The sequence below is a fragment of the Lissotriton helveticus genome, chromosome 6 (assembly GCF_964261635.1).
Source record: "Lissotriton helveticus chromosome 6, aLisHel1.1, whole genome shotgun sequence".
In the NCBI taxonomy this organism is placed as follows: Eukaryota; Metazoa; Chordata; class Amphibia; order Caudata; family Salamandridae; genus Lissotriton; species Lissotriton helveticus.
In genome coordinates, this window is record NC_136067.1 from 860,243,377 (window position 1) to 860,315,465 (window position 72,089).

The window sequence follows — 72,089 nt, forward strand, 5'->3', positions numbered from 1 at the left end:
CAACTTAGAGTTCTTGGATCGAATTGATCTCGACCAGGAATTACCCTGTGGCTTCTCTCCTCGTTTTGGGCCGCAATTCCTCCACATCAAGGCACCAACTAAAGTCTTCGGCACTTGAGGGGTCCTGACACAAGGGCAACCCAGAGGACTGCACTCAGTGCCTCTAGAGCTATTGATGGATCAAAGTTTTGTTTAACACCGTTTTCCGACTGGGCAAGCTTAGCTACCACACAGACCGACTCATAATAATAGTAAATAGTAGTAACACAGAGAGTGATGGTAGAGAGGCAGGATAAGAATGTAGAAACAGTCTACAAGAAGATCAAAGACTATTTTGTACAAAATAGAATTAGGAAACAGTTTGGAATGAATAGGAGCTGTAAAAGTTAGTGAAGTATAATTATATTAACAACAGAACAACTTACTGGGGCCAGCAGAAGAGGCTGCAGAGGACCGTTTCTGCCCGCTTTCTTACGCCGGAGTCTGGGGTGTACTCTTCTTGCCCCTGGGAGGTGCTGAATGTGAGCATGTAATAAACACAAACATGGATGATTTTTTTTTTTAAATATTCGATTTCTTTGACCACAATCTAAAATTATCTCGGGGAAACAAATTAACAACAATCGCACTACATGTATTGACCTATCTGATCTGGTCAACTAGGAGGACACTAGTACAGTATTGTTGGATTCGCAGACCGTCTACTTGGAAAGTTATGTAAATCACGAACTAAACCAACAACAAAAAGGTTCTACTATGACTGCCAGCACTCAGCAGCACGCGACGTGACAGACACAGTCCGTCATCATGATTGCAGACCACTAAAAAATGTCCTACCACTAATAACAAGTCATAATATACTCAACCTATCAATCCACCACTATCACTTCTTCTTAGTGGCAGCAGGAGTACAAAGGAAGGACTAGACTTGAGTCTCTAGTCTCTCTAGCATTACGCAGTTCTGTAAAGTACTACACTCATACATATTCAGGCCAAATGAGCACAAAGTTGCAAACAAGTAAGCATAGTAGCAACGCCACTGAGGAGGCGAGCACCTGCAATTGCAGAAGCTATTTAAACATTATTTTACCTGCAATGTAATCGAATCGGCAGCATTCTTGCTCTTTGGGAAAAACATATATTAGCAATATAACACAGAGCAGAAGTAAACAAAGTAGTTATTAAATAGCTACTCACCAAGGCCAAGGATCTCCACGCACAGCAGGTCGAGCAGGTCCTGCTCCTGGTCGAGGAGGTCAGCCCACCGGTGCGTCGCTTGGTCATAGGTGCGCCGGACCCTGACTCCCTACGCATGGCCCGGCACACCTTATCCCACAGCTGGCGATGCTCCCGGAGGCCATACCCTTGACCAGGCCTGCCCCCTGCTGCCACGGTCTTCGGGAGGTGGCACAGAATATAAAATATAAGTTCGGCCACCTCTACCACGCTGAAAACCTCCCTGGCCACTACATCCTCCACCCTCAATCGCCCGCAAGGGAGCCGGGTATGGGATGCGGGACCCTTCCCCTTGCTCTTCCCGGCTCCCTTTGCCATGGTCCTGGACAGCTGAAAAAAAAAATAGGAAAGAATAGGGAAAAAGTACAGAAAAGAATAGAGTTAAAAAAAAGTAGCTTTAAAGTAACCAAAAGTAGAAAAAAAATATATAGATGTAGAAAAAGAGAGGGATAGATAGGTAAAAAAGATCCCAAAAAGTTCAAAGAAACAAAGGATTGCAAAGATTAGGTGGGGATTGAAAAAGCATGCCCAGAACCATAGCAATGAATGAAAAACAAGATGGCCGTGCCCATTGAGGACCGCGTGGGTAAGTTTGCGTGATATTTCCCCCGCGAGCACGCAAAAACGCATGCAAACACGTAATAGCGCCCAGCGCACAACACGGGCTTGCAAATAGTGCCCAGAAACGGAAATACGCAACGCGGACAAGATGGACGCTCCCATGTACGACCGCATGGGTACCTTCATTGTCAGTGCGCTGCAAGCGGCCTGCGAACACGCAAAATTCCCCGTGAACACGCAAAAAAAACCCGGCAAATTTGCTCGAATTCACGAATTATGCGGAACGCAAATTGGCGCATTTCGCCCATCCTTAGTGGTGGTGTCCACGATTGATGTGGTGGTGTCCCTGAGTGATGTGGTGGTGTTCCTGAGTGATGTGGTGGTGTCCCAGAGTGATGTGGTGGTGTTCCTGAGAGATGTGGTGGTGGTGTCCCTGAGTGATGTGGTGGTGTTCCTGAGTCATGTGGTGTGTGAGGGTGAGGGTGTGTGGGGGTGTGAGAGGGTGAGAGTGAGTGAGGGTGAGTGAGGGTGGGTGAGGGTGTGAGTGTGTGTGAGGGTGTGTGAGGGTGAGGGGGTGTGAGGGTGAGGGAGGGAGACGGGGTGAGAGGTTTTGGGGTGAGGGTGTGTGAGGGTGAGGGTGAGGGGGTGTGAGGAGGTGTGAGGGTCCGAAGTAAATGGTGGCTGGGCAGACATCATAAGACAGAGAGAAGAGACTGCGTGGTGACTGTGTTGGTCAGTTTCAGAATCAGGAGGGGCAGAGTCAGCACAGTCTGCGAGGGATCAACGTGTCTAGAGGCAAAGCATAGCAGATGTAGCATTGCAGCTAGCAAGTCGAGTGTTTTCAAGCTGAGTGTCCCTAGAGATATGGCAACACAGCAACAGCATTTGAGGAGCAAGTCTACTGTAAACAAGCACGGTAGGCTTTCACTTTCATCCAGAAACAAGCTCTCGGCATTGCTGTGGTGTGGGGGGGGGGGCGGAGGAGCGGCAGCATTTGAAGTCTGATGCCAAGGCACAGACAAATGGTGGTGCGTGATGTGCACGTGGGGGGCGGGGGAGCGGCAGCCTTTGAAGTCTGATGCCGAGGCACAGACAAATGGTGGTGTGTTATGTGGCTGTGCACGCGCATAGATCACATGAACCGTATGCGATCCGCAGCCGTTTTGGTAGACTTTTCTTTTCTGCTTACTATAATCTCGCCTGAACAATGCGCAAGGGCATTGGCTCAGGCGAGACCTAAAAAAGATTTGAGCCTGACAAGGAATTAGAGCATTTCCTGTAAGCAGCCATTCAGAAGAAAAGCCTTCACTTTCAAATGCAAAGTGAGCAGAGACAGGAAAAAAACAAAAAACAAGCACAATCCTGACTTGGAAAGTAGCCCAAACCAAACTATCCTACCAAACAAAAAGCCCAACAGACGGGGAACATCTGAGTGCAAAACATTAAATAAACCCAAATAAAATACAAGCAAAACAGATGGAAGCACTGCAGGGGAGGCATCAGTAAAAGTGTCTGTGGCATACAGAGGGATTAGGAGTAAGAACTCTACATTTAAACTTAAGCAGGTAGGGAGCTCCCATAGAACTCATACAAACACTATCAGAGCAGGAAATGAAGAAAGACAAGAGTCCCCCAGAGAAAAGATGAAGTACCACAGCGGAATGAGACAGTACTTAGTCCCTGCTGCATGGGAGGAACGAATGAGAGAAAGGAGGGACAAAGAGGCAGGACTGACCACTGGCAAGCAAGAATTTTTGAAGGACACTGACATCGACAAATGAGAAACTGGGGGATGGCTTTAACCCAACATAAGAAGTTACAATAGGTCTCGAATGCTCGACCTAAAAATACTTAAAATGCAGTGACATATGTTGCCACGCATTAGAATGCCATTTGCAAAGGTTGACTGGTCACCTTTCTTTTTCTTTAAACAGATTTTATTGGCATTTGGTTTATGTGCAATTCCATTACTTTCATGTCAAAACATTTACATGACCACATGGTTTATACTATTGTTCTCGTCCTCTTTTGTGCTTGTTGCCAGTTCTTAAGAAAGAAATTATTTCAATACACTCTTTTCCAGACTGGTCACCTTCCTGTTGCATATTGCTATGTTTGAGTGTTGAATAGGTACTAATGAGCTGTGACCTATGCCCAAACAGTGCTAACAAGTGTAACAAGTGCTGAAGGTCAGCACAATTTTTTAGATTGACACGTCCCCAGTAGGCACATGCATCTTTGCTACATGTTTGCATGATGTGCTTAAAGTGCACTTGGTCAGACAGTTGAAGAAAGCAAGGCTTGGAGTAAGAGTGTAATGCCCCAGACATGGCATAATGGCCAGAGCTGCCAACTTTGGAGCTGGGGAACCGGGTTCTAGTCTCTGCGTCGCCTCAGCATCCTGTGATTCTGGGCAAATCACTTAATCTACCAATGCCTACCGTAAAAAATAATTTGTCGTCGTGTAATATAACTGATGCTCAAATAAAACGCTCCAATACCTTCAAATCCATTGCGGTCTAAAAAAAGGAGGAGGTTTTTTCCGTGAGAGTTGTGATGACACTACAAGAAGGTAGACAGACATGTACACAATCAGGGAAGTGCTTTGAGGGTCCATTACATGTAAATAATGTTCCAAAAAAGCACAGCTTCAAAAACTACATGCAGTTGCAAAAAGACATTGATTACAAAGTAAAAAGAAGCTCCAGCAACAAATAAAAGTCTATCACGCTGAGGCTGGGGGTTCGCAGTAGACAGCGCCATCAGTTATAGACCACAGTTCCTATGAAAGGGGGGCAGCATTGAGGGTTGTTTGTGAGGTGTGGTTAAGGAAAGATCATTAGACTCACACCCAATTGTATTGGACTGTGAATGTTGGGAATTCATTGGACGCAATGTTTTCAAATAACTCCAGCACCATTCGCTGTACAAAAACTAAAGCAAAGTGTTTGAAGGCACAATGGCTTACCCATTGGATTTTATGCAGTTACTCTGTAGTTTATTCAATACCTTTGGGGGGGCATAACATTCAAAAGCATGGAAATTACAAGATGGTGCATTTTACAGTTCCCACACTCATTATTTCACTTGCAAACATATAGCAAGACCTCTCTAAAAGGTTTATTCCTGCACACATCAGTAGCCTTCCTGTTAGACCTGGCACCATTGACGTGGGTCTCCCTTTCATTTTTGCTGTTGCCTCATGTGTTTTTGCTGGTATTAGATGCTTTGGGCATGGTGCTGCTGCTATCCAGTGCCACAGTGCAATTGCTCCCTATTGTAAATTGATGTATGGATTAGTGATTCCATGTTTGGCTATTTTGGTTTACTTGTCAGACCCTAGTCTAGTGCACTGAGTGTGCCAGTGCGTGTAATCCAAATGCTGCTGGTGGGCCTGCAGCACTGGTTGCGCCACCCACAGAAGCAGCCTGGTAAAATGTGTCTAAGGTCTGCCATTGCAGAGCCTGCGTGCAGTCTGGTACTGTCATGCTGACTTGGCAAGTGCACCCACTTCCCAGTCCCTAAACCTTCCCTTTTCTTCATATCAGTCACCCCTAGGGTAGGCCCAAGAGCAGGGTGTATTGTAAGTATAAGGTAGGACAAGCTCTGATGTGTGTGGCATGTCCTAATAGTGAATTACAGCCATTTTCTTGTTTCACTATTGCAAGGCTACCTGTTCTCCATAGGCCAGAATGGGCTGTTAGAGTTATTACATTTTATAATCCTAACTGTCTCAGAGAACATGGTAGAAATTCGAGTTTAGTATGCCTATAAAATACATCTTTTAGTAAAGTTTATTTTAATATTCTGTGTTTGCAAATACCACTTTTAGAAAGTAGGTATTTGCTTGTCTAACCATTCAAACCTGCCTCTGCTAGGTTGTGTATTCCTATTTCTGGTTTTGAGAGTGACAGGGCTGGGGAAATCCAGGAGACAGGCTAAGTCACCCAGTGGTGAATAGAGAGATCTGCATCTAGATGGGAGGGTGGAGTCACACCTGAACCTTGAATAGGGCTGTGCCTGCCTTCCACAATGCTGGCTCCACCCCCTGGGGAGCGACTGATGTCTCTGTCCTGCACACTGAAAGAAGAGAAGGAGTCCTGTAAACAAAGTGCTCCACCACTGTACTTGCCTTCCACAATGCTGGCTCCACCTCCTGTGGGGTGTCTGATGCTTCTGCCCTGCACTGTGAAAGGAAAGGAGATGTCTGGTAAACAGAGTGCTTCAGAGTGCTTCAGAACTGGTTTGGACTGGGCAAAGGCCCCTCTCCCCTCAGAGAACAAAGGATTTTCGGGTCTAAATATTGGGACCCTGATCCCATGAAATTAGATCACTTTGGACTACAAGAAGAAACCTTTACTGAGGAGAGGAACCTGAAGAAACTGAAGAGAGACTATTCCCAAGCTGAAGTGCTGCTTGGGGGATTGGCCTGCAGTGGTTGCCTTACTGCCAAAGGCAAAGGAAGGAGAAAGGAACTTTGTGTACATTGCTTTCAACTTGTGAAGGATCTCCAAGGGCTTGAAAAAGAGCTTGCCTCCTGCTGAAGTCTCAGGGACAACAGACTTCACCCCCAGCTTCCCAGAGTTCTTGTGGAAGTGCCTGCTGCTGTTTTGGGGCCTTCTGAGGAACTGCGTGTCGCAAGGAGCTGAAAGCACGACTCAACGAGAAAAAGCGTGTCGCCATCGCTGTGCCTGCCATCGCAACTCCGAAGGAGGGTGTCACTGCTGCAACTGTCGCACTGCACCGCATTGGCGAGAAGCGCGCCGCAACGAAGAGGAAGCATGTCGCCGTTGCTGCTGCTGCCTTCGCAACTCCGAAGAAGGTGGGTGTCGCCGCTGGAGCTGTCGCACTGCACCGCATCAGGAGAAGAATCTCGCAACGAGTTTGGAGCGTGTCGCCGTCGCTGTGCCTGCCGTCGCTGTGCCTGCCGTCCCAACTCCGAAGCAGGAGGGTGTCACCCCTGGAACTGTCGCATTGCACCGCATCGACCAAGAGCACCTCGCATTCCCGATAAGCGCGCCGCCGTCAGAGCTGCTGCCATCGCATCTTGGATGACGCTGCTGTAGTTGTCGCATCGAGCGGAAGCTTCATGCATCGTGGAGAAGAGCGTCGCCGCTGGAGGTGTTGCCGTCGCATCGTAAGGGTGTCGCCGCTGCAGTCCACGCATCGAACCGAGGACTTCTCGCTTCCCCGAGAAGTGTGCCGCATCTGGAAGGTCTTCACGTCTTTATTTCTTTGTATCTGAACATTGCCGCATTTCCCATCGCTGCGACATTACCTGTCGTGGAAGCGCAACGCAACTTAAGGTACATTGACGCAGAGTGTCGCATCTAAGAACTGAACTGAACTAAGCTTAAATCTACCATCCTAAAGTAATCATAGTGTGTATTTTTGTCGTTTATGGTCTCATGGTAACTCTATATAAAGTCTACTTATTTTTTATATAAAACCTGTGTGGTGTCCATTTGTAGTGTTGTCACTGGGTTACTGTATGTTGTCACAACTGCTTAACTTACAACGCCTCTGAAATAAACATTGACTGCTCACGGGAAACATCCTTTACCACGCAACTTTTACCATGCAGTGCTTTTACAACGCAGGTTTGTAGTGTAGCTCCTATTTTCCCAATAGGCTCTGCGCATTGGAATAGTACCTACAGCAGTAAAGGCCTAGACCAGACGTTAACTAGGTCTACTACTGTCCATACTAGACTTAATTTTTGGGTTTGCCAGCTAAGCTCAGAGTTCGCTAGAAACTTTCTCGAATGTTCAAGGAAGGAATTAACTCCCCTGATTAGACAAGAAGGGATTTAGTTTCTGACAACCATAGAACATGACAACTTTGCTCTCCCCTAATCAAGAGTCAATCTCGAGAGTCGTGTGAGCACAAGGCAATTATTTTACTCAGTCAGTACGTGCATTCTTAGTCTCATCAGAATGTAAAGAAAAGGAAGAGACGGGCGTGTTCAATAAAAAGGTGTTATTTATTGATCAGTCTCTTTTCTCATACATGAGAAATGGATCGATATTATTGCAATACTTATAGTTAAGTAAAGTGCATACATTAAAAGCAATAGTATAAAATAATACTGTAAAAACATTGATATGGTTTCTGAGCCATATGATGTTTAAAATGATTAAAATATATTTACATACACATATACATTTGACTAAACGTACTCAACTGGTGTTTCTAAATACGCCTACCCCGTGTACCTGACCTAAGTCTAATGCGTGGGCGGGAATAGAAAGTTACAGTTTAAGTTAAGTTTGTTTTTGCCAAGTGAATAACTAAAGAATTCTCTGTGAGGGGTTATTCAGTTCTGTACCTGGAATTTAGGATGGATGAGGAATAGTATCTCTTTCTCTGCTCTCGATATTCCAGGCTGCCTGCGAGGGCTGCCCGAAAGCGCCGGTGCTGGGTCTCTCGGCTTGAGATAGCAGCGCGTCTCTCAGCGCGTCAGGAAGGCGGGGCTGCTGCCAGCGGGGTCTGCTTCTGCTCTCGGCTTCGGCAAGTATGGCTGCTCCGTCTTGTCACCACGCGTGTGTTTGCATAGGGCAAGGTCGGCAATATTTATACCTTAAAGGTGCCGAGATTGACGTAAGGATGGACATAGATACGTCAATAAAGATGTCATACGACTTGCTCGTTAGCACATTCTTTACTAAAGTTCTCTGTGAAATCAAAACAATGGCCGCACGGATTATCCAGGTTGTCATAGGTTTGATTTGTTATGAGAACGTCGTATGCCTTATCAGGGGCTGGAGGAATGTCGCTTGTCTAATTAGATCTCAAGCGTTATGACCTAATCAGATAACACGTTCCTGTGCCGTAGTGTGACTGCGTCAGATAACGGTATCTGCATCATGGGGGTTTTCTTGCCTCATGGGCTGACTGTTAGTTAACTTGATAGTTAGTTTAACCAGAATAGGGTCAGGAATAGGGGGACTGATTCAGAACCTATAGAAATACACGACACCCACTCCACGCTAACTATGGTCATATCTACTAATCTATGCATAGTATAACATAGTACAACATACTATAGAGTATAGTGTATACCTTACCACCCCAAAATACATAAATGCATTTCGAAATTTTCAAATATACTGAAAAATTGCAGTCATATATATTGTATGCACTTAAGCTATGAATTAAATGCAAAAGTAAACACGCATTTTTATGCATTATTGCTTATTGGTATATGAGAAATACACATGAAATGGCTCTTAATATGGCTATACAGAAAGGAAGTTCGAGACCATTTCATCACATAATAAAATATTTGTGAACATACCAGCGAGCAGCTAAAGTCTATAAAGTATCTAAAAATAGAAATTTTAGTTCTCTAGGAATAGTTTCTTACTTTAAGCAGAAGATCAGTGTCCCGGGAAAAAAATATGTAGAAAAATATTTTAAGGGGCTTGCTGAAAAATATTGCTGTCCGTGAGCTGGAGTGAAATTGTTCATGTGACTTTATTTTTAAAGTTGAAGGCCGAATTCAGGGAACGCCGTGTGCGAGTTTACTCAAAAGTCTCTAATTCTGTTCTGGAGAGAACATCATATCATTCAGGCTTTCGAAAAAACTGTCAACAGCTTCATGGGAAAGTTCCACTAAGTCGGAAATAGGGGTAACCATGCATTCGTGCGCATGATTGTCTCCATTGACATTCTGATTCGCATTGCTGACAGAAGGTCGTACCTGTTCGATGCTGCTTTCATCTTGAACTTCACTACTCTTCAATCGCAGTGGTGAAGATTCCAGGAATGCCGTCATCAGGATTGGCAGCCTTTGAGGGCAGCACAAAGCGTGAACCTTGGTAGGAACCAACAGTGTATCTGCATCCACTGGCGCATCCGATTGTAGCGTCAGACAGGTGTCTAACACGCATTCTTCTCCGCATAGCAGACACCTTAGTACAGGTAAAACACACCTTTGCCACATGGGTCGAAATGATAGAAACCAAGTCATGTTCAGGTCTCTAAGCCGGGAGAGTCCCAGGATTTTTGATATCCGGTCCCGGTATCCAATGGCTAGGATCGTATCTTCCATTGTCGCGAGAGTTTGATCTGTGACATGGGTTGCCATAACGAAAAATAAGGACTAGGAATAGGATTCCGGCAATTAGTCCTAGGATCAGGGGAAGTCCGCCAAAAATCGAATGGACGAAATCTGGAAAAATACCCAGTATGGCTTTGAATGGTGTTAATGCCATCGAAAATACTGTCTTAAATACCTTTGAGACCCCAGTGGTATCAGAAATATTTAAGATTTTGCTTAGGATTTCCGCGAAATGTACGGGGGAATTAGTTGATAATAATGTATGTATCTCTGCAGTCGTCCTTGCGACTTGTAGATCACACGTTTCTTTTGATGACGTGAGCCTTGTAGGCGTCTGAAGAAGCACTGTTTTCATTCTGCTTAAAGCATCTATTCGAATAGAAGTAATTTTCAAACTGGGCCATGCCCTTGCCTCCCTGTCTGGAAAGGAGCTGGGGAATAAAGAACGTCCACAGCACTTGACCTTCGCCGTTGTAGTTACTAGATAAGGAGTCCCGGGCATAAGACTGCAACATCTGCGGTCTACAATAAGAATGTAACTCCCATTATAGAGTCTTTGAAAGAATGGTTCTATTTCAGTTGCAGGTGCGCCTTGCTGGTGACATGAAAGGTTGTATGAATTCCCTTCACAGGCTCCATGCAAACTAATTCCGTTACACAGAAGCGTGCCGCTTAGTGACATAGCACAATTGTTGCCACTAAGAAACACTTTCTGTCCTTTATTACTGACACATGCATGTGAATAGGGCAGGTTCCAAGTTGTTTTAAGGTACCCCTTTCCCAATTTCTCGTACATGCCAGCCTGTATATATTTTTGGCAGTATTGAAACCTGAAGGTTGAGATTGGAATATTTATGATTCCGTGGATTATCCATTCACTGACAGGTCGTTCTGACATTGTCATTGGTAATCTTTCTAGTTTTTCAATGCTCAAGATTGTATAATCAGCACCCTTTTGCGCCATACCGATTTGTCTATCAGTAAGGTTAAAGATTTGGAATAGTGACATTGTGTTGATTAAACGCCAAGGCACATAGCCTGAACGCAGATTTTGTAACGTCCAGCCAAGCTGTACAATGGAACGCAATTGTGACTGACCATGTTGTAATAACAGTAAGTCTTGCGATAATATATCGATTGCTGAAGACACAATGCTGTCCAATGAAAAAATTCTGGAGGACAGAGTCATTAACCCATTGTCCACTACAGAAAGTGATTTTTCCAAATTGATACGGTCAATTTCCCGTATTCTTTCTGCTGTCTCAATTTGAGTAACCTTCCAGGCCTCATTGTATGCTGCATATACAGAGGCTGCTATGAAACGCTTTTGACGCTGTTTGCGTGGTCCCAGTATGAAATAACGCAAGTCAGCACCATCAGTAAGTAAAGTTAGGTGTTGCTTAATTTCAGGCAGTGTGGAAGTTTGTAGCCATTGAAGGCATAATTTGCCCACACTGTAGGTTGTTATTATCCCTGGGTGATGTCTTTGGGGATATCTAGGGTCTGGCCTGGTCATTTTGAAACCCTGTGTTTTATTCAGGAATCTATCTTGACAGTAATTTGTATCTGTGGGCCAGATCAACCATTGTTTCCAATCAGGATGTGTTCTGTTTTGGTTTAATATATGGTTTACGTCTATCTCTTCATCTGTATCAGAGCTATTGCTAAACATTGTTGGCTTCGGAATAGACGGTTTAATTAAATCTTTGATTTTGGCTAAGCCAAGACAGGTGGTTTGTTGAACAGTGTCATTTAAAAATATCATTTGTTCTGGGATCATGCAGGCTCTAAACAAAGCTTCTAAACCCTGTACTTGCCATTCTTTTGTACCCCAAACACTTTTCAAATCAACATTTTTGTCCCAATAATCAAATCCAAATGTATTCATTTTTTCAAAGAATGAATCTGAATATATCAATTTTGTGTTGGTTATCATGGTTTTCATCCCTGTCTTGTTTGACAATTTAAAATAAAATGTTTCAGCATTACTTATGTTAAAACCTGAAAAATATGAATATTTGTCATATACGGTTCTAGAGCTTCCTTTTGGAGGTGTAGCACAATGTTACCATTGATTATAACTTAAAACATTTCTAGGTTGTGCAGATTTATGTAAAAAATGGTTACCATAATGGTTATAGCAATACATACTATCATAATTTGTAGAACCTTGCAAATAATCATGTTTTGTAAATTTAGCAGACATTACTAAGTCATACATCATGTTGTTAATACTTTCGAAGTCCCAATCATCAGCAAATGAGTTTGGTTTTGCAAAGTCACTCAAGGAGATCTTGATTTGGTGTGGATATTTCAGGATCTCGACCGGACCGTAAATTTCATAGTCAGTGTTGTCCCAGGCTACCCCACCAGGTATAGGATTGGCTGTGAAGTTGGCTGAAGAAAGTTCTGAAGAAAGTTCTCTTTTCTCGACGTGTGAAGATGTGTGTGGTTTGAGGATCAAGTTGATGTTCTGACTTGCTGTGTCCATTTTAGCATATTTTCCCTCAATGAAGCGTCCCAAAGTAAATACCATGATGAGCCAAAGTATGAGGATAAATGCGCCAAAACCCACCCAAAATTCAATCCATGGAGAAACCAGATATGTTTCTTTCAGATGTTTCAAAAGTTCCTTCGCTTTGTCTTTAAAGGATTTTGATGATGGCTGTGTCTTTGATTCACTCAGGCTTTCAGAGGAATCATCGAAGTTGATGAAGTAACAGGATGCAGTTCTGTCAATTGTTCCAATTGGTTCAGGATTTCTGTTTTTTGCATTTTCACTTGGTACTTCAGTATAGATCGGTGTGTCTCTGCTAAATGTCTTTATTTGGGTTTTCAGAGGTCTGAGTTCTATTGCATTGTTGCATAGTCCTTCTTGTTCTTCTGCAGGCGTTTCAAATGTGATGAGCCTTTTTGTTAGGACCTCTGTACTGGTAGCAAACCTTGGTGTTCTGCTACTTATTGGGAGTCCACTTGGCCTACTGTTTGTTATCGGCCACATGTTGTGGTTTTACCAGGTCGATGGATACAACTCGGTTCTCCTTTTTTCCAGCAAGTGGCGGTAGTACAACTGATCTTGTCCCGTTGACAGACAAGACAGGAACTGCTTTTCTGTAAGAAGGCCCAAATTCCTTCTTTACCGCGATCTTCTCCCTGACTAGATCCCCGACTTTTGGAATCCAGACAGGTCTTGCCGGGACAGGTGGTGATTCTTCAGTGGTTGTTGGCTGTTGTTTCAACTGTATGTTGCTCAGGTCTTTTCTTGTTTTGTTTAAGTCCTGCAAAATAGCCAAACGGTCTTTGACATCAAAGGTTTTTTCTTTTACCACTGAAGTCTGACTATCAAGGTCAGAGATCAACATCCTAGTTCCGAATAATAATTCATACGGACTGAATCCCTTCAGAGAATTTCTTGGCAAGTTATTTAGACTACGTTGGACACTTATTAGATGTTTGACCCACCCAGCTCCCGAACCTAATATCCTTTCTATTATAGATTGTTTTCTGCCTTGGTTTTTTCTTTACACCATCCCGTACCCTCAGGAAGGAAGTGAGAAGATTCCCGCTGGGCTGTGCTCATTTGGCCATGTTTCCTCCCCAGGCTGGATTGCCTGAGTGAAAACAATGGTCGAACGTAGCATGCTCTTAGCGTATATGCCATTTAGACTCGCAAATCTTGTATAATAGTCCGGACGTCAGCCGAGTGCTGGTGATCTACATTATAAGTGGAAACTAGCCTGTATATGTTAATCGCAAGCCATTCTTTTTGCTGGTAATATTATCTGCCTTGATACGACGAGGTATTAAACTGCTTCTCTCCCCACTGCGATCTCTGTTGCAGTTTGGGCAGTTTTTTACAAACATGGTGTAGTGCAGGCTCATGCCTGGCCACCAGTACCGTGATTGTAATTCTTCCAGAGAATCTTTTAATTTAAGGTGTCTGAGACCCTCGCCCATGTGTGCGTCTGCGATTAACAAGTTTCTCCTGTCCATGTTTGGAATCACTCTATCCCCCACTCCAGGGATTCGAGCAAAAGGGACGGAGTTTGCATCGATTATGTATGTATAATTGAGTGGATAGTTGATCGGTAGTGCTGAGCAGTCGCCGTTTGATGACGTTTTCACCGCCAGCAATGTTTCACCGTCAATGTATTTTAATGTACGCTTTTTTCGATCTACGGGAGCCGGTTTAGTGGCTGCCGCTGCGGCTGCTTCAGCCAATGAATTCCCCACAACGTGAACGCCATCACGTTGATGACTCAGTGAGTGAGTCACGTGAGTCTTTGGTAGTTCTTTTTTCAAAAGAGCTACTTGTTCCCAGAGCAGTTTCTGCTTTATTGGTGCATCTGTGTCATCTTTGTAACCGTTCTGAATCCATGTCTGCAAATCCTTGTTATATGCTTTGACGCAGTAATATGAATCTGACACTATAAGTGTCGGGAATTCGCGATCCGCATTATCCAGCGCCATTTTTAATGCTATTATTTCAGTTTGTAGTTCTGAATTAGTTTCTACTGAGTGTGATTTTGTTAATAGAGGTCTTAGTTTACCTCCGCGCCACACTTCTTTTGTAATCTCACATGTGGGATTGTATGCATGTTCTCCCCAAACGGAGGGTTGAGCATGTCCGTCTGTATAGATTACACAGGCGTAATGTCGTAGAGGCAGAATGTCGATTGGCAGAGGATACGTCTTTTCATATTTTAGATTTTTTAATTCTTCTAGTTCTGGATCAAAGTAGTAGTATACTTTGTCCGTTGTGATTGAATTTACCCATTGTATCCATTCCGGATTCAATGTTGTTGTTGGTAAATTACAAGGTGTTGTTAGTGCCTCAAAGGCTGATTCTGCTGTTCTGACTGTGATATGTCTACCGTCAGCTATGTCTTTTTCTCTAGCTATTGCGGTTTGAACTGCACGAATGATTTTTTCTGTATTACTGAATTTCTGTTCAGCTTCTGTGTACAAGTGTGATTTAAATGCAATTGGTACCTTTTCTCCCTCATTAGAGGTCAGGTATGTGAATCCGCATCTCCCTGGGATGACTCGGATCACAAGGTTGCGTGTGTTATCACGTGTTTCTAATTTTGTTTTAATTAGCATGTCTGTTTGTAAGGATCTCAAAATTTCTGTGTGTGTTTGAGTCCAATTGGATCTTTTAAAGTCTGGTTTAATTAGATCATAAAGGGGTTTGACCCTTTCTGCGTAATTTGCAATGTATGTTCTTCCGAAATTTAGGAAGCCTAGAATTGACTGTAGGTTTTTTAGTGTTTTAGGAGCTTGGATTACGGCACATTTCTCTAGGAAATTGTCTGCCTTTTACCTTCACTTGATAACTCATATCCTAAGAATAGGACCGTCAGATGGGCAATTCTGGATTTTTTAAAGTTGAATTTGTAACCCTCTGCAGCGAACCCAAGTATTATGGTGTTCACTCTTTTCAAGTGAGTATCCAAGTCATCATCTGTTAAGTAAATGTCATCTACATAAGATAATGCTTCATCATCATATAGTTGTAGTAATTCTGTTACTCTCGCTGAGAATACCCCCGGGCTGTTCTTGTACCCCTGGGCTAACCGACAGAATTGTTTTTGAGTGCCATTTACTGAGAATGCAGTTAAATATCTGCTCTCTGGTGCTATGTTTTGACAAAAGAATCCATTGGAGATGTCCAGGGTTGTTTTGTATTTTTTGCGCACTATGTTATTCATTAGTGCAGCACTGTGTGAGTTTTGCACTGCAAAGGTTTTGCAACATGTGTTAAGGTGTCGGTAATCCAAAACTAGACGATATGAATTGTCTGGTTTGGAGACCGGAAACAAAGGATTGTTCATTTGTGAGGTGCAAGTTTCAATCACCCCCTGGTATTCTAGCTGATCTAGTATTTCATTTACTTGTTTTTTAGCTTCTTGCTTAATTGGGTACTGCCTTTGTGCAGTAGGTTGTGATTTTAACTGGATATTGTGAGGAGGAGAATCCTCATCCCATCCTACATGATTTTTATATAAAGCAGGTGCTAAGGCCACTGCCCACTTTCTAGCAAGTGTGTATTTTTTATGAATCGGTATTTGATTCGAGAAGGCAGGCATAATTACTTCTTCGCCATGAGGGCACTCCCTGACAAACTCTGGTGGCCAGTCTTTTTCAGCTAGAAGGATGTCATAACCCTTTGAGAGGTTATCCCAAAATAGTCCCCTTATTTTCCTAGTCTTATCTCCCTCTATACGTAATGTTATCTCGTATATCTTGTGGGGCTTGCTAACTCTGGTGTCTGCAGTTTCCACTTGAAGGTATTCATTCGTGTCCACTGTCTCCAGATGATTCATAAGGACTTTGCGAGCTATGCTCACCTCTGCTGCGCTGTCTAGCATTGTCTGAGCCCATTCTCCGTTTTTCAGTTGTGTCCTCAGTATTCTCGGCATTTTTAACTACCTTGATACTGGCTACCTTCTTTTTTGGAAATTGTAATTTCTTTTTTTGTTGAGCAGGTTCCTTGTCTTTGGACTTGGCGTGCTCTTCTGATCGTCCTCTTCTTTCCGATTTCTGCGAGGAATTCTGAAAAGATTGAGAGGGACGTGTATCAATGTCTTGATATCTATCAGGTTTTTTAATATTATCCCTATTTCTAAGGTTATATCTATTCCCCGAGGGGTCACTCTGCGGTGACCTCTGTCTTTGGTTTGGAGATTTCTCTCTTCGCCTAGGAGACCTTCCTCGGGACTGGAATTTCTTTTCTTTAGGATTGGATTGTTTGTTTCCATCCCAGTTCTTTTTTGGTGAATTATTATTATTAAAAAATATTTTTTCTGGACTTGTAGTCAGTTGCGGTTTTACTGGTATTCCACCTAGACTATCTCTGCCTAGTTCTTCATAGGATTTTTCTATGATTCTGACAATTTCAGCTGGTTGGTCTGTTATATCTGTCTCTTTTAACCTCTGGCGGATCGCCACGTTTGCTGCTTCACCTTTTATGTTGGCTAGTAATATAGCCGAGACCTGCTTGAAGTCTTTCAGTAATTTCATACCAAGAGTTAAAGCAGGTTCTGGACCGTATTCATCTTGAATTTGTTTTAGCACATCTGGTATTACCGAAATGGATGGAACACCGTGCGTTTTTGTGTAGATGGAAGCAAAGACTGTACCCCAAGTGTCACAGTCCTCAATGTGTGGTGCGATTCCCATTGGGAGACATATAGTCAGAATCCTGTGTTTTTCTAATGGGGTGGTGTCAGGAAACACCGCCTCTATTTGGGTAATTTTCTGTGCCAACCAGAATGGTATCTGTTCCCGTTTAGCTGGAACTTTACCTAGGCAGGATTGGATGTTCTGTGGTGTAATTTTATTTGTGTTCCCCTGGTGAGGGGTCAGCTGTGGAAGTTTAATCGCTGGCTGAATTGTTGAAGTCCGCATTACATATTGAACTAATTGTCTATGAATTTTTAGTAGTTGTTTTAGCTGTATTAACAGCTCTGCTGCAGGCATTCTTTCGATGTCTGGATGTGGTGTGCATCCGGCTAAGACCGGCCACGTTGCTCCTGGTCTTCCTAAAGGACCGAGCCTTGTAATGTGATTGTTATGTATTAGGGCGCCATCAAATAAGAGCAAATGCTCTTGGAATTTGAGTGGTACTTCCACCTCCTCGAAAGGAGTGTATGTTTCAGGAGGTTCCTCTACTTTGTAATAGTGGAAGTACTTTGTTACAGCATTTGCTGCCGGAAAATGTATCCATGAATAGTATACCTCTGTCTGCCGATATTCGTGTGCCTCAATTACGAATATGACTGTGCCACCTCTAGGTGTCAGTCCATTTTCTATAAGTTTTAAGGTTATAGATCTCCTTTTAATGACCGGAATGAGTGTTATATTCGGGTCAGCTGCTTGCATGGTAGCATCAGCATCTGCGATTTCAGTTGCTAATCTAACTGCCTCTCTTTCTTCATCACTGTCTCCCATTTTACAGACAGGATGGTATTATGTCTATTTGCAGATCAGGTTTCTTTATGGAACAAAGATTAGATGCACAATATTTTGGAACTGTTTATCCTTCAACGTTGACTTGACCAAGAACCATACATAGGAGTTCCCTCCTGCGAGGTTTTGGAGGATATAACCTTTCACCCACTCCAGACGTCTTTGGAGTATTTGGGAAAAGGGGTCTGATTGAGAAAGCACGACTGAGTTACTCTAAATATCTTACGTTAGTTTTATCGCCCTTTCCAAACGCGTTGGGCGCCATGTAGTGTAGCTCCTATTTTCCCAATAGGCTCTGCGCATTGGAATAGTACCTACAGCAGTAAAGGCCTAGACCAGACGTTAACTAGGTCTACTACTGTCGATACTAGACTTAATTTTTGGGTTTGCCAGCTAAGCTCAGAGTTCGCTAGAAACTTTCTCGAATGTTCAAGGAAGGAATTAACTCCCCTGATTAGACAAGAAGGGATTTAGTTTCTGACAACCATAGAACATGACAACTTTGCTCTCCCCTAATCAAGAGTCAATCTCGAGAGTCGTGTGAGCACAAGGCAATTATTTTACTCAGTCAGTACGTGCATTCTTAGTCTCATCAGAATGTAGAGAAAAGGAAGAGACGGGCGTGTTCAATAAAAAGGTGTTATTTATTGATCAGTCTCTTTTCTCATACATGAGAAATGGATCGATATTATTGCAATACTTATAGTTAAGTAAAGTGCATACATTAAAAGCAATAGTATAAAATAATACTGTAAAAACATTGATATGGTTTCTGAGCCATATGATGTTTAAAATGATTAAAATATATTTACATACACATATACATTTGACTAAACGTACTCAACTGGTGTTTCTAAATACGCCTACCCCGTGTACCTGACCTAAGTCTAATGCGTGGGCGGGAATAGAAAGTTACAGTTTAAGTTAAGTTTGTTTTTGCCAAGTGAATAACTAAAGAATTCTCTGTGAGGGGTTATTCAGTTCTGTACCTGGAATTTAGGATGGATGAGGAATAGTATCTCTTTCTCTGCTCTCGATATTCCAGGCTGCCTGCGAGGGCTGCCCGAAAGTGCCGGTGCTGGGTCTCTCGGCTTGAGATAGCAGCGCGTCTCTCAGCGCGTCAGGAAGGCGGGGCTGCTGCCAGCGGGGTCTGCTTCTGCTCTCGGCTTCGGCAAGTATGGCTGCTCCGTCTTGTCACCACGCGTGTGTTTGCATAGGGCAAGGTCGGCAATATTTATACCTTAAAGGTGCCGAGATTGACGTAAGGATGGACATAGATACGTCAATAAAGATGTCATACGACTTGCTCGTCAGCCCATTCTTTACTAAAGTTCTCTGTGAAATCAAAACAATGGCCGCACGGATTATCCAGGTTGTCATAGGTTTGATTTGTTATGAGAACGTCGTATGCCTTATCAGGGGCTGGAGGAATGTCGCTTGTCTAATTAGATCTCAAGCGTTATGACCTAATCAGATAACACGTTCCTGTGCCGTAGTGTGACTGCGTCAGATAACGGTATCTGCATCATGGGGGTTTTCTTGCCTCATGGGCTGACTGTTAGTTAACTTGATAGTTAGTTTAACCAGAATAGGGTCAGGAATAGGGGGACTGATTCAGAACCTATAGAAATACACGACAGGTTTTACAACGAACACCATTACAACGCATTGCACTGGGGGGCGGTCTAGGATAAGTAATTGTAATTTACTATCCAACACCTTCCCTACTATCCACGGGGACTGGAGTTGGAATAGTAAATTAAACTATTCACTATCCAGCACCCCCCAAAGCAATGCGTTGTAATGGCTTGCATTGTAAAACTTGCATTGTAACGGCATGCGTGGTAAAAGCATGCGTTGTAACAACGTACATCCCTGCTCACGCCACGCAGCCTAGAGGGTGAGCAGGTGTTATTTTAGTAGTGTAATCCGCTTATCCTGACTAGAGGAGAGGGTCCCTATTTGTCACAAGTGCCCACCTGTGCCAACTAGAGACCCCCAAATCTAACACTTCCCCTATAATTTCAAGTGCTGGAGATCAGCACAAGTTTAGAAACGGGCACCTCCCCATCACGCACATGCATCCTTGCTACACCTCTGAACGATGTGCTTAATGTGCCCTCTGTCAGACAGCTTTAGAAAGCAAGGCACGGAGTAGAAGTGCAATGTCTCTGACATGGTGCAATGGCCAGAGTTTCCAACTTTGGAGCTGGAGAGCCAGGTTCAAGCCTCGGCATTGGCTCAACATCCTTTGATTCTTGGCATATCACGTAATCTCCCCATGCCTACCAAAAAAATGAATGTGTCGTTGTGTAATGTATCTGGTGCTGCAATAAAGTGGTGCAATACATTCAAGTCCATTGTGCTGTCTGAAAAAACAAGCAAAGAAAACTGCAAATTCGCTGCGAGAGGTGGGAGGTGGTGTTGGGGGAATGGCTCGGGACATTAAGTGACCTGGGAGCAGCGCTGTCTGCCGTCGACCAGCAAGTAGAGAGCACAAAGAAAAGCAATGCATGTAAATGTATTTCGATTTATATAGCGCACTAATCACCCAGGGGTCTCAAGGCGCTTGCTTAGGGAACCCGTCCTGGTATTCCCCTGTGAGATACCCTGGCAGGGTATTCACAAGGTGAAAGCCAGGCATCCCGCCGCGAGGGGCCGTAGTGGAGATTAAGCAAGCTATTGCCCAGAGTCGCAGAGTGTGACCCTGTGAGTCGAGTAGGCACCGGAGCGAGAATTGTCGAGTCCGTGGAATTTTTTGAGCCCGAGACCCGCCGAGGCGGGGAATCGAACCCTGATCCACGGCTGATCTCAGCTTTCGGGTCTGCCGCCTCTAACCCCTGAGCCACGCTTCTCCACACCGAATACACTGAAACTAAAACATATGGCCAATAGTGAGACGATCCATGTAGCAGGGGCAGCCTGCAGGGTGGAACAAAACAGCCAAACGGCAATGATAATGAAGGAATTTGTAAAGGCAGAGAAAAGAGCCTATGGAAAGCACTGGGCGTGTTCAAAACCCATAGAACTGAAAACCACATGTCTTGAAGACAGCACATGCACTGCCAAGCAATACCTAAAAAAGAAACACAGATCAGCCAGACCTAAGAGTTCATTAAATATCACTTTTCATTCTCTGCATGCGCACATTTACTGGAACTTCAAAAACATATAAGAAGCCAGTGATTTTAATAGCTATTTGAAATCTGAATTAATAGTCTTTAATTGTTTACTATTTGACATTGTGTAGGGATACAAGTTGACTAAATACATTTTATATTGCCTATGCCCACGGTTGGCATAGGCCAGACATCTAGTATGTCACAGGATATTGCATTGGTATTAGTGAGCACCACCAGTGGTTTCTCAGTGTGTCTGTGCTGGTTGCATGGATCGTATGGGTATGTAAGACGGAGTCTGGGTGAATGGTATCAACTGATATATCTGAAAGACTGGTGGTTTTGCTGACGTCTGGATGACCACACATGCTACAAAATGCTGGAGTAAAGAGATGAATAGAGTTCCTGAAGTAGCCAGTAGTGCTAGAACAATTTTCAGAGTGGGGATCTTGCCATCAATGTTACATCCCTGAAGTCATAGGTACTGCGAACATTCAAGTGTCACACAAAGAAAAAATTTAAGAAATGAGCCACACTCATTGAGCAGGAGAGTGGTAAGGGTCTATTATGTAGCCAGTGGTTCATTTTGGAGCACACTGTCACAAATATATTACTAATACAAAAACAACAATTGATGGACAGAATGCAGAACAATGTCACACATTCACCCCAGTACAGAGATCTGGGCTAAATCCATTATTTTTGTGCTCACCATGCCATTCCAGTTTGAACCCAGCTATATGCAAATCAGTCTTGACCCTGTGGGTCCCTTGCTCACTTTGCCACTGTATTCAAGCTAGCCTGGCTGATGAGGGCTGTTAGCCCAAAACCGGTCACAGGATGCTTGTTTTCATGACGCAGAAATATCGAGTTTTTAATATTTAATATTGTGATCTACAAATATCATGGTGCAGGAATATCATTGACAAAAATATCGATTTTCTTTTATGTTCAAAATATTTTATTAGGATTTTTTGTAAACATGACAAACAAAAAAGATACAGTGTTGGTATAGACAATAACAAAGTACTAACATTAAAATATTATCTTAACAATATCCATATACCCAAAAATCGACCATTGTCACATAAACTGTGAAATTAGAAAAGTTAGAAAAAGGAACAAACAGGGCTACTCTTCCAAACAGAATTTATACAAAACTGTTAACAGAAGCAAATAGTGTTATAAAATATTTTATGAATACGTTTTAATATATTCCTCAGTTGGTTTCCATAACTGTTGAAAAGACAATGTATTTTTTACTGGTCCCTTGTAAGATAATTGAGCACCAGATCTAATAAAAATAATGTATGACCACCATGCATAGATTGATATTGTTTCCGATGATTTCCAATTGGAAGTTATGGATTTAATAGTAATAGAGATAAGGAGATTAAAAAGTTTAGACTGGGGCTCCAATAGTTTAGATGATAGTACGTAAGATTTACCAATAAGTATTTTGTTAGTAAGAGACTCAGAAATAGGAAGTTTTTTTACCAATGATATCCCAAACATTTTTCCAGAATTGAGCTAACATATTACATTCAAAAAGCATATGTTTCAAAGTACCATCATAACATTTGCAGTTCCAACAAAGTGGTGAGTCTATAAGTTTAGACTTAAATAATTTATAGGGAGTCCATTTACAATTGAACAAAATAAAGGCGCTGGTTTTGGATAATGATACAGGAAACCATCCTGAACTATTGATGACCCATATTTGTCTCCACTCTTTTAACAAAAGATTCAGGGAAAGTTCTGCATTCCATAAATAGGAAAAAAAGATAAAGTTAGTAGCATTTGTACAATTAAATTGGTTATAAAATTTGGAGACAGTATGTTGGGAATCAGAAAAAGCTTTAATACAATTTACCGAATCTGGGGGCATATTAACAAGCGGCAGCGATAATTATGGCTGGCCCCGCTTAGCGAGAAAATAGTTATCATCGGCTATCGCAGAAAATTGTCGCCATGCTAGCGCTGTATTAACAACGCATAGTGCAATGGCAATAGTTTCCCAGCGATAGCGGTGTTTTCCATGGAACAACGCTGGATTTCCAGCGATGCTCCATGGAAAACGATGATAACCTTGCTGCTACGACCCTGTGGTCATATCAGCATAATCCACCCCCAATGATAAGTATAGCTAAGTCTGCATTTTAGCAGGCATTAGTTTTTGGCGAAAACAGCGGTTTCCTCCAAAAACTAACGTCTGCTAAAATGCGCGTGCAGCCTTGTAAATATCGTGATGTGCATATCAGCGATATTTACAAGGTTGTACTGCCCAATGACGCCCACTTTGCATCTCATTAGAGATACAAAGGAAGGCGTCAGTTAAAAGGGTGCTAACATGCGCTAATGCATGTTATCACCCTCTTGTAAATAGGGCGATATTTTTATCTCCGCTTTATTGGCTTTAAAAGACAAAAACGCAGAGATATGGCCCTTGTAAATATGCCCCCCGGAGTCTTAATTTGGGGAAGCACATTTGGAAAGGTGTTTAGCAGTGTTTTACAAAGAAGTTCATATTTAAAGGCTTGAGTATTGGGTAACACGAATCTGGTCTGTAGTTCAGAAAAAGGATAATAAAGCTGTATCTTCATAAATATGGAGAAAGAAAATGCCAGTTGAAACCCATAAATTCGAGGATGTGATTGTACGATTACATTTTAATGTAGGATCATGCCAAAGGGAGATCATAGTAGAATCTGAAATACGTGATGAAAAGGATGCATCAAAATCATTTATAATCAGTTTAGTGGATGCAATAATGGGGGAGGATTATCATTTTTTATTTGAATTAGACATGGACAAAAGTGATGGGAGAGGAAATGATGATACTAAATTGCGCTCAATCATTAACCATTTAGGAGAATGGTTAGGGTCCAGGCCCGAGAACCAAAGTGAACCTTGTTTTAAAATAAATGCTTTATGATATTTGAAAAAATCAGGCATACCAAATCCTCCATTCAATTTAGACAGTTTATGTTTAGTGTAAGCAATACAAGGAGGTTTGCGATTCCATATAACTTTAGAAATAAGCTTATCAATTTTTTTGTACACTGATTTGGCAATTGTATAGGGATCATAGACAAGGTATAAAAAATAATTGGGGCTAATAACATTTTAATGGGTTCAAGTTTCCCCCACCATGATAAGTGTAAGGGGGACCATTGACAATTTTTTTCTGTAATTTTGGTTAATAAAGATTTGCAGTTCAGAGTAACAGAGTGCTTTAAAAGAAGTGAAAAGAGTATAACTAAATATTTAATTTTCTCTTTTTGCCAAATAATTTTAGTGTTGTCCAGTATTGAGGGTGTACAGTGCATGTTCAGGGAAAAAAATTCTGTTTAATGAGTATTCAAGGTGTAGCCAGGCATCTAAAACAGCTGGTAGAGATGTGGCCGGATTCCTAAGATATAATAGAACATCATCTGTATAGGCAGATGTTTTAAGATTAACATCCGCTCACATAATTCCTTCAATATCAACTGAATTTTAAATGTGGGAGAGAAATGTTCTAATTGCCAATAAAACAAAATAGAAGAGGTGACAATGGGCAGCCTTGCCGGGTTCCTCCATAAAGAGAAAAGGCATTTGAAAACTGACCATTAATAAAGAGTCAGGCAGAAGGGGAGCCTTATAAATTTGATATCATTTTTGTAAATTTATGACCAAAATTAAATGAAAAAAGTGTTCGAAAGAGAAATTGCCTGTGAACCTTATTGAATGCTTTCGCTCAATCTAAAGCTAGTAAGCCAGCAGGAGAAGTGAGGGTAGTGGCCTTGTCAATAATATGAAAAAGGAGTCTTGTGCTATTGACAGAAAAACATTTTGACATAAATTCATATTGATCTATATGAATAAGGGATGGCAAAACTCGCGCTAATCTGGTTGCAAGAATGTTTGCAAAAATGTTACAATCCTGGTTGATCAGTGAGATAGGACGACAATTTGAAACTTTTGTATGGTCTTTATCTGGATTAGGTAAAACTATAATTAACGCCTCCGTAGAGGAGCCACTAAGCAAACCAGTTTGAGCAAATGTAGGGAACAGATGATATAGGTGAGGAATGAGAGTGTCAGCAAAGGTTTTATAAAATTCTGCAGGAATACCATCAGGGCCAGAGATTTTTGAGGTTTAAGCAATTGAATAGCAAATAAAAGTTCATCAGTCGTGATACGGTTGTCTAATTTGATTTTGTCAGACTGGGAAAGTTGAGGGAGATTGGCAGAGATTAAAAAATTGTCAATAAATTGAGGATCTAGAAGGTTCGAGTTACTATACAATGTGGAGTAAAATTTAAGAAATTCATCTATAATGTCAGGTGTAGATACAGCAATGGTACCATTTTGTCTGTGGATAGCATGAATATGATTTCTAACTTCCTTGATACAGAGATAATTAGCTAAGAGTTTTCCTGACTTGTTGGCATTAAAAGCAAATTTAGCTTTCTTGTTGGCAATCAGTATACCAGCTCTTTTACTCAACATGGAATTATACTCATATCTACATTTTTGCAGTTTGGTTTTAAAATCAAGATTCTCTGATGAGATAAACAGTCGTTCAATTGCAATTTGTTTTTCTAGGTGTAACAATTTGGTAGTAAATGATTTATATCCATATGCCATTATATAAATAATAATTCATCTTAAATAAGGTTTAAAAGCATCCCATTTTACAATAGGGGAAGTAACATCATCATGGTTATATTAAAATATTCATGAATAGCTTTTAAAATGGTATCTTTATGAGCATCATGAAAAACAACATCAACATTCCTGCGCCACCGAGAATGAGAGACTGAAAAATTACCTGTTTGTAAGTAAAGCAAAATTGTGGCATGGTCTGAGACTTCAATACTACCAATAGTAGGTCGAGTTATAGTTTTCACTAAGTCTCTAGAGATCAACAAATAATCAAAATGTGAGTGAAAACTGTGGGGATTGGAAATGTGAATTCTTTGTGAGTGGGGAAAACTAATCTCTATACGTAAACCAAAATACTGTTTCTAAATCATGTTCTGAGGGAATGAAATGCTTTAGGAGGAGTATATTTGGTGGAAGATAGTCTATCTAAAAGGGGGCACTAATCAAATTAAAATCGCCCCCCAAAATTAAGACAACTTTCCAAGGAATCGGTAATTTACCGATTCCTTCAAATACCAAATCGGTAAATTACTGAATTTGCAATTTAGGCCACCTACATCCCAAATGCCCAATACCGGTCGGTAGCGGACGAAATTCGGTAATTTCAGCTGTTACCGACCGGTATTGGACCACCTACATCTGGCCCTTGGTGTAGAACTCCTCCTTCCTGACAGGAACCTCAGAGCAAGCTGAAGGGAGCCTCCGTGGAGAAGAGCCTGCAGCTGGAGATGACCAGAAGTTGCCAAAATCACTGAAAAAAGCCGAAGAAAGGCTCTCCTTAGAGTAGGTTAGATGTGCCAATAGCAGGAAATGCTTAAATCCTGCAATTCCGACTTAATTAACCTCGTCATATGGACGGGTGAGTCAGAGCTTATTTCTGAGCCGCCATCTTGGTTTGCGTGCTCGCGCGTCTCCAATAATATCGATTTTACTAAGGTAAGTAATATCAATGTCAAAAATATCTATGTTGTCAATATCATTTACAATATCATTTACAAAAATATAGGTGTAAAAAATATTGCTTTTTAATAATCTTTATGTATTTTAGTATATGTTTTAATTGTATATGTTATACATTGTTTGTATAATTATTGTTAATGTTTTTGGATATAGTTTGCAAATTTTGGGTAGTTTTTAAATGTAATTTATTTGTTAATTTTCAATTTGAGTGTCATAGTGGGTTGTGGGGTTTGTGGGGTACAGGGTGGGAAGTAAATTAACAATAAATAATACATTTTAAATCAAATTAATTATTTAATAGATAATTATATAAACTGTGTAATTAATAACTTTAAAACATTTATTTGAAGTGTGGGTTTTGGTATTTGTAAGGGTAAAGGTTGGGAAGTAAAACACATTTTTGATAGTCAAGTTTATTGATTTTAAATGAGTACGTACACAGCAATGAGAACACAGCCAACTTTTGCACAGCGATCAGTACACAAGCGCGACAAATAAAATGGGGGGAGTAAACCCCCCACACACATAAGTCTGATTAAGAATAACAAGCGACAATGTCAGTGAGCATGTCTTTAAGGAAGCTTCAAGAAGTTCAGCCTTCCATCACCACTATCCATTTACCCCACACCCTTCGAAACTTTTTAGGGCAGCCACGGGCAGCGTACATGGGGAGTTCCTGCACTGCACACCAATCTACCCCTCTGCACCACCGTGTCATGGAAGGGGCCAACGGATCCAGCCAAAGGGCTGCATTATCTTGTTTAGCTACCATCAGAGCCGTGGTGAGACAAAGCTTCTCTGCCCTGTTCCCGTCGAGACCATCCGTGACTCCCAAGAGTATATACATCGGGTTCATCGGGACCTCCCAGCCCAGGACCTCAGTAAGATCAGTGGTCACTAGCTCCCAGTAATGCGCAATGTTGGGACAGAACCATACAATGTGATAAAAATCTGCTCGGGGCCAGTGACAGCGGGACAGCAAGCATCAAGTCGGAGCCCAGAGAGATGAAGGCGCGACTGCACAAGGTAGGCCACCTGCAAATAGTATACTTGAACCAATCTGAGCCGCCCAGAAGCTGTAACTATTTTAGGGGCCATCATCACATCCCTCCAATCAGCATCATCTAAAGGACCAATCCAACCCTCCCATTTATCCCGGAGACAGGAAAGGGATTTAGGGGTGTTATTTGTGAAGGAACGATAAATGCGGGAAATCCCCCCTTCCCCAAATCACCAGTCATATCATATGCTTCAAGTGGACTATATTCGGGCAAAGGGGTTCCCTCCGAGATGTGTGTATGGAGTGCATGGCGCAACTGAAGATAGCGGTAGAACTGAGAGGCATGGAGGGAGAACTGGGTCTGTAATGCTGAAAATTTGCGACTGTGTCTCCCGCGCCAGACATCTCCCAGCTGGGAAATTCCAATAAGGTCCCAGGCTCTAAACCCAGAGAGAGTGGCAGCATCTTTGAGCTGCGTTCAGCACCACAAGGGGGTATATTGGGTCAATCTACCCGACCAGCGGGTGTGACGCAGGGAGGCTCGCCATGCCAAAAACACTCCACGGGTAAATTCCGGCAGAGTGTGGAGGATGGCAGTGCCGTAGAGCATCCCTTGAATACCAGAGAAACCCAGCAAATCCAGCTCCAGGCGGTAAGCCCGATCCGCCCAACCACCATTGTACAAGTCATGTACAGTAATAAACCTGGTCACCAGATAATAGAGATGTAGGTTTGTCATTCCTAACCCCCCATCAAAGGGTGGAATCCTGCATTGATTGAGGGCTAATCTCGGCCTTCGAACCCCCCCACAGGAATTTAGTGGCCAAGCCATCCATCTCACGGAACCAAGACCGCGAGAAGACGAGGGGCATGTTTTGGAGCATATAGAGGAAACGGGGCAGGACCATCATCTTGAAAAGAGCGATCCTGCCCATGAGATTCAGTTGCAACCTATGCCATCGAAGGAGGTCAGCACGAACTCGCTTCACCAGAGGGCTGACGTTGAGAGACCATGCGAGCTCAGGGAGGAGCGTCACCCAGATCCCCACGTACTTGAACGACTGCCGCCGGAGAGGGATCAAGGACTGACAATTGAAACACTCTCTCGACAGATGAAGACAGATCAGAACCGACTTGGCCGCATTCAATCTGAGACCAGAGACCCGCTCGAAGAGGTGGAGGGCTCGGCGACATCGGTGCCATGAGTAAGCTAGGTTTGACAGAAAGGTCAGGACATCATCAGCGTAGAGAGCAATTATATCTTCCCCCAGACCAGGCCATCGCCACCCCTTGAGGTGCGGGTCCGCGCGGATGAGAGAAGCAAATGGCTCCATCTCTAACATGAAAAGGAGGGGGAAACCTTGCCTCGTGCCTCTGGGGGAGGGGCGTGAGAGGGCTCCATTAACGAACACCTGGGCCCGTGGCTTGCAGTAAACGGTCTTTATCAAATTGCGAAAGGGGGGCCCAAAGCCCATCTACGACAACACCGTCTCCAGATACCGCCAGTCCACGGAATCAAGCGCTTTCTCAAAATCCACGAGTAGCAACGAGAGATAGGGAGTCAGTTGTTGTCGGTGCACCAGAGCAAGGTAGAGCAGTCTAAGGCAGTGCCTAGTACCCCGGGCGGGCATAAAGCCGCTTTGGTCCATGTGGACCAAAGTACTCAGGTGGGGGCGTATGCGCTGTGCCAAGATCAAAGCAAAGATTTTGAGCTCCGAATTGATAAGGGAGATAGGGCGGTAATCAGAGCAGTGGACAGAGGGGGACTGAGACTTAGGAATCACCACAATGGTGGTCAGATCCGTGTCAGGACGAAAGGAACCGCGGTCTGCCGCCTCATGGTACAGTGCCAGGAGGTGGGGGATCAACGTGTCCCGGTAAGGCGCGTAGAACTACTGTGGGAGGCCGTCTGGTCACGGCGTCTTACCCGCCACCATGCGGGAGATAGCATAATTGATTTCTTCCGGAGTAATCGAGAGATCAAGGTTTTCTGCTTCAGCGTCAGTGAGCCGCGGGAGGGGGAATCGTGCACTCCGGAGGAGCTCAGAGAGAGCGAGGTCTGGAAGTTGGGCAGAGGAGAACGAAGCATAGTATGAAGCAAAGCATTGGGCCTCCTCCGTGGGGGCCTGATGGGTGTTCCCATGGGAATCCATCACCTCAGGGATAATACGGTTAGCCAGTGGATAAGTGGCTAAGCGGAGGAGGAGCTTCCCATTTTTATCTTCCCACCCACACACTCGCGCCACAGAGGACCTCCACAACAGCTTTGCAGACTCCATGGCGGCCTGTCTGAGCTCATTCCTTAGAAATGTGAACCTCCGATTCTGAGCCTCCGTTTGTTCTCCAGGCGGATGGGCCTCCTGCCGGGCAGCTTGGGCTTCCAGGAGCGTAAGCCGGGCCTCCTGTTCTGCATGTTGAATTTTAAGTTGCCCTTTGGCAAACCCGCGTATAGTGGCCTTGGCAGCTTCCCACAAGGTACCAGAGGACGAAACTGAGCCTTGCTTTTCGGTGAAGTAGTGACGCAGTTCAAGCCCTACGTGCTTCTGGAAATCTTTGTACCGGAGAAACCAGGCGTTAAGCCACCAGACCGGGCTTGAAGAAGCCGGGAGACTACCCAGGCGCATCGAAACTGGGGAGTGATCCGATATGCCTCTGGGAAGGATAGTGATTTCCTGGATCGACCGACAGTCCAATGCTGGAAGAAACAGATAATATATCCTGGCATGTGTGTTGTGGGCGGCCGATGTGTGCGTGAACATACGAGTAGCCGGATGCCAGAGTCGCTAGGCGTCTCCCAGAGTCGCGGCCCAGTTCAAAAGGAGTGTGGAGTGGGAAACCCGTGAGATGGAAGGGACTGTAGCAGAATCAAGGTCCGGGTTCATAACTGCATTAAAGTCCCCCACAACTACAGTGGTCCTTGGGGGGCAGGACGACTACTAGTGGAGCAATGCGCCGGAGCGTGGATGCCAGTAGAGAAGGGGGAGAGTACACGGCTATCAGGTTCAAGGGTTGGGTCCCAATGTTCCCTTCCAGAATAACAAAGCAGCCTCCTCTATCATGTATTACTTTACGCTCAACAAACGGAAGCGCGCGGCACAGCAGGACCGCCACCCCGCGAGATCCCCGGGTAAACCCAGAGTGCCAAATCCCAATATATCCATAGCGCGCCAAAAAGAGGCAACTGTTGCCCACCAAGTGGGTCTCCTGAAGAAGCAATATGTCCACATTGTGTCGCTGGGCATACCGCAGGAGTGCAGTAGGCTTAACCTTATCGAGGAGGGCGTTAACATCCCATGACATAATATGAAGTGAGGTGAAACCGATTTGGTCGTTAGACATGGAGAGGCTGGGGTGATGGCCGGCCACCCAGCACGCGCAGGGAGCATAGGGGTGCAAGACATAGACGGACAATGGCGGTCACTGTGTGGATGTCGCTGAATGAGGCAATAGTGCTGGCATAAGAACAAAAAACAAACAATAAAACTTGGGACAACGGTCCCCCCACCCGAACCCAGCCCCCACCCTATACTTCAGGAATGGAAGCATCTGTTGCCCTAACAGTGGAAACTAGCAAAATCCAAACTAAAACACTCGGGACTGGGACACGTGGAGGACCCCTCCTCTTTGCGGGAAGTACATTTTTTATAATTAATTCATTTTGAAATTAATTGATTGTTATAATTATTTATATAAATTGTGTAATTATTATAAGATATATTTTAGGTTCAGGTTGCTCAGTGTTTAGGGGTATGTGGTGGGAAGTTAATTAATAAATAATTTATTTCTAATAAATGATTAATTATTTAATTGATAATTATATAAATTGTGAAATTATCATATTTGTTAACTTATATTTTAGGTGTGTGTTCATTAGTTTGTAGAGGAATAAGGTGAGAATTTAATTAAGTAATAATTCATTACTAATGAATTATGATTGAAATAGTTAAAACAAGAATATTGTAGTTTTATATGTTATATATAAGGTGTGTTTGTTGTGTTTGTAGGAGAATATGGTGGGAAGTTATTTAAGTAATAATACACTAAAAACATTCAATCTTTTATTAGAAAAAGTTGTATATATTACTTAATATGTTAATTGTGTTATACATGTTTTACTTCAATTACACTTTAATACATTAATAATATTTGTTTTAATAGATAATAATTGTTAAAATTTGCATAATTGTTGTTAAGATGTAGACATTTAGGGTCTTGTTATGATGTCCTCTGGGTCCGACACCAATGGCACGTCGGAGTCGAACTCACTGACATCTGATATTGCGGTCCGCCCACTGCATTACGATGCCGCAGGCGGAGGGACCATCCAAGGCGCTTTGGACGGGCTACTTGAGCCCCTCGGTGCATCGGAACACATCATAATCCCTTGAATGACAGCTACCTGAAATGAAAAGGCTGTCTGAAAGTGTTTTGGGTGTCCCTAGCAGGGACCCTTCCTCCTCTGCAATGGGGCCTGGGGGGCACCTATGGTGCCCCCTTAAACATCCCTGCACCGTGTTGCCTGTCACATGATGCAGGGATGTTTGGAAACATACATTTTTCAATGAATGCTTGTGCTGCATGCCTTTGCCGCCCACCGTACAAGCTTCCATTGAAAAATGGGTGATTCCAACTGCACTGTGGGCGGTCACATCCAAATACTGCAGTCGGAACCGCTGATCTAATGTCGGGAGGTTCCAATCTGCAGCGGTGTTGGGCAGACATAAGTCCACCTGACATTGTAATAAGCCTCATAATTATTATATTTAGAATGTTATATTTTAGGTTATTTTATAGAGTTGTTAAAATATGTTATTTATTTGTAGTGATCTACTTTGTCTCTACTGTTGTACAGACTGTCATGGGAATAGTAAAATGTACCCCTCCGGAGTCCAGCGCTCTCCATACTGTTCCATAGACAGGAGTGCGAATAGCAAATTTTACCCCTCCGGTGTCAAAAACTTTCGCTACTGATGCACAGACTTGAGTGGGAATAGAAAATGTTGCCACTCCGGAGTCCACCAATTTCTCTACTGTTGCACAGACTTGAGTGGGAATAGTAAATTTTACCTCTCCAGAGTCCAATGCATTTCCTACAGTTGCCCTTACTGGAGTGTAGATAGTAAATGTTACTCCTCCTGAGTCCAACATTTTTCCTACTATTGCACATATTGGAGTGGTAATAATAAATTCTACCCCTTCGGTGTCCAACGTTTTCACTACTGTTGCACAGACTGGAGTGGAAATACTACATTTTACTCCTCTTGTGTCCAACGCTTCCCCTACTTTTGCACCTACTGGTGTGGGAATAGTGAATTTTAGCCTTCCGGCGTCCAACCCTTTCCCTAATGTTGTGCAGACTGGAGTGGGAATAGTAAATGTTACCCCACCTGTATCCAACACTTTCCCTGCTGTTGTACCTACTGAAGTGGGAATATGACATTTTACCCCTCCTGAGTTTAGGGCTTTGCCTACTATTGTATGGATTGGAGTGAGAATAGTTTATTTATTATTTCTGGAGGTTAAAATTGTTTAAATATATATTATTTGTATCTGCTTGTGTATTTAATTATATATTTTTTATATGTATTAATTTATGTAATTTGTAAGATAGTTTTAGTAAAACATATTTTTGTTTATTGTTTTCTTCTTATGTATACTTAAATTGGCAATATTTAAATGTTTTTGTAGACTATTTGTAACATTTTGTTTTATATGTGTGTGTGTACATAATATATATATATATATATATATATATATATATATATATATATATATATATATATATATATATCACTCCGCACTCCCCCAGCTCCAGGAAGGACAACACGGACACCTTACTTGGTTTGCAGTAAATTTAATCGGACTGCACAGCAACGCGTTTCACCTTTCGGCTTGGTCACGCTACAGAAGCATAACAAATGCACACATTTAAATATACGTAATTAAGTGAACAAAGAAGACGGACTACACCCTGGTGAAAGTAAACAAAAAATGTGATTCCGCCATTTTGACCTAGTCAGTAGAGACCTCACACAGTAAACATATATCAATACATTTGTATACATTTGAACAATGCAGGTATTTAATACAGCTTATCCAAAATGAAAAGTTTTCAAAAGTAAAAAGATAATAGTCAATAAAATACCATCAGAGTCAATATATCATTGAACTGCAAAGAGTGTTTTGCTACGTGACACAAAACCAGGTCCCGCCCCAGTGGGCACAGATAATATCACCCAATCCTAAAATGTAGTTTGTAATCGCTCGAACTCCTAAGTACATGTTTCAAAATTCAATTATAAGTATAACTGTACAATGGATCTGCTCGAGTTCCGTGATACTAGGAAATTACACAAGATCGTCCTAGTGGACAGCAAAGTATTGGGTTATTGTAGTTGCGAGGCATGTCCCATATTTACAAAACAAAAGCTACTAACGCCCGAGTGGGCATGATCTTAAATATAAACAAGGTGTGCTGTCTCATAATTTTGTTTGGTCTCGAATGTTTCAGTTGGCATGTATCACCATCACCCCAAATGTGCATACACCTGAAAATAAATAATAACAGTATCAAAAAATCGTTCCAAAAGGCAGCAATTTACAACAGTACAGGTGATGTATTAATGCAAAAAACTATTGTTAGATTTCAAAATTCACTGACAGGGTATACATTGCATATATACATCATTACTGCTAGTATCTATCAATGCAGATGAATTGACAATTCTTCGCTCGAGTTCAGTCCCTGTGGCATCATAGTTTCCATGTCAATTATGTATTTGGACTCAAGTTTTCGGAGTGCCAGTTTGCGGTCCCCCCCACGAATGCTGACAGGGATATCATCAATGGCAACCATTCTTAACAAGTTTTCATTTTGAAAATGTTGATCATAAAAGTGACGAGCAACAGGGTACTGTTTGTTGTTGTGCCTAATCGCTCTTATATGCTCGAGAACTCTATTCTTGGCACATTTGATCGTGCTGCCTATATAGGCCTTGTTGCATGGACACAGAAGGGCATACACACAGTACATGGTATTGCAATTAAGTTTCTTTCTGATGGTTAGTTTCTTATCTGTGCCTGCAATCGATAGGATTTTACAATCAGAACTATTCCTGCAAGCCTTGCATTTTCTACACCTTGTGAAACCTCCCACAGTTACATTGGCCTTCGTCTGTCTGGTAGTAATCAGGCTGGGGCTTAATTCATCTCTTAGAGAGTTACATTTTTGAAATGTGATCTGCGGTGTGATATTAAGGTGTTTTTCCAAGTTGGCATCAGTTAGTAGTACGTGCCAATGTTTGTGTAGTATTTTGCGTAGTTGTGATGACTGCCCTGAAAATTTCGTTATAAACCTCAAGTTATTTTTCACTGGGTCTTTTCTGTCTGGGTGGAGTAGTTTAGTTCTATTCACCACATCCACTTTGGCACAGGCTTCTCGGATAGTCTTTTTGCTGTACCCTCTTTCTAAGAATCGATCAATCATGGTCTCTTTCTCAAGTTGATAGTTCTCCTCTGAGCTACAGTTCCGTCTGGCCCTCAATAGCTCACCGTAAGGGATGCTACATACCAGTTGTCTAGGATGGGAGCTGGCAGCATACAGGATACTGTTACCCGCTGTACTTTTGCGAAATAATTTTGTTTGCATGGTGTTATCTACAATCTCCACCAGAACATCTAAAAATTCAATTTTAGTATCACTCATATGTTCGGTGAATCTCAGATTGCAATCATTGTCATTCAAACATCTGACAAAGTTATGGGCAGAGTCCAAGTCCCCATTCCAAATCAAAAAAATATCGTTGATGTATCTGAGCCACAGAACACAGCGATCGTGATCTTCCAACTGGGCGGCCACCCGCTCCTCCCACCAGCCCATCGCCAGATTGGCGTAGCTGGGGGCAAAGCAGGTGCCCATCGCTGTGCCCTGTGACTGTCGATACACCACCTCATCAAAAAGAAAAAAATTATTTTCTAGACAGAATTTCATCATGTCAAGAATCATTTTGGAATGGGACATAAACGCTACCGAGCGTCTCCTCAGAAAATATTCCACAGCCTTGAGTCCAAATTCATGTTTAATGGACGTGTACAAACTGCACACGTCCAGGGTAACCATGATGTAATTAGGTTCCCAATGTATTCCCTCAATGATTGTAAGGAAGTGGGTGGTGTCTTTAAGGTAGGCGGGTAGACTGACAACATATGGCCTCAGATAATGGTCAATGAACCTAGATGTCATTTCAAGGAGTGACCCAATAGATGACACAATGGGTCTCCCTGGTGGATTAGTGGGGTCTTTGTGGACTTTGGGTAGTAAGTATAAGACTGGGATGCAAGGGTGTTGGCATTTAAGATAGTTCAATTCCTCCCATTCCAGTAAGCCCTGTGCTTGCCATTCATTAAGCATTTCCCCATAAGTTCTATTTGACTCATTGACTTCTAATCTGCTCGATTTCATATAGCAAGTGATGTCTGAAAGTTGTCTAAGTCCTTCCCTTATATATGCCTCCTTATCCAGAACAACAACATTACCTCCCTTGTCGGATGGTCTTATCACAATCGTGGTATCTGATTTGAGTCTGTCCAATGCCTGCCATTGTTGTACCGTCAAATTCTTCTCAGATGTTTTGTGATATCTCATCCTCTTCAAATCCCTCAGAACCCCCCTCTCAAAGACGTCAATAGCGTCACATTCAACTGGAGGTAGAAAAATGGATTTAGGTTTAAATCCACTCCCCGGGTTGTTGTCACCACTCAGATTATACTGCGTTAAATTGACATCATCATTATTTATGTTCTCTTGTGATGTTAATACATTCAAAAATTCAACATAATTTCTATCAAGGTTACTGTATGTTCCCTTTTCCCCAACATTATCTAAATGATGTTTGGTATCGAACCACTTTTTTAGTTTTAACTTACGTGAAAAGTAAAACAGGTCAATACGAGTCTGAGGAAAGTTAAAATTGGATGTAGGGCAAAAAGACAAACCTAGTCCCAGTAGTTCAGTCTCTTCCGTCGTGAGCATCCGCTTGGAGAGGTTCATCACTGTCATACCTGGGCCTTTTTCCCCCTTGTTACCATTCCCACAGGGATCGTTGTTTCTTTTCTTGTATCTTGCTTTGGCTTGTTTGTTCCTCTGTTTTTGCCTCTTCCTCCTCGTCCACCTCCCCTGTGGGAGTTTAGACCCTGTTGATGGGAATGTTGTTCTGTCCTTCCTTGATAGATCATCTGAAACTGATCTAAAAAATTCGGCATCTTTTTTTGTTTAGGTGTGGCAAGCGTTGATTTAGCCGAGCCATCCGAGATGTTGCCATCAGATATGTCACTTTCTGATATGGTGATGCTTATTTCATTCATTAGAGATTTCTTTAGACCCCCTCCATTTTTCTCAAAGAGATGATCATACTTCTTGTGAAAAGTGAGTGTACGTCCTGACTCATAGTCCTTGTAATCCCTCATAAATTTTCTTTGTTTTTTGGCTGTAATTTCAGCTTCTAAGGTCTCTAGACGTTTATACATTACCACCATGAAGCCATCAATCGCCTCCTTAGTAGTGGCTTTTTCCAACTCAAGGATCAACTCATCAATTGCCAACAACAGCTTCTTGCGATCTTTTATGGCAAATTTAACAAGAATTTTCATCATAGTCATGGAGCAGGAATTGGAATTTTTTGACCAGTCATCCAACATCTCAGGGTCTGGGTCTTCATATGTGGGGATCGTGAAGATTCTCAATCCTCGAGGTACTCGTGACGCCTCAATGTAGCGTTGGAGGGACTCAGCCTCCCACCATTTTGCAAGTTCTTTGCGATGTAATTTTTCCAACTTGGTAAACAGTTCCTGTATTCTAATCTCTTCAGAGATATTCCTGTTAGCATTGTCTGTTGGGGTTTTATCCGCCATTTCCCCTGCATCTTGTGCAAAAAATAGTTTGTCTGCTGCCGTTTTTCTCTTAGCTTCCAGAGCTGCAGCCATTTTCGGTTTGTATCCGTGCAAAACCAAGTAATGCCACCTACTGGACTACGTCGCCCAGAATGCACCGGTGGCTCCCCTCGCGCTGATGCCTGGCCGGTTTTCTGCCAAGTCGACTGGAAACCAGGATTGTCGTGAGGCACCACGTCCCTCCGCCCTCAGACGGAAGAGCAGCGGTATCCCCAGCGCCCCCAGGACCCGCCAACAAGTTCACGTACCGGCACTTAGTTAGAGCGTCTCATCGGTAATTTCGCTGGTATGCTGGTTAGCATGCAGCGACCCCGTCAAGGAAGTCAAAGGTTTGTGTAACTTCCTCGGATACCGAAGACAAGGCACAGTGCGGTCAGCTTCCTCATCCAATTTCTGAAAAGCCGCAAGCTCCGGTATGAAAGGAAGCCGTCTAGCGGGGCGGTCCGTGTTCAGGGCACCGGTAGCCCTGTGTACTATCACTCCGCACTCCCCCAGCTCCAGGAAGGACAACACGGACACCTTACTTGGTTTGCAGTAAATTCTGCTCGAGTTCGAGCGATTACAAACTACATTTTAGGATTGGGTGATATTATCTGTGCCCACTGGGGCGGGACCTGGCTTTGTGTCACGTAGCAAAACACTCTTTGCAGTTCAATGATATATTGACTCTGATGGTATTTTATTGACTATTATCTTTTTACTTTTGAAAACTTTTCATTTTGGATAAGCTGTATTAAATACCTGCATTGTTCAAATGTATACAAATGTATTGATATATGTTTACTGTGTGAGGTCTCTACTGACTAGGTCAAAATGGCGGAATCACATTTTTTGTTTACTTTCACCAGGGTGTAGTCCGTCTTCTTTGTTCACTTAATTACGTATATTTAAATGTGTGCATTTGTTATGCTTCTGTAGCGTGACCAAGCCGAAAGGTGAAACGCGTTGCTGTGCAGTCCGATTAAATTTACTGCAAACCAAGTAAGGTGTCCGTGTTGTCCTTCCTGGAGCTGGGGGAGTGCGGAGTGATAGTACACAGGGCTACCGGTGCCCTGAACACGGACCGCCCCGCTAGACGGCTTCCTTTCATACCGGAGCTTGCGGCTTTTCATATATATATATATATATATATATATATATATATATATATATATATATATATTACCTACTGGCGGTCGCCAGTAGGTATATATAGTTAGGATTTTTTCTCTATGGGTTTTTTGAAAATTCTATGTCTAATAACTTTGGCGTTTGTGGACGGAATTGGCTGAAATTTTCAGGACAATGGCACATGTTGTTTCTGAGCAGCCCCTGAAAATTTTGGGGGGGTTCGTCAAGGGGGGCCGAGAAAAAAGGGGGGTCCCAAAACGTGTTTTTAACATTGAGTTTTCCATAGGGCGGTTGGCCTCACTTTTAGCCCGAACGGCTGAATGGATTTGCACGAAACTTGGCAAAATTGTAGGGACTGGTAGCCCGATGTGCCTTTTGTAGGTCTCAATATATGTGCTCCAGTGGATTTTGAGAAATTAACGTTTAAAAAAAGATATATATCTGTAACAGCGGACCGGGCAGCGCTCTGGTTCGCGGACTTTTCGCGCAACGGAGCTTTGTGAAGCGAAGCTGATTGGTTCTCCGGCGTCTGTCAACATTCCAAACAGTCCGTAGCGGCCGCCATCTTGTCTCTCGGTAGGATCGAGAGACAAGAGGAGGTCAAAACAAAGGGGGAAATAACTATAAGGGGGCATAGTAGATCCTCGCTGACCCCCTAGGTTTGATGTGGAGGTTTTAAAAGGGCCCCGCGGGGCAAAAAAAAATAATAATAATAATAATCGAACGGCTGAATGGATTTGCACGAAACTTGGCAAAATATTAGGGACTGGTAGCCCGATGTGCCTTTGCTAGGTCTCAATATATGTGCTCCAGTGGATTTTGAGAAATTAACGTTCAAAAAAAGATATATATCTGTAACAGCGCTCCGCTTCGCGTAACGGAGGTTTGCGAAGCTGATTGGTCATTCTGTCACTGGGCTATAGTTGGGCTACATCTGGCTGATATTTGGGCTACATTTGTTTTTTTGTGTGTCTGGCGGCCATCTTTGGGCTACATTGGGCTACATTGGGCTTCATTGGGCTACATTCGGCTAATTAGCAAATAGCTCATCGCAAACTAGGAATGGTAAAGAATCGCTATTTATTCCTTAAAGTTCGCTATTTAGGAAATGCAAAAAACTTTGATGATACATATGGCGGTTCATCTCTAACATGATAAGAAGCATAGGGATACATTTATGATGACTGGCGCATCACCAGGGATGTGTTAGTCATTCTGTGCCGCTGTTCCGTCACCTATGGTGTGCTGCATTTACAATGCGGCGCATCATGGGGCAAAAACAGCACAGATGCGTGATGTATCTGTGCCGTAAAGGTGGCGCATTGCTGGAGTTGTATCGCAAGTGTGATGAAGCTCCAGCAAGGGTCGGGGGCGCCCCTGTCGCAGGGTTTCTGTTCTCACACAGAACTGTGGACAGAGGATTGGAACCTCGGCGAATGCATTGCTGGAGTTGTATCGCAAGTGTGATGAAGCTCCAGCAAGGGTCGGGGGTGCCCCTGTTGCAGGGTTTCTGTTCTCACACAGAACTGTGGACAGAGGATTGGAACCTCGGCGAATTAGGGTGTCCCAAAACTCACGTTAGTAATCAAAAACTCCTTAGCAAGCTAGGTACAGTGTCACATTGGATATAACAAACTCTCAATGTTTAGACAATCCAGAATATGAACTTATAGTACCTCAGGATACGTGGAACTCATGAACAGTCGGTCGTTATAGATTTCTTAGAAACCAGAACATGGAGTTAAGAAGAACAGATGTGTATTTGAAATGTTTATTTACTAATGCCGTCTTCTCAGGCGTAGTACCTTAGATAATAAAAGTACACATATTATCAGTAGCAAAATTACCAGCATAGTTACTAGTACATAAAAAGTGAATGGTGATAGTATGTTAACATGCTGTAAATGAATAAGAGTTAGCAACACTTATAAGCAGCCGCGGGCCGTGGAGGGAGTTACGGTGAGGCAGGGAGGCGGGGAGGGGGAGAAGCAGGGTGGAGAATACAAGTACACATATTATCAGTAGCAAAATTACCAGCATAGTTACTAGTACATAAAAAGCGAATGGTGACAGTATGTTAACATGCTGTAAATGAATAAGAGTTAGCAACACTTATAAGCAGCCGTGGGCCGTGGAGGGAGTTACGGTGGGGCAGGGAGGCGGGGAGGGGGAGGGGCAAGGTAGAGAGGGCTCCACCCTGCTTCTCCCCCTCCCCGCCTCCCTGCCCCATCGTAACTCCCTCCACGGCCCGCGGCTGCTTATATCTCACCCTCCCTAATACACATATTATATTATTTGCTAAGAAGGTCTCTTTGTGTTGGTTTAGGGCGTGCCCATACTTTAGTGTCTTAGATTTGAAGGAATCACATCAGCATACACCAGCTCTCTCTTCATGTGAACCGCATCAACTGTTGTGTATGTGTGTTCGGCAAAGCAATATAAAACCCGCCTCATGCCCAGAATTGGCAGAAGTTGCACTTATGTTATGAGTATGAAGTCGTGGAGATCAGACCTCATAACAATTCTGTATCGTGTTGTTCATGAAACTTTAGCACTCGCTGTACAGATATAGTTTAACAAGTAAAGCAGATAGTAGACCAATAACATATTATTCTCATGTAAACCACGATGAACTACTAGGTGGAAAGCTAAAGCAACAACTAAGTGTCGTGTGCAGAAGTTGCAAAAAAGGAAAAATGGCGTTTAAACCGGTAATGAGCCCATGCTAACTTAACACGGTGTAAAGATATCCAGGACCTAGATGACACCTCCTCATGATCCGGAAACGAACTGAATAAGATAATAGAAGTGCCATCTCATGAGAGCAGATTGCAAGTTTATATGTGGACGGTCCGCAAGGTAAAGCATTAAAAACTAGGAAAATTTAATGCTAAAGAAAAATAAAACAGCCAAGTACTTTATCGAGTCTTAAGCCAATAGGCAAGGTAAATAATAAAAACTTGACAAATAAGTCAATGAATTGTCAATGAAATGCTAGTACTCAGCATATCAAACATGAAAAAGGTCTATGACATAACTGTGTATGCAAAATAAGCTGCAACAGCCTCCAATAGGAAGTCACCGTCTTCATCCGAAAACAGTTCAGCCATCCAATTTAAAAGCGGAAAAGAACATACGTGCTCTCCCAGCACCGGATCCTCTATCACCATCAGAGGACAGCTCAGTGGGTTTTCAAGAAAGCTCTGTTCCAAGAAAGACTGTGCTGCCGCCAGTAAATTCCAGGGACCAAGTAGTCCATGCATCAATGCCACAGCCATAATCCTTTCGCCAGGACAAACCAACTCGTGAGTAATGATAGGAGTCATCAGCTGATTAAAGTCGACGTCAGGAGAAACCGGTCCGCAGAGACACAAATCAATGGCCCAATCGAAATCACAGGTCAGGCAGTGAAATACAGGCTGGACACAGGTGAAGTAGGAGAATCGAAAAGATAATCCATATGCCGTGCTTAATATCGCCAACGGCATTGTGCCATAATATTCTAGCATGCGATTGCGGAACAGTGTCAGCAGCTGCAGGGTGGGAGGTTGCATAGGAGGGACATCCATATTTAAAAATGTAAAAAAGCACAAGAGCGTCCGCTGGTAATGCAAGTAAAAATGCCAATCCACGAACCAGAGTGCAGAAAATAGAATGAAAGGAAGCAGGGATGACTCCAAAGATTTTCTCAAATGAAGTCACGAGACCACTGGTAACAACTTTAAAAAAGTGCGCCAGGGACTTTGTGGAGGATGCGTTAAAGATAGTCGGAAACATGTTGCTGAAATTGAAAGGCAAATCTTAATTGAAAAGGGTGTGCACCTCTGTACGGGTGTTCGCTATGTGAAGTACGAAAGTTTCACGGGCCGAACTCAAGGCCACCTCTCTCTGAGACAAAAGAGCTCTTATTCTTGCCATGCCGTTGAAACGTGTCCCAAGGTTGGTATTTGTGGCCAGATTGAAAACTCCCTATGTTCATGTGTGGGAGGAAATAGAACATTTCTGCAGCAAATAACCCGTTCACTTACTGTTACGATAAAAGGAATACTTTTAATTAACTCAGAACAATCTTCATTATTGAGCATCAAATAACTACCATTTTCCAACAACTTGAACGTGGGGATGATAGCAGGAACTGGCGTGCCTTGCAACACGCAAGCCATATTTGGTCGGTGTTTGTTGCATGAACCGTGTAACTGTATGTGCCTACACATTAGTTAATGATCTGGCGTCTCAGTGCATTCCTCTCCATTCAGATAAACTTCTTGATCATCTTTGAAACATCTGTATGTGTATGGAAGGGACCAGACCTCATGAAGAAAAGCACTACCTAAAGGTTCATAACGACCTATTGGTATATATTTCATACAATTTGAAAACTTATATAAAGCAAAAGGCAGCGTTATTAAACCGTGAATAAGGCATGTTGCCAAATAACCCGCAATCCTCTGCTGATGATGTCACTGAGCATGTCATGAATGATGTAATATGTGACATCATCAGCAGTGGATTACGGGTAATAGTATCTCTCGTTTACTCCCCTATAGCTGTCTTTCTTTTAACATAAGTGTCTGTTTCCTTCCCTTATACTTACTGTTTTTGGTTCGCTTCCGGTTCGCGTACCGGCGAGCGAACTGGGAAGCGAACTAAGAGAAATAGAGGTTGGCACAGTTCCAAATATTGTACCAATTTTTTAATAACGGGGAGGTAGTTCTGAAAAGAACTTTTTTTTTTTTTTTTCTGAACATTTTTTTACTGTTTTTGAATTTTTCGGAACAGTTTTATATTTTTTTGGGTTTTTCTTGGAGGGGCAATGAAAACGATTCATTGTAAAGGGCTCAACAGGAGCAACAAAACAAAAAAAAGAAGTATTTATTATTTTGGGCGTTTCGGACAAACTTGCATATGATAGTCAATAGCTCTGTTGATCAGAGTGATGCTTTTTTCTCCGTAGGAAATGAATCCATCGCAAAATGCGCAGATGTGTTTTACATCACCAAATCTCATTTGTATATTTGGCACCATCTCCCTGCCCTCTGGTCCCGTTACTTCCGGTACAACAGATCTTCTGGCCATAATAGGGAGATTATCTAGGTCGTTCCGAAACTGTGCAGCACTGTAGTTGTTAGGATGCCACCTAGTCATATGGCGATGCATTGTGTAGTTTCCGAAACTGTATTTTTTGTCGGTCCCTCTGGACAGTCTATCTTGACATATAAGGCAAGTTACGTATCTTGCATTTACTTTTTTCTGACCTTTGGGAATTTTAAAAAATTGCCAAATGAAGTTTTCTTTCCGGTGAGACGTCCTGGGCTGCTCAGGCAAAAACTGCCTCTCTTCGTGCTCGTCCTCCTGTTCCTCTTCTTCTTCTTCTTGTTGAATTATAACTTGAGCAGGTGGTCCACTCTTCCTTGGATGTGGTGGAGGTGGTGGGGAAGCACCAGCTGAAGCTACTAAAGAAGCCATTGCTCAGTGATCACAAAGGGTCTTTCTCTCACAATGATGAAAGTCAGAGTGAGGAAAGAAGGAGGGATTTTCATCATTTGGGAAAAACAAGAGTTCTCAACCAATCAAAAGTGTTCATTTTAGATTATATGACCTAGTCTTACATCATTAGGAAACCAAAAGTGAAATGAACCAATGAAAAGTGTTATTACCAAGTCACATGACTTGCTGTGTTTACGTTAAGCACTTTGCAGGGCCTCCCGGTTTGCTTCCAGAAACCTGCGCTTTGCGACTCGCTTCGCGTACCAGTTCGCTAACGTAGTACGTCATATGACGTATCACGCGACAACGTGAAACGTCATGCGGACGGGAGGCGTCACGATGTTGTTTTGTAACGCGGCACTTGCGGTAAAGAAACGTTTACCGGCTCGCGGTCTATTTCGCGGCATCAAGGTCAGCTAACGGGAAGCTTCCCGATTTGCGAAGCGGGAACGAAGAAAAAAAAATATTTAAAAAAAAAATTATTCATAAACATATAAAATATATTTTTGGATTTAAAGAAGAATACATTTTACAGCTGCAGATATTAGCTGTTAAAAAACCAATGAAATTCACAGAAAAAACCATAGGTTATGGACCATATATAGTTAGGAATTAGCATTTACAAAACCTTGAAAATTCACTGAAAAAACCATAGGTTATAGACCATATATAGTTAGGAATTAGCATTTACAAAACCTTGAAAATTCACTGAAAAAACCATAGGTTATAGACCATATATAGTTAGGAATTAGCATTTAAAAAACCTTATTTTACTCACACAAAACCATTGAAATTCCATATATAGTTAGTTGCACTAACTATATATCGCGCACCCGCAATCCACTGCTGATCATGTCACATATTACATCATTCATGACATGGTCAGTGACATCACTGATGACATCACTGATGACATCTCAAATGACATCACTGATGACATCACTGATGACATCTCATTTGACATCATTCTTGTGCTAATACGATAAACCTCTTCAGACTCTAATATAACCTTAGATACACTCAGTGTATACAGACACTCACACACTGCCACTCATCCATGGAGTTACTCACACACCCAGTCAGTCATGCAAAGAAACAATCTCACCTCCATTTCTTCAACTATACAGTTAAACACACCTTACTTATTGAAACATATACTAACACATATTTACTCTCTTATACAATCCCTGATACAAGTTCACAATGATCGATACAACCACTCACTCATTCAGTGGCTCTCATGCACAGTTATTTATATATGCCAACTCTCACATGTACTGTGTTTTACATATGTACTTACTATGACATGTAGCATTGAGATATCCATTCACTCATCAATACACTCATGCACACAGTCAACTGCCCATGTAGCTGTTTCCACATGCACTCTTGAACTCATACACCTAGTGAATAAACTGCTCACACATCTATGCATAGAGTCACACACCTTCCAGCCACCCCCACACAAACTCAATCTCCCATAGAAATACTTGGGCAACCAATTAATAACACATATAGCCTCTCGTATAGCTAATGATCAACACATGCAGCAGTTTACAGAACAACAGACATAATGATGCACAAATTAAGACAGTTTAGTCACTAACCCATGCATTCAGTGAGACACATTTAATCACTCACTCATACAGTCAGTCATGCACCTACTAAATCCTTCATCCAGACACTTATACATCCACTCAAGACATATTTTAACTTTACAGAAAAATACAGTCACTGGATGTTGTCATCAGTGATGTCATCAGTGATGTCATTTGAGATGTCATCAGTGATGTCATCAGTGATGTCACTGACCATGTCATGAATGATGTAATATGTGACATGATCAGCAGTGGATTGCGGGTGCGCGATATATAGTTAGTGCAACTAACTATATATGGAATTTCAATGGTTTTGTGTGAGTAAAATAAGGTTTTTTAAATGCTAATTCCTAACTATATATGGTCTATAACCTATGGTTTTTTCAGTGAATTTTCAAGGTTTTGTAAATGCTAATTCCTAACTATATATGGTCTATAACCTATGGTTTTTTCAGTGAATTTTCAATGTTTTGTAAATGCTAATTCCTAACTATATATGGTCCATAACCTATGGTTTTTTCTGTGAATATATATATATATATATATAGTCCAAAACATGTTGCCCATGAGGAAGGGGCCTTTTCAGGCTGATGACATCTCCCAATCTCCCAATGCCGAGAGGCAGTCAGAAGAGAGAGGCAACAGTGCTGACATCTCTGGCCAAACGCGTTTCTGGCTGCGGGGCGCTAGAGGGCGCACTGCGGAATGGCTGGCTAGAAAGGTAGCTCCGCCGGACGGACGCATGATCTAATGAAATTCCTGTGTCTTAGACATCCACCGTAAGCGAAATTGGCATAAAATGTAATCGGAAGGTGCCAGGAAACGAAAATCTTTGACTGCCCCCTGTTCCGCTGCCTGAATGCAGTGAAACATGGCCATTTGAATTGCCGTGGAACTCGGAGGATGACCGGTAAGATGGCGGCCCTCATGATGCGAGAGGGTGCGGGTGGATGCTGTGACCCGGTCGGCGATGCAAGTAACTGCAGGTGCGACCGCTAGTGAGACGTTGCAGCCCTCAATGCGGACAACATTTTGGCAGCTGAGTGACATTAGTGCTTTTACTTTGCCGCCGCGACGATTGCCACAGCAATGTAAGATCGGGCTGCCTAAGATGGCGGCGCCCATCGCATCCTCGCGGGCGATACCGGCTCTCTTTAGGGCATTTACCACTTCAAACTTGCGCACTGGGCAGCCCGCCCCTCTGGAAATATGGGCAAAGATTCACCTGACATCCCGACGTCCATATCAAGCCCTGCAAATCTCCTGTACCTGTGATAATATCGGACATATCCCATACCATGCAGCAGGGAAGTTAAACACAGTGAGTGCCTGCTCCCACGGTGCTCCACCACTGTTATGTTATGTTATGTTATGTTATGCGTTTTTATTAGGCGCACAGATGCTCCAGCCAAGGAGCGTCCTGGCGCCTGACAAGGCAGCTGCACAACACAACGAAACAATAATCAGACAAAATTAAACTAAGGGAATAAAAAAGTTTTCACCGCACGGCGAAAGGAAAGCAGATCCCCAAGGGCACGAATCGCCGGGGGAAGGGAGTTCCAGAGCACCGCTGCCCGAACTCTAAAGGAGCGCCCGCCAGCTCTGCTCCGCTTAAAGCGCGGGACCACAGCCAATTCTAGATCAGCAGATCTTAAAGCACGAGCTGGAATGTAGTGGGCCAAGAGTGTCAACAGAATCACAGCTGGGGACCCCTTCAGAATCTTATAGGCGACGCATAAGACCTTAAACTGGATCTGCTGGGCCACCGGGAGCCAGTGCAATGAGCGCAGAGTACTGGAAGTGGGGCAAGATCTAGGTAATCCTACCACCGATCTTACACAATGCCCTCATATATTGCTGGCGTGACCTGGCGAAATATATAATGATGTGCTCCGTGTTGCTGCTGCAGTCGTAATAGAGGGTGTGAGTGGCCATTTTGTGCATGCTGCGGACGTGTGCTGCTATTCTATGGGCCTGATGACAAGATACCGCATCTAGGTCAAATTCCCTGCGTCGGCGCTGGGTACACTTATACAATATTCTATACGTTGGGACCGCCATCGAGGTGCTCCTACACGATCCGCGATTCTAACAAGGCTGATCTGTGCGATGTACCCCCTCCTGCTCCTCAACTAACCATACACCCTGCTGTAGCTGAGGCGCGCTAGCACGACAAGCAGAACACCAGTGCATTTGCCCGCTTTATTAAAATGTGCACAAGATTGCCACAACTATACTACTGACCGCGTGATTTTAGCGGGCTGGTGCTTGCTTCATTTTGGGAGCGTCGCTGTTCGCTCACTCCTTAAAGCACTGGTGGGACACTAGGATCGTATCCTGCGGCTGCTTGGAGGGCATCGCTTGCAGTCTAATCACGCTCCAACACAACACTCTCACTAAGACGCCCCACCTCGGTACGATGGGGAAACCAGAAAAGCAGCAGCCAAAACTGACCTTAGAGTCGCGGCGGTCAAACCGGGGCCCCATGAATCAGTCAGATGCAGATACGGAGGCGGAGGGTGCTGTAGAGAATGGTATGGAACCCATCCTGAAGGCAATCTAAACCTGCCTTCAGGATATTAATGGCAAGCTTGACAATCTCACCTGTCGAATGGATAATATGGCGGCGAAGATGGGTGTCGTATCCTTAGTGTGCCGTCGGCACATGAAATACAGGACAGCAGGTGATTTCAGGTACTTCTTTTATTTCCTTTACAGGAGCGTGGCTCAGCACATCTGTCCTCTTGGTCGTCCTGGGTTCTACTGTCCACTTCCTGTCTCTACAGGATTTGGTGTCCAGTGACCTGGTCACTGCCCTATGACCCACAGGGTCCTAGTGCCCTGTTGTCAGTTGTCACCCTGAGATGACAATACTACATCTCCCCTCTTGTCACAAACAAAAGTTCTTGATGCATTTGTGGTCGTCACTGTCACCCCTTTTGTGTTGACATTGTTTACTGATAGCTGTCAAGAGCGAGAGAGAGAGAGAGAGAGAGAGAGAGAGAGAGAGAGAGAGAGAGAGAGAGAGAGAGAGAGAGAGAGAGAGAGAGAGAGAGAGAGAGAGAGAGAGAGAGAGAGAGAGAGAGAGAGAGAGAGAGAGAGAGAGAGAGAGAGAGAGAGAGAGAGAGAGAGAGAGAGCTTCGTCCTACATTTCTTGCACATTCTTCTTGGTCTTGTCTCTCCACTGGCTTCCTGCTCTCTGTCTTCCACTTTCGGTGTTGTTACTGCTGGTTCTTTCTTCTTCCACCTTGAGTTCCTTGAACTGAGAACTGTTCCTCGTTATTCTCTGGTGGTCAGAGACTGCTGTCACCATTGAACCCTTCACTTTGGTCACTACCAGTGGATCTTTGGCGAATGGGCTGTCCGACTTCCGCTGTTGTCTCTGTCTCACCACCACCAGGTCTCCTTCGTTCAATTGTGGTTCCGATGCGTGTCTCCGCTTGTCGGCATATTCTTTCATTCTCCTTTTGGCTTCATGATCCTTTTCCACAACGTCATTTCAGTCTTCGCTCACGGTGGCATCTATTTGGGGCAGTCTTGTCTTGCTCGAGCACCCCAGCACCCGTTCCGCTGGGCCTCGACCTGTGGAGCTATGAGGGGTGTTTCTGTAATCTCTCAGCACCTGGCACAGTGCTTGTCCAATCGATATTTGTGTCAGTTTTGCTCGCTGGATGGCTTTCTTTATAGTCCCCATAAATCGTTCTGCCATTCCATTGGCTTGTGGCCACAGAGGTGTTATCTTCCGATGTTTGATCCCCAGATATTCCATGAATCGACGGAATTCTTCTCCAGAAAATGGAGGGCCGTTGTCTGTTTTCAAGGTTTGTGGGGAGCCCTAGGCCGCGAAAATGTCATCTAGCACTGGTAATGTGGTGCTTGCTGATGTCGACGATATCTGTCTTACAATCGGGAACCTTGAGAACTCGTCAATGACCACTAGCAAGTGTTTTCCAGTCTCTAATGGTCCATAAAAATCTGCTGCCAGTTCAGTCCATACTGCCTGTGGCAGTTCTGACATTTTTAGCGGTGCTGGTTTCGATGGAGGTCCCGTTATTTGACAGACGTGACAGTGTGTTACTGCTTCTTCCACCATGCCATCCAATCCTGGGAACCATACTTTTTCCCTCAACATCTTTTTTGTCGTTACAATGCCTCGATGAGATTCATGAGCTAGTTCAATTGTTCTCTTCCTCAGCCGGTAAGGTATCACTATTCGGGATCCTCTCATCAAGATTCCATTCTCTGTCTCTGATAGTTCTTCACTTATCTTCTTGAACGCTAGCATTTCTTCTTTTATTACTCCTTCCTCTGTCAGGCTGTTGTTGTTGACGTGCCTCCATCTCTGTTGCCGCACTATTTTCCCTATTGCCTGCATGGTGGGATCTCTCTTTGTTTCTTGCTCTAGTTTGGCAATCGTTATTGACGTCGGAGTGTTTTGTTTGAGGATGAAGTTTAGGTATTCTTCTGCCATGGTGGTGCCATCTTCCTTATGGGGGAGTGGGTGTAGTGACATGTAGTCTGACGGGTTTTGCTCTTTTCCGGGTTTGTGAACTATTTTAAAATTGTAGTCCATCAATCTTATTCCCCACCGCTCAATCCTTGGTGGTATCTTGGCACTTGGGTTGCCATATATTGTTACTTGTGCTTGGTGGTCAGTTACAATCGTGAACGGCTTTCCATAGATGAACATGTGGTAGTGCTCACAAGCCCATACCACAGCCAGACTCTCTTTTTCTGGTTGAGAGTAGGCTCTCTCAACGTCTGACAGACTTTTGCTTCCATAGGCTACGACCCGTCTTGGTGAGTCTTTTCCATGTTAGTGTTGTGCCAGTATTGCTCCCAGGCCCACTGGGCTGGCATCCACGGTTAGTTCGGTGCATAGGCTTGGGTCAAAGTATGCCAGGTGGTGAACTGCCGTTACTGATACCCTTATCTCTTCGAATGCCTTGCTGCATTCTGTGGTCCAGTCGAACGCTTGACCCTGCTTCGTTAGTTCTCGCAGTGGTGTGCTCACTGTGGCGAAATCCTTGATATAGCGGGCACAATAGCTGGCAAGGCCGAGGAACGATCGTACCTCAGCTACATCCTTTGGCTGTTTTGCCTTCTCTAGGGTGTCCACTTTGCTGCGATCCGGCCTCATTCCTTTTTTCGAGAAGATGTGTCCAAAGAACACCAGTTCTTCTCTTCCCAATTCGCACTTCTTTTCATTTACCGTCAGGCCCACTTCTTCAAGTTTTGAGCAAACTTCTCTCAGTGCCTTGTCATGTTCCCCATCGGACTTGCCAAATACCAGGATGTCATCACTGTAGTTGAGGCTATTCTTGATTGGTCTTATTATTTGTCTAATTGTCTCCTGGAAGATCTCAGCTGCTGATGATATTCCAAAACTTAGTCTTTTGTAGCGAAACAGACCTAGGTGTGTCGAGAATATTGTGATATTTCTCGATTGTTGGTCTAGTTCTAATTGGTGATATCCTTTACATAAGTCCAGTTTTGAGAATTGTCTCGTTCCCGTCAAACAGCTAATCATGTCGTCTAGATGTGGCCCCGGATTTCGTTCTCTTTCAATGGCCGTGTTGGGAATTCTCATATCTATACATATTCTGATTTGTGCCGTGTCCTTTTTTGGTACGGCCACTATTGGAGACACCCATGGCGTCGGCCTTTCAGCCGGTTCGATGATATCTTGATCCAGCAGTGCCTTTATTTCTTCATCCACTTGCGGCTGTAGGTGAATCGGTACCCTTCTGTGATGTTGAGCGACAGGTCTGATTGATTTGTTGATGTGCAGTGTGATCTGCCGCCCTTTCAGCTTCCCAAGTCCTTTTGTTAATTTCGGATATTCTTGTAGGATGCTTCTTTTGTCAGACACGTGATATGTCATCTGTAGTAGGCCCATGACCTTCGCCGTGACATTGCTTAATAAGCATGGTGCGGGGATGTCTCCTCGTAGCAAATGAATCTCTTCTGTGACAGTTTTACCCTTGTGTGTCATAGTGTCCGTGAATTTTCCCAAATTTGTTACTGGCCTTTTCGCCCCCCAAGTGAATACTCGTATACTTGATGGTTGTAGGGGTGGCTTTCTCTTAAATTTTTTCATATTCGGTGGCGCACATGATGTTGCACGTGGCCCCACTGTCTAGCACAAATTCTGATTGGTGCGGCCCTACATCAGTTGTCACCCAGTCTGTTGTTTCTATTGACTGCTTGTCTACTAGTCTGATGCTTTCTTCCTCATGTCCCTTGTCTGTGGATATGCGATAAAGGCGTTCCACTTTCTCGTCTGCTTCTTCCTCTTCGCCTGATTCCAGCGAAGAGCTTCTTGCTGTCGCTTCCATGTGTCGCACATGTCGGTTTGTCGTTGCTCTTGGTTTCCCTGGCCTTCCTCTTTCATTCTTGAAGTGCATTCCTTGGCACATGGTGGCAAAATGGTTGCTTCTGTTGCATTTTCGACATGTCTGGCCAAATGCTGGGCACGCTCCTCGATGTGGAAATTCCAGCCCGCATCTGTAACATTGTGACCCTTGTGGTTTCCTTTTCACCTGGTCCTTTGACCCTTTCTTCCAGTTCCCAGCTCGACCCGTGTCTGTTATTCTGTGAACTTGCTCCTCTCGTCGGTCCATTTGTCTTGCATGTGCCATCGCCCTTGCCTCTGCTCTCGCTAGATCTAAAATTCTTTCCAGCGTGGTCGGTTCCTTTAGTATCCTCTTGCGAAAGTCTGTGTCACGACATCCTTCTATTAGTCTTAGGCGGATGGCCTGCTCATTGTCGTACTTTTCAAATTCTCAATGGGCCACTAATTTCCTTAGCCTCGTTGCAAAGTCATCCATGGACTCCTCTGGTTGTTGGAAAGCTATGTTGAAACTGTATCTTTCAAAATCAATGTTTCTTTGAGGATCAAATTTGGTTGTCAGACACTTTATTAGTCCTTTGTACGTGCTTGTTTCGCTCTTTGGGAGCGTTATTAGAAGGTCGTCTACTTCATCTCCCACCAGATTCAGGAATAATCCTAGTTTTTTCCCTTCTACTACATCTGTAGCTTCTACGTATCGCTCAAATTTCACGATCCACTTCTCCCATCTTATTCCTACCTGTGGCTCTGATACGCTGAATGGTGGTGGTGTGCGATACTGTGCACTTTGTTTGGTCTCAGGCATCTTCTATCTCTTTGTCTTGTTGCACCTTTATTTCCTCTGTTTGCTTATTTATTGAAGTGATCTTGTCACTTCTCCTTTCTTGTTCCTTTGTCTTTTTTTTTTTTTGCTGATTGTTATTTATTGTAAGGATCCTTTGTCTCTTTTCCCTGTTTTTACTCAGTTTCCCTTTGTATTTCACTTTTCTCGGTGCTTGCCTGACCCTAAAATGGCCGCCTTGCACTTCTTTGCTGTTTCTAATGCTTTTTGTCACAAACAAAATGGCCTCCGCACTCACGCGAGACTTCGCGATCGAAATCTCGCGCTGCCTGTCTTTAAAAGGGCTGCCTTGTTGTTTCCTTGCTGTGATTGGCTCTTTTCGCCTGATTCTAATATGGCCATTGAGATTTTTTTTTTCTCTCGCGAGACCTTGCACTTTTGATTGTCAAGCGCGAGGACCTCGCGCTTTCAGTCCCGGGCACTCGCGCTGGTACTCTGCTTCCCTTACCGCAACTTTGCTGCACTTTGTTGGACGCTGTCGGGGTGGGCTCTCGTGTCGCTCCGTGCGTCTTTCCGTCGCTGCTGTGATGCTCTTGTTGATCACGCGCTGATTCACGCGTGTGTCCGTTTCGTTCCTTCGTCGCAAGATGTCGTATCCTTAGTGTGCCGTCGGCACATGAATCACAGGACAGCAGGTGATTTCAGGTACTTCTTTTATTTGCGTTACAGGAGCGCGGCGCAGCACATCTGTCCTCTTGGTCGTCCTGGGTTCTACTGTCCACTTCCTGTCTACACAGGATGTGGTGTCCAGTGACCTGGTCACTGCCCTATGACCCACAGGGTCCTAGTGCCCTATTGTCAGTTGTCGCCCTGAGGTCACAATACTACAATGGGGAAGCAGGGTGAAAGACTAGATGACGCAGAGACCCGCCTGACGGCTGTTGAAGACGAAGCGCACAGAAGCACCACTAAATGCAGCGGTATGGAGAAAGTTATGGAAGTACTCAGGAACAAAGCTGAGGATTTGGACGCCAGATCATGACGCAACAACGTCCGAATTGCGGGCGTCCCGGAAACAACCAACACGGGCCGCATGGAGACGTATGTGGAAGAACTTTGCAGAGCGATCTTTGGCGCTGACCAGCTATTCATAGTTGAGCGTGCCCACCGCTCCCTGGCGCCTCTGCCACCTCCAGGTGCCTCACCCCGACCTATAGTGGCTTGCATCTTAAACTATCGCGACCGTGATGGTAAACTGCGGATGGCGAGGGAAAAGAAGGATATTACCTACCAAGGTAACCGACTGGAATTCTTTCCTGACTACACAATGGCGGTACAGCAGGCCCGGAGAGAGTTTGCCAACACAAAGGCAAAATAACGACTCCTGCAGGTAGACTACGCAATGCTGTATCCAGTGCGACAGAAAGTGACATGGGATGGAAAACCTACGATACTACCCACACCAAAGGCAGCTCATGATTTCATAAAAAAGATTCACAATCACCGAAAGGAGCAAAGACAAGCCGATCATCAACGAGACTCAGAGTGAGATATCACAGATACACACTCTTTCTGGGCTCCGCTGACTGCAAGCCAGTCTGCTGTACTACGCGACATGAAAATGCCACTGACAGGTACAATGCATTGGATCGGAGTGGGTCAACTGTCCAGTGGTAAGCAGGTCCTTTGTTCACAGCACGTGCATTGTGATAGACTGTTATTTTGTGTTAGGGCTACAAATTGAACGCACACGGACATGCCGCGCAGATGGCATGGGTTTAAGGATTGGTGCACCACACCTGCAACCTAGAAAATTGAACTACGCGAAACTCTCAACTTCAGACTGTGGGGAGTGACAAAACCTTCTAAGCTGCATGGGGAGGGTACAGACGATCTAAGCTACATCCCCTCACTAATTACAGTTACGCTAACTGGTGTTCCGTACTAGGCTGTTTTGCTGTATAACCCCATGCATGTAAGGTGCCTAATAGATGTGTAAAACCGCAGCAGTCTTATAACTTGCTCAAATATGTTGCCTGACTGGAGGTTCATGTCGTTTTGAACCAATGGGTTTCTTTTTTAATATCTGATAGCAACCGAAGAGCAAAAGGGAACATGCGAAGTAGTCACCGGAATGAGGGGGCCAGAGCTTGGTAACCACAATCTGGGACTTTGATATGTACAAACCTCTTGGCTTAAGACTGTGAAATACAAAGCCTTTACAAACTGTGTGGTGTCATCAGGAACATTATCTAATGTATTACTCCAAAAATCTGAACTACTGATCCGAAGTTCCGACTTACGTTGATTGGTTAACCTTGTCTTCACATGTATGGTAGTGATAAGTTAATTGTGTATACAAATAACTTACTGGGTATCCCATGGTCACTGTTATGCAGGATGATCCGTGTCGCGATGACATACAGCCACTACGCTCTGACGATGCTGGTGGTTGTTTTACATGCTGTAATGGTGGGGGTACGATATACCATTCTTTCTAACTGTGGTCAAAATGTTGCTTTTGCCCTATTATGGGATGTAAGTATACTGCATGTCTGCCCACTGTGGGGTGGATATGCAGTGGTTGCTGTCTGTTCACACTATTGCAAGTACACCTTAGAGCGTGCTTTGATCCCACGTGCCTTGAACTCGCATTTATGCCAATACTTTACTAATGTGTTTTAATTAGCTTTTGTCTACGACAAGCATAGGTTCGGTTCACATCCATTAGTTTGGATGGTGAATTGTACCCTAGGCGGACCTCCACTTGGGTGCTCCCCACGAAGTTCATTTACACTTGGGGGTTTAAAGTTGGGATATGGCCTCGGCAGAATTGGGCTGCTGATGTGGGTGGGGGGTGGTGGGGTTGGGGAATTGTTCTGTCTGATGAGCCACGGCACTTAAGATGCATTGCTAGTTCCCAGATGATATTCATACCTATGCCATTACTTTGCTAAATGTGCATTATTGGTACTACTTCACGATGAGTTTTGTGCACACATGTATGGTGAACCTATGTTTATGTATTGCCGTTATATATGACTAATGGTACACTAAGTAGACTATCGTTAAATCTTCTTACGTGGAATGTACGCGGCTTCACGAACCCATGAAAAATAAGACAACTGTTTGCATGCTTCGATAGGTGGCATATTGACATTGTGATGCTGCAAGAGACTCACATAGCTCCACACACTTCTATTAACATTGGCCGCAGATGGGCTGAGGCGAATAATAACTCCCCATATTCTTCTAATTCCTGAGGAGTTTCTATACTTGTCAAAAAAGGTACGAATCTCCAAGTGGAGGGCACAATACTGGATAGACAGGGCCGATTTTTAATACTTAAAAGGATATCACGAAGCAGCGAGTAACACTTATCAATACTTATGGTCCCAATACTGATGCCCCTGACTTCTATCAAGAAGTGTGGCAGCACTTGCAATGGGAACCAGATAGAACCGTGCTCTGGGGCGGGGACTTGAACCTGGCATTGAGTGATCAGATGGATAGATCGGGTTTGACAACGGAACCACATAGAAAAGCACGAGCAAAGGTCCTTGACATTATGACTGAGTTAAATCTACATGACATATGGAGGGTTCGCTATCCCGAGGTTAGAGAAGCCACACACCTCTACAGCTCATAACAGTTGGTCCTGCATTGACTACTGGCTAGGTTCGGAAACTGTTTTGTTATGGACAACAGGCGTTAAACATTTACCGAAGACACTCTCGACCATAACCCCATTATACTGACGCTACAAGTACCACATTACTCGCCACCCCAGTATTGCTGGAGATTTAATGCCACTGCCCTCACTGATTCCATATATGCCGACACTATAGCCAAGGCAGTCACAAATATTTTTTATTAAATGAGAAATCCACAGATGACCCCTACCTTCTTTGGGAAGCATTCAAGGCCACACTTCGCGGGATTTGCATGAGCACCTCAGTTGGGATATTACGAGATATACGGGCGCAGTTAACACGTTGCGAGACACGCCTAAAAACACTTGAAGCTAACTATGAAAGTACTCATGACCCATCGGTACTGAGTGAAATACGGCAGACCTTGTCAGACTATCAAACTTTCGCTAAAGATGAGGTAAAATACCTGTACAAACGTTCCACAGCTAGAAAATTTGGTGAGGGTGGTAGACCAGGTAAGGTGCATTTGTGAGGGGCGTCCTAAGCACACTGTACTGCAAATATGGGATGACACAGGATCCCTGCGCAGAGACTCGCAAGGGATATTGCAAGGCTTTGTGCAAACTTACAGTAAGCTCTATCAATCACATCCAACTATAACGCCCGCTGAAATATTTGCTTATCTGGAAGACGTGGCCATTGCATGGCTCTCAGATGCACAAAGAGCTTATTTGTCACGTCCGATCACGGTTGAAGAGGTAGCAGAAACAATCAAGTCACTGCCGAACGGAAAGGCCCCGGGCCCAGACGGGTTCACCTGTGAATTCTACAAAGCATATGTGGATGTCTTGGCGCCCAGACTAGTTGCAATGTTTGGTGAGGCCTTTGAAAGAAACTTACTGCCTCCAACATTGCGCGAAGCGGTGGTGATTGCACTTTTAAAACCCGCAAAAGATCCAGAGAAGTGCGACTCTTATAGGCCCTTGTCATTGATCAATGTGGACTCCAAAATTTTAGCTAAAATACTTGCCACACGATTACAGCCCCTCATGACCAGTCTAGTCCTTCCAGATCAATCTGGATTTATTCCTTCCAGGTCCACTACACACAACACCAGAACGCTATTTGCCCTATCTCATTACTTGACTCCTAATACCAAGGCAGTGGCGGTCATGTTGGATGCCGCTAAAGCTTTTGATTCTGTCGAGTGGTCATACTTACTTACTGTACTTCACAGGATGGGCTTCCCCATGATATTTGTCTAATGGGTGCAACTTTTATACACACGGCCTGTGGCTAAAGTTCGGGTAAATGGGTATGTCTCCGAAGCAATATCTATTGAACGTGGAACGAGACAAGGATGTCCACTATCCCCATTATTATTTGCCCTTCCCCTTGAACCACTTGCCTGTAAGGTCAGACAGTGTCATCGCACATCGGCATTGCAGTTCCCCAGTAGACCCCTGCACATTTCGCTTTACGCAGATGATATGTTGCTGTATGTCCGAGAACCCGAGCAGCATCTTGCCCCACTGCTAAGGGATTACATTAGATTTGGAGGACATTCTGGATTACACATAAATTGGGAAAAATCATCTATCATACCACTTACTGACACAACGACACAACATGATATTGAATTCCCATTGGAGTGGCAGTCTGACCCTATAAAGTACCTTGGCGTATGGTATCATAGAGATCCGGAAATCTTCATTAGGACTAATTACGGGCGAGTGATTTCCTCTATAGACGATAAGGTGCACAGGTGGATACAATTACCATTGTCCCTTGCTGATCGAACAGCGATTGTCAAAATGGTGTTATTGCCTAAGTTACTTTATCTTTTCAACATTTATACCGATTCTTCCCCCTCGGGAGGTCTTTAAACTGATATCATCGGTGTTCCTGAAGCTGATATGGGCAGGCAAGCAGGCACGAATTGACCTACATACACTTACACTTCCATACACTAGGGGTGGACTCTGTGTCCTGGACTTTTTGCTGTATTATCTGTGTGCACAGGCACAATACGCCACCTACTGGTATCATATGATTCCATATCTGACTCACACGGCGGTGGAGGAAGGTGACGCACTACCAATCCCACTAACTGCGATTATTACTCATCGCCGACCACCACTGCACGACAAAGACATCAACACCATTGATGCCACCAACCTGGCGTGGCGTCGATTGGGTCAACTGGCGAATAAGCTACCCTTATACGCTCCAGCCCTTCCACTGTATTATCATCCTGATATATCGGTCACCAATGAGGAGGTGGGGATGGGACTCTTATATCAGGTGGGGTTGGACTCCATGGGGGATTTATTGACAAATGGAACAGTTAAAACAGCACTAGACTTATCCTATATCCAAAACCAAACACTGCTGTTCCGTTTCACTTACCATAGGTTGCAGGGTGCCCTCAAAACGTTATACCCGAGTTATCCTAATGAACCAGTACAATTAAACACTTTACAGCTCATGCTAACATCCCCCAATACCACACACTTAGTCTCCCGACTATATGCTGTTGCACAGGATGACATAGCTGCAACAGTCGTAGAGCCATGGACAGATGGAATGCTATTCTAACAGACCCCCTTACAGAGGTAGAATGGAGCACAGCCTGTTCTCTGATCCAAATGTTAACACCTAATGGCAACCTCAGAATCGTCCACTTTAAATATTTACATCAAACATATTACACTCCGATGAAACTGTATAGGTATGGCCTTCGTTCGGAGGCGAGGTGTAAGCGCTGTGGTTCTGAGCAGGCTGACTTTATTCACCTGGCATGGCATTGTGCCAGAGTGGTACATAAGGGGGTGGTGATGGACGGAGAATCTGAACCAATCAAACACTCACACCCAGTCAACAGATCTGGGTTTAATCCATCACCGTTCTTTAGCCCACTCTGCCACCCCAGTTCAGACATGGCCATATGCAAATCAGTCTGACCCTGTGCCTCATGGGAACAGTTCAGCCCGAACTGCATAGCCATGCCTTCCCTGGACCGGAAACAAGCTTCCGAGGACCGGTTTCTGGCATTGCAGCCGTCTTCAGCCCGGCTTGCTTGAATCCAGTGGCAAAGTGAGCAAGGGACTCACGTCTGAGCGTACCCTGCCAACTTATGGCGAACAAAATGGTACAAAAGGGGGTGGTGATGGATGGAGAATCTGAACCAATCAAACACTCACACCCAGTCAACAGATCTGGGTTTAATCCATCACTGTTCTTTAGCCCACTCTGCCACCCCAGTTCAGACATGGCCATATGCAAATCAGTCTGACCCTGTGCCTCATGGGAACAGTCCAGCCCGAAATGGATAGCCATGCCTTCCCTGGACAGGAAACAAGCTTCTGAGGACCGGTTTCTGGCATTGCAGCCGTCTTCAGCCCGGCTTGCTTGAGTCCAGTGGCAAAGTGAGCAAGGGACTCACGTCTCAGCATACCCTGCCAACTTATGGCGAACAAAACGGTACAAAAGGGGGTGGTGATGGACGGAGAATCTGAACCAATCAAACACTCACACCCAGTCAACAGATCTGGGTTTAATCCATCACCGTTCTTTAGCCCACTCTGCCACCCCAGTTCAGACATGGCCATATGCAAATCAGTCTGACCCTGTGCCTCATGGGAACAGTCAAGCCCGAACTGCATAGCCATGCCTTCCCTGAACCGGAAACAAGCTTCCGAGGACCGGTTTCTGGCATTGTAGCCGTCTTCAGCCCGGCTTGCTTGAATCCAGTGGCAAAGTGAGCAAGGGACTCACGTCTGACCATACCCTGCCAACTTATGGCGAACAAAATGGTACAAAAGTGGGTGGTGATGGACGGAGAATCTGAACCAATCAAACACTCACACCCAGTCAACAGATCTGGGTTTAATCCATCACCGTTCTTTAGCCCACTCTGCCACCCCAGTTCAGACATGGCCATATGCAAATCAGTCTGACCCTGTGCCTCATGGGAACATTCCAGCCCGAACTGCATAGCCATGCCTTCCCTGGACCGGACACAAGCTTCCGAGGACCGGTTTCTGGCATTGCAGCCGTCTTCAGCCCGGCTTGCTTGAATCCAGTGGCAAAGTGAGCAAGGGACTCACGTCTGACCATACCCTGCCAACTTATGGCGAACAAAATGGTACAAAAGTGGGTGGTGATGGACGGAGAATCTGAACCAATCAAACACTCACACCCAGTCAACAGATCTGGGTTTAATCCATCACCGTTCTTTAGCCCACTCTGCCACCCCAGTTCAGACATGGCCATATGCAAATCAGTCTGACCCTGTGCCTCATGGGAACATTCCAGCCCGAACTGCATAGCCATGCCTTCCCTGGACCGGACACAAGCTTCCGAGGACCGGTTTCTGGCATTGCAGCCGTCTTCAGCCCGGCTTGCTTGAATCCAGTGGCAAAGTGAGCCAGGGACTCACGTCTGAGCATACCCTGCCAACTTATGGCGAACAAAATGGTACAAAAGGGGGTGGTGATGGACGGAGAATCGGAACCAATCAAACACTCACACCCAGTCAACAGATCTGGGTTTAATCCATCACCGTTCTTTAGCCCACTCTGCCACCCCAGTTCAGACATGGCCATAAGCAAATCAGTCTGACCCTGTGCCTCATGGGAACAGTCCAGCCCGAACTGCATAGCCATGCCTTCCCTGGACTGGAAACAAGCTTCCGAGGACCGGTTTCTGGGGTTGCAGCCGTCTTCAGCCCGGCTTGCTTGAATCCATTGGCAAAGTGAGCAAGGGACTCACGTCTGAGCATACCCTGCCAACTTATGGCAAACAAAATGGTACAAAAGGGGGTGCTGATGGACGGAGAATCTGAACCAATCAAACACTCACACCCAGTCAACAGATCTGGGTTTAATCCATCACCGTTCTTTAGCCCACTCTGCCACCCCAGTTCAGACATGGCCATATGCAAATCAGTCTGACCCTGTGCCTCATGGGAACAGTCCAGCCCGAGCTGCATAGCCATGCCTTCCCTGGACCGGAAACAAGCTTCCGAGGACCGGTTTCTGGCATTGCAGCCATCTTCAGCCCGGCTTGCTTGAATCCAGTGGCAAAGTGAGCAAGGGACTCACGTCTGAGCATACCCTGCCAACTTATGGTGAACAAAATGGTACAAAAGGGGGTGGTGATGGACGGAGAATCTGAACCAATCAAACACTCACACCCAGTCAACAGATCTGGGTTTAATCCATCACCGTTCTTTAGCCCACTCTGCCACCCCAGTTCAGACATGGCCATATTCAAATCAGTCTGACCCTGTGCCTCATGGGAATAGTCAAGCCCGAACTGCATAGCCATGCCTTCCCTGGACCGGAAACAAGCTTCCGAGGACCGGTTTCTGGCGTTGCAGCCGTCTTCAGCCCGGCTTGCTTGAATCCAGTGGCAAAGTGAGCAAGGGACTCACGTCTGACCATACCCTGCCAACTTATGGCGAACAAAATGGTACAAAAGGGGGTGGTGATGGACGGAGAATCTGAACCAATCAAACACTCACACCCAGTCAACAGATCTGGGTTTAATCCATCACCGTTCTTTAGCCCACTCTGCCACCCCAGTTCAGACATGGCCATATGCAAATCAGTCTGACCCTGTGCCTCATGGGAACATTCCAGCCCGAACTGCATAGCCATGCCTTCCCTGGACCGGACACAAGCTTCCGAGGACCGGGTTCTGGCATTGCAGCCGTCTTCAGCCCGGCTTGCTTGAATCCAGTGGCAAAGTGAGCCAGGGACTCACGTCTGAGAATACCCTGCCAACTTATGGCGAACAAATTGGTACAAAAGGGGGTGGTGATGGACGGAGAATCTGAACCAATCAAACACTCACACCCAGTCAACAGATCTGGGTTTAATCCATCACCGTTCTTTAGCACACATATTGGAAGCAAGTCACCGCAATGTTGGCAGAGATGGTGGGGATAGATGTTGATTGCAGCATTAAAGTTTGTTTACTGGGGCTTTTACACAATGTGCGGGCTATGAAACGTACATTTTGTATAGTAGCATTGCTGCTTGCCAAACGTAGAATTTCAATGTGCTGGGACAGTAAGAATATGCCTAATGCTAAAGATTGGCTCTCTGATATATCGCACTGTCAGGATACCTTACGCACCTATGAGGAAGAATTGCCCGCCCGCTCCAGATCGAAGGATTTTTGGAAGTATTTCACAGACTATTTGCATGAGAATCCTTCTGTTACTGGAACTGATTAACTATGTTTTATAGTTTCTTCGCTGTACCATGTGTACATATGCAACATTTATGAATATTTGCACCTTTTAACTGTATCACTCGGATGATGAACGCAGTAGTGTGATGGCTCTGTTAGGTTTTGTCGATGTTGCTAGTATTTGCAATATGAAAACTCGAAAAAAAAATTTTTTTTTTTTAAACGCGTTTCTGGCTTGCACCCTTGATCACTGGCCTCTGTCGAGAAACACACGAAGGATGCAGTCCGAGATTTTATTCAGATTTAGCCCCGCCCACTGGCCTCCGGGCATGCTGGTTTAAGTAGTCCTGCATATCTATCCCCACTGGGTCTTCGTGTTGCTTCCCCTTTCCCTGACACATCAAAATCACCCCAGTGGGTTTAGCATTTTAGTCCATAACTGTTCCTCTGCTATTCGTAACCCCGACATGGAGCCACCACCTGTACTCAGCATTCCGGTCCTCCGGCACACCGAATCCGCTTTTCCGCGTTGGGCCCCCTCATGGGCAACATGTTTTGGACTATATCTATAGATATATATATACATATATATATTCATCAATCCTCCTCCGGTTCGAGGAGCACGCAGAGACAGACCATGTGTAAGCAGCCAGCATTCTGCAGTTCAAAGCTTATATGTATATATATATATGTATGTATGTATGTATGTATATATATATATTCACTGAAAAAACCATAGGTTATACACCATATATAGTTAGGAATTAGCATTTAAAAAACCTTATTTTACTCAAACAAAACCATTGAAATTCCATATATAGTTAGTTGTACTAACTATATATCGCGCACCCGCAATCCACTGCTGATCATGTCACATATTACATCATTCATGACATGGTCAGTGACATCACTGATGACATCACTGATGACATCTCAAATGACATCACTGATGACATCACTGATGACATCTCAAATGACATTACTGATGACAACATCCAGTGACTGTATTTTTCTGTAAAGTTAAAATATGTCTTACATATTGAAGATTGAGTGGATGTATAAGTGTCTGGATGAATGATTTAGTAGGTGCATGACTGACTGTATGAATGAGTGATTAAATGTGTCTCACTGAGTGCATGGGTTAGTGACTAAACTGTCTTAATTTGTGCATCATTATGTCTGTTGTTCTGAAAACTGCTGCATGTGTTGTTTAGTAGCTATATGAGTAACTGTATGGGTTATTGATTGGTTGCCCAAGTATTTGTATGGGAGACTGAGTGTGTGTGTGGGTGGCTGGGAGGTGTATGAATCTGTGCATAGATGTGTGAGCAGTTGATTCACTAGATGTATGGGTTCAAAAGTGCATGTGGAAACAGCTGTATGGGCGGTTGACTGTGTGCATGAGCGTATTGGTGAGTGAATGGATATCTCAGTGCTACATGTCAAAGTAAGTACATATGTAAAACACAGTACATGTGAGAGTTGACATATATAAATAACTGTGCAAAAGAGCCAGTGAATGTGTGAGTGGCTGTATGGATCATTGTGAACTTGTATCAGGGATTGTATAAGAGAGTAAATATGTGTTAGTATATGTTTGAATAAGTAAGGTGTGTATAACTGTATAGTTGAGGAAATGGAGGTGTGATTGATTCTTTGCATGACTGACTAGGTGTGTGAGTAACTCCATGGATGAGTGACAGTCTGTGCGTGTCTGTTTACACTGAGTGTATCTAAGGTTATATTAGAGTCTGAAGAGCTTCATCGTATTATCACATGAATGATGTCATCAGTGATGTGATCAGTAATGTCAAATGAGATGTCATCAGTGATGTCATCAGTGATGTCATTTGAGATGTCATCAGTGATGTCATCAGTGATGTCATTTGAGATGTCATCAGTGATGTCATCAGTGATGTCATTTGAGATGTCATCAGTGATGTCATCAGTGATGTCATTTGAGATGTCATCAGTGATGTCATCAGTGATGTCACTGACCATGTCATGAATGATGTAATATGTGACATGATCAGCAGTGGATTGCGGGTGCGCGATATATAGTTAGTACAACTAACTATATATGGAATTTCAATGGTTTTGTTTGAGTAAAATAAGGTTTTTTAAATGCTAATTCCTAACTATATATGGTGTATAACCTATGGTTTTTTCAGTGAATTTTCAAGGTTTTGTAAATGCTAATTCCTAACTATATATGGTCTATAACCTATGGTTTTTTCAGTGAATTTCATTGGTTTTTTAACAGCTAATATCAAAACCTTTACAATGTATTCTTATTTAAATAGAAAAATATATTTTACATGTTTTTAATACAATTTTTTTTTTATTATTTTTTTTGTTTCGCTCCCGGTACGCGAACCGGTTAGCTTCCCGTTAGCTCAATCCGGAGGCGCGACCCGGTCCGCGAACCGGTAAACGTTCCGTTTGCGCACCTCTCGCGTTAGAAAACAACATCGTGACGCGTCGCGTCAGCATGACGTTTCGCGTTCTCGCGTAATACGTCATATTACGTGCTACGTTAGCGTACCCGGAAGTGCACCGGTACGCGAACCGGAAGCGATCCGCGGCGCGGCGCCGACCGCGTAACGTAAACACAGCAGGTCATGTGACTCGGTAATAACACTTTTCATTGGTTCATTTCACTTTTGGTTTCCTAATGATGTAATACTAGGTCATGTGATCTAAAATGAACACTTTTCATTGGTTTACAACTTTTGCTTTTCCCAAATGATGAAAATCCCTCCTTCTTTCCTCACTCTGACTTTCATCTTGGTGAGAGAAAGACCCTTTATTTACACTTTGACATGGCTTCAGTAGTAGCTTCAGCTGGTTCTAACCCACCACCTCCACCAAATCCAAGAAAGAGAGGACCACCTGCTGAAGTAATTTTGCAAGAAGAGGAAGAACAGGAAGAGGAGGAAGAGGAGGAAGAGCCAAGGTTTTTGCCAGAGGAGCCCAGGAGGTACAATCGAAAGGAGAATTACATCTGGCAATTCTATAGAATTCCTGAGGGGCAAAAAAAAGTGAATGCACGCTACGTGTTTTGCCGTATATGCGGTGATAGATTGTCAAGGGGAACTGGCAAAAAATACAGTTACGGCAATCACACTATGCATCGGCATATGAGTAGGTGGCACCCAAATAATTATAGTGCTGCCCAGCTACGTGATGAGCAACAAAATCCCCTCCCAATGGCAAGAAGATCGGTTGTTCCAGAGGTGTCGGGACCAGAGGCGAGGGAGATGATCCCAAACATCCAAATGTTGTTTGGGCACGTAAAGCAAGTGTGCGTGCACTGTGGCGATTTCATCTGCTACAGGGAAAGTAGCATCATTTTAATTATGAGAGCTATTCAAAATCATGTTAATGTTTGTCCGAGACGCCCCAAAGAATAAATTCTTTTTTTTTTGTTGCTCCTGTTGAGCCCTTTACAATGGATCGTTTTTGTTTCCCCCCCCCCCAAAAAAAACCAAAAAAAAATTAAAAACGTTCAGAAAATACAAAAAAAGTAAAAAAATGTTCAAAAAATACTAAAAAAAATATAAAACAACAAAAACATAAAAAAAAAAGTTCTTTTCAGAACTACCTCCCCATTATAAAAAAATTGGTAGAATATTTGGAACTCTGCCAACCTCTATTTCTCTTAGTTCGCTCCCCGGAGCGCTACCCGGTACGCGTACCGGAAGCTAACCAAAAAAAATATTTTTTTTAAAAAAGAACAGTAAGTATAAGGTAAGCAAACAGACAGTTATGTGAAAAGAAAGACAGCTCTAGGGAGTAAACAAGAGATACTGTTACCTACAATCCACTGCTGATGATGTCACATATTACATCATTCATGACATGGTCAGTAACATCAACAGCAGTGGATTGCGGGTAACAGTATCCTTAGTTTACTCCCTATAGCTGTCTTTCTTTTAACATAACTGTCTATTTCCTTCCCTTATAGTTACTGTTCTTTTTTTAAAAAAATTGTTTTGATCAGTCATAAACAGTGACATTAATAGAAACAGAGAGAATGAACAAGAGTGAAGAACTATGGTCCTCCTCAGCCACCCTCAGAAAACCAAGGGGGTCAAGATACATCTACCGTGCCCCCTTCTACCCATTCTGAACATTATTTGCCCTCCATCTTGTATCTTGATTCGACCGAAACACAAAATGGTGGACTCCCGTAACGCTGCTGGTTTACGAACCGGGCCACTTCCCGGGAAGCGGTCCAAAAAAAAAGGTGGGAAAGTAATTCACAGACACTAAGAGTAATAGAGACGGAGTGAGTGAACAAGTCTGAGGAACTATGAGAACAGAGGGACTGAGAAAAAGAGTGGAAGGATTGAGTAAGTAGGTAATAGAGAAAGGAATGAGGAAAGTAGCAAACGCAGGAAACTGAGGGTTAAAGAAGTGAAGCAGTGGATCTAATAGTAGGTGAATGTGATAGAAATGTAACGAAAAGAGTACAACTATTTACCTTATAATTGCCGTTAAATTAATCACTTTTTATTTTTATACTTTCAATCTGTGAAAGAGAGAACCAACATTTGAAAAATATTAAAACATGTATTTAAAAATTACAAAAGACAAGGGAAAAGATTGAAGGACAAATAGTTTTTCAACAACTTTGACACTGACAGAAGCTTCTGCTTCTCCAGGCCCCCTACACAGTCCTAAAGATATACATTTTAAACTAACAGTATCTTGATGCAGATGAAGTGAGGCCTATCTTAAAACATGGTGCATCTTTTGCATTGCTCTTGTTTCAGAAAAGTGTCGCTTCAGGATGCCAATAACATGTCTCCTATCCAGAGATTTGTTTGAGGTGAGGCCTACTCAGAGTTCAAGATAAGATTTACACTTGTTGAAGTGTACAGAGGAGATAATATCTGTGAAAGTCTACCAATGAAGTGAGTCATGTCCACTGCACTCTTCAACAAAGTAGAAACCTCCTATGTTTCCCTGGACAGACCTAAACTTGATCTGCACAATGTGATTCATAATGATAGGAAACACAGGTGATGTAATTCAAATATGTGCAATTTATTTTGCTCATTTCATAATCACATCACTTGTGTTTCCTTTGCTTAGGTATCTCATATTGCAGATGTAGTCCAGCATATGAAAGAATACGTAGAAGTGCAGCACTGCATGCAACAACTTTGACACTTACAGAAGCCTCACCTTCTCCATGCGTCCTACACAGTTCTACATATACATCATAAATGCAAACAGTACAGAATTAATTATACATGTTAAATGGTTTATTTTTGCTGTTCTCAGAATGTATCAAAATTCACTAAAAACAGTGACTTGAAGGTATTCATCATGTAACAGCGGGGAAAAAAAAACACAATCAAAATGATTGTGTTTAAAAAACCCATACAACATCAGAAATCAAAATTCAGAACTCCTTAAAGTTAACTTACTTTCCATGACGTCCAAGGATGTCCTATGAACAGCTTACACTCTTTTGTGCTGTTATTACTTTCAGCCCGCCACTTTCTGAAAGAAAACCTCCATCGTTTTTAAAAACACGTTACATGCAATAAATGACTTCTTGCTCTCTACCACTATTTTCCACAAGGCCAAATCTAGTCAGAGCCATTTATAACTCTTGGATTTCTTGTAAGCCAATCCCATCATTTGGCATTTCCGCAACTTTCAGAATTAAAATGTTGAAGATCATTTTCACAATCCTGGAATAGTAATATCTTCCCCTTCTTGCTCAGTCATGTTCTACATTTCCTATGACACTGATACTGCTTACTATGAAGCAGACTTACACTACCTTTATGACTAGTACAATTATTTAATTCTCTACATCACTTTTAATCACAAAGCAATGTAAAACAGTAGACAGCATTGCAGACTTACATTCCCTCTACTCCATGTTTTGATTGGCTGCTTCAATTAGCTTATAAAAAGAAACAGTTTTTCTGAACTCATTCAAAGTGCACATATATCTCCATCATGTCCAGTCCTATGATTAGAAGTTATGTCTCTGAACTACACTTATCCTCAAGGCCAAATTGTGTAGGAGCCATTAGAACTTCTTGAAATTCCACAGAGCACATCCCGAGATTATTTCCCTAAAATTTTGGTTTTAAAAACACCAGGTAAGAGTTTTTAAGGTCATACGGCAATTTTTTTTTGAAAATTAAAACAGAATCATTGCAGAATGACCAGCCATTTCTAGACTTTAAATAAACTGTGTAATGTCCTGATGATATTGAAGGGCCGTCATGATATATAATTGCTGTAGTTACAAAAGTCCTTCCTGATATTGACAACTGCGAAGCTACAATTTTTTTTATTAAAGTTGTCAATTTTGTTCCATCAGGCCTACATCGTTGGAACATTAAAATGACGTACTGGCCATATGTTCGTATAAATAATGTGGACATCATTTCAGATTTACATTGGCTACACTCCATGTTGTGATTAGCAGCTTTTACTAGCTTATTAAAGGAGACTGATTTACTGTCTGGCAAAGTTAAATATATAAATCTTTCTGAGTCTACACTAGTAGTACTTGATATCATACAGTTCTCGCAGTCATGCTGCCATTGATAAGAAAGCCCAAACAGCTGATCCACATCTACACCTTCAGCATGTAATACATCAAGCATATACATTAAAAACTCCTGACAATCTTGCTGAATAGTTTGAGAGAATTGTGTCTGGCCTGAACATCTGTCTAACAGATTTCGAATTTCAGACACACTTTCTATGTTTCTTCTATCAGTGGTACATTTCTCTAACACAGAATTTAACAAACCGCAAAATCTTTGATCAGAATTGACCACAATCTCTTCTTTTACATTTTTTAGAGAAAACAAAACATTAATTACTACATTAGCATAGCAGTTGACACCAGAACTGTTTTCAAACTGAAAACCAACAACATCTTCAACAGAATCCTTTTTGTTTCTGCTTGTAATTTTAGGTTCATTCACTTTTTGTCTTTTTGCTATAACCTCCCCAGTATTGTTCTCATTTCTTCGTTTCCGGCCTACCAGACGTTTCTCAAACAAAGGAAACTGAGGCAAATGTGGCGCATACTCTCTTCTTAACCTATTGTATTCCTTAACACAATCTAGATCTGCACAAATGTTTGTGACATCACACTCAATCAAGTACAATCCCGATAAAGTTCTAACTCGTGACAATGCCACATATGCCATACCCTCCTTGAACACAGAACTGCCAATATTCACCAATGCACTGTCTACACTTAAACCTTGCGATTTATGGATTGTCACCGCATATGCCAAGCAAACCGGAAACTGCTTACGGCGAACATATAAGTCTTTTACAAGCAAAAATCTAGCAGAACAACGAGCAATTAGCTGTACTTCCTCAATGCCATCAAATTTAATTTTTAAAAATTCAATTCCATCTCTATTTCTGTATTTCACAAAATCAACAACATTACCCATTGATCCATTTACCAGACCTCTTTCAACATGTAAATTCCTTCTTAAAATTATACGGCAGTTCAAGCACACATTCAGAGTCTTTTCAAAACCTGCAGTTTTAGATATACTCTTCTCTAATGAATCCAATTTTGTTTTCAGATTCTCAGACAAAATAATTGTTGATCCCATATGCTCTACTCTATCAATAGCTTCCAGTTTCACAATCTCTTGCTTTTCTAAATGCAACATTTTGTTGTTAAATTTGGCACATTCTGCAAGAGTTGGCATCAAACATATTCCAGATTTCTTTTCAGTAATTTTCTGAAAAATATTCTCAGGCACAACATCTTGTTCTGGATATAAATTTGACAGTAATCGTGCATGTAAAGCTTCTTTCCCATGCTCGGTCACTTTTCCAATTCTAACATCTTGTAGAATAGTCTTGTAAACTTCATCCTTCGCCTGACGCATATTTTCATGCAGTTCAGCATAATTGAAGTTTAACCATATATTGACGTTGCCAATGCTGCCTAGGCACTTCCTGGTATCTTCATGCGTGAGCATTTTGAACACAGGTTGCCCTTTCACTGGTGTCAGCTGCAAAAGATCTCCGAAAACAATGATGTGTTTGCCACCAAATAACACATCATACTCTGTTTTGAGAACTTCTTGCATCCTCAAATGCACAAAGGCAAGCATGACATTGGAAACCATGCTTACTTCATCAATGATAAGAAGTTTCATTTTCCTCAAGATTCTTGAAACTTCAAAACAAGCATCTCCAGATAGCTTGTGATATTCTAATTTGTTGTCATGCTCCACTGGCAGCATCAGTAAACGATGTAAAGTAATCCCTTTAATATTATGTGCTGCCAGTCCAGTTGGAGCAGTGACAACACAAGACAGCGATGACTCTGTCCTTTCCTGCAAATAGCATGAAATTGCTTTAATGAGGAAACTTTTTCCAGTTCCCGCTTCTCCACTCACGTACAGTCGGACAGGCTTCAACGACCTACATGAGCACTCTTTCTTATCATGACTTAATCCATGATCAATTTGCATGGTAACTTCGTCATATATTTTCCTCTGCTCAACGTTGAGTTGCCTTTCCAACTCTTCTAAGTTAACCGCATCCTCTTGAGCATGTGCCATGGCTCTTTCCAATTCATTCATAGCAGTGGCAGCTTCATTTTCAATAAGAGGTCCTCCTAGTGGATCCTGACTCAATGAAGCAGAACTCTGACTGTCCTGAGAACTGTCTCTGGCAATCTCGGCTGCAATCGTTGCTTCCTGCTCAATTTCCGCATTCAACATTTCTACATATTTGGGAAAAGCAGGACATTCTATGGTCTCCTTGGCGGCATTGAAAGAGTCTTCGTAACAGAGGAAATCTCCAAGCAGTTCCTCTTCTACACGCCAAGGCTTGAAAAGTTGCAAAAGTGCTAAATAGAAAAACTCCTTTTTTTCAGGAGATTCGCCACTCAATTTTCGATGGTTTATCAAGTGGCATTTTCTTTGCTTGACCAGACATCCCTCACTTCCTATTACAGCATACACTCCTTTCTCAGTATCTTCTTTGATGTTCCTCTTGAATATGTAATTTTGCAGAACCTCATACAGACAAACATTCTCGAGGTGACTGCTTCGATTTGGATAATATGTATCCAACATGTTTGTCTTCAAAATATCGGTACTGTTTGGCTCCTTTTCCGCCAAATACTCAATTTCCCGCACAGGTTTGAGAACTCGATTACGCGTTGCAGCAAGACCAAGACTCGCCCAAACGATACTCCTGGACTTGGCATAGAGACTTGCTGAAGACAACCGGTCAGAACATTCGTACGCTCCGATTTCTCGATGCGACAACATCTTCAGACTGAAACTGTACAACTTCTTGCTGAGGCTCTTTTCATGGGAAATGTCCTCCCACATATCCTTCAATTCTGTCTTCTCTTTTTTGGTGATGTAAG